At 36.2% G+C, this 61,474-nt stretch overlaps 3 protein-coding genes across 3 annotated transcripts; all 3 read right to left on the bottom strand.

Moving 5' to 3' along the window:
• Nucleotides 1-1,577: 1,577 nt before the first annotated feature.
• On the bottom strand, nucleotides 1,578-17,769 carry LOC129235360 (uncharacterized). Its single transcript, XM_054869168.1, has 12 exons — nucleotides 17,572-17,769; nucleotides 15,549-15,778; nucleotides 15,358-15,488; nucleotides 14,904-15,271; nucleotides 14,429-14,841; nucleotides 12,626-12,824; nucleotides 10,056-10,175; nucleotides 5,585-5,814; nucleotides 5,378-5,508; nucleotides 4,822-5,183; nucleotides 1,942-2,354; nucleotides 1,578-1,885 (listed from the first exon to the last, which is right to left on the bottom strand). Exons 1-12 carry the CDS (start codon nucleotides 17,633-17,635, stop codon nucleotides 1,685-1,687), a joined length of 2,862 nt encoding a protein of 953 aa, XP_054725143.1. The 5' UTR covers nucleotides 17,636-17,769; the 3' UTR covers nucleotides 1,578-1,684.
• Nucleotides 17,770-21,931: 4,162 nt separating this feature from the next.
• Nucleotides 21,932-26,087, bottom strand: LOC129252849 (facilitated trehalose transporter Tret1-like). The gene is made up of 6 exons (XM_054890982.1): nucleotides 25,845-26,087; nucleotides 25,122-25,351; nucleotides 24,927-25,057; nucleotides 24,415-24,761; nucleotides 23,937-24,349; nucleotides 21,932-22,256 (listed from the first exon to the last, which is right to left on the bottom strand). Exons 4-6 carry the CDS (start codon nucleotides 24,737-24,739, stop codon nucleotides 22,056-22,058), a joined length of 939 nt encoding a protein of 312 aa, XP_054746957.1. The 5' UTR covers nucleotides 24,740-24,761; nucleotides 24,927-25,057; nucleotides 25,122-25,351; nucleotides 25,845-26,087; the 3' UTR covers nucleotides 21,932-22,055.
• A 10,915-nt stretch (nucleotides 26,088-37,002) lies between these two features.
• Nucleotides 37,003-42,041, bottom strand: LOC129252847 (facilitated trehalose transporter Tret1-like). Its single transcript, XM_054890981.1, has 6 exons — nucleotides 41,809-42,041; nucleotides 39,655-39,884; nucleotides 39,460-39,590; nucleotides 38,942-39,294; nucleotides 38,464-38,876; nucleotides 37,003-37,268 (listed from the first exon to the last, which is right to left on the bottom strand). Exons 1-6 carry the CDS (start codon nucleotides 41,876-41,878, stop codon nucleotides 37,068-37,070), a joined length of 1,398 nt encoding a protein of 465 aa, XP_054746956.1. The 5' UTR covers nucleotides 41,879-42,041; the 3' UTR covers nucleotides 37,003-37,067.
• Nucleotides 42,042-61,474: the final 19,433 nt, after the last annotated feature.

The following is a 61,474-nucleotide window of genomic DNA, read 5'->3' as shown; positions in this document are numbered from 1 at the left end:
AATCTTAAATTATGGAGGGAACACTTCTCGAACCTGTTAAACAGTGACAGCTGCGCATGTCACCGAGAAAGTGAAGATCCCGATACCCCAATCGTTGACGACGGCATTGTCGTTCCGCTAGACGATCATGACGAGGAAAGAACAGCGATAACGCGGCTAAGGAACAACAAAGCCGCGGGCGCCGACGGACTGCCGGCTGAGCTATTCAAACATGGCGGCGAGGAGCTGGTAAGGTGCATGCATCAGCTCCTATGCAAAATATGGTGGGATGAAAGCATGCCTGCCGATTGGAAGTTAAGTTTGCTCTGCCCAATCCATAAGGGCGATCCTGCAATTTGTGCCAATTACCGCGGGATTGGTCTTCTAAATATCGCCTATAAGGTTCTAGCGAGCGTATTGTGTGAAAGGCTGAAGCCCACCGTCAACCAACTGATTGGACCTTATCAGTGCGGCTTTAGACCTGGAAAGTCTACCATCGACCAAATATTTACACTACGACAAATCTTGGAAAAAGACTCACGAAAGGAGAATCGACACACACCATCTTTTCGTCGATTTCAAAGCTGCATTCGACAGTACGGAAAGGAGTTACCTGTATGCCGCGATGTCTGAATTTGGTATCCCCACAAAACTAATACGGCTATGTAAGATGACGTTGCTCAACACCAGCAGCGCCGTCAGAATTGGGAAGGACCTCTCCGAGCCGTTTGATACCAAACGAAGTTTCAGACAGGGTGACTCGCTGTCGTGTGACTTCTTTAACCTGATGTTGGAGAGCATCGTACGAGCCGCAGAACTTAATCGCTCAGGCACAATTTTTTATAAGAGCGTACAATTGCTGGCGTATGCCGATGATATTGACATCATCGGCCTTAACAACCGCGCTGTTAGTTCTGCCTTCTCCAAACTGGATAAAGAGGCAAAGCGAATGGGTTTGGTGGTGAACGAGGACAACGTATCGGCACCCACGTCACTGTAGACAGTAATAATTTCGAGGTTGTAAAAGACTTCGTCTATTTAGGAACCAGCATTAACACCGATAACAATGTCAGCCTGGAAATCCAACGTAGAATCTCTCTTGCCAACAAGTTCTACTTTGGACTAAGTAGGCAATTGATTAGTAAAGTCCTCTCTCGACGAACAAAACTAACACTCTACAAGACTCTCATCATGCCCGTCCTAACGTATGGTGCAGAAGCTTGGACGATGACAACGTCCGATGAAGCGACGCTTGGAGTGTTCGAGAGAAAGATTCTGCGTAAGATTTTTGGACCTTTGCACGTTGGCAACGGCGAATATCGCAGACGATGGAACGATGAGCTGTATGAGCTTTACGACGACATAGACATAGCGCAGCGAATAAAGATCCAGCGGCTACGTTGGCTGGGCGCGCTTTGTTAAACTCGGCCAAAATCGCGTAAGCGGTTATAGCGCCAATTAAGAAGAGAAGAAAAGGAGGTTTTCGCTGTACAAAATCATAGGTAAGATAAGAATAAACCCTAGATTAGATATGGCTGATAATATTAAAAAAATCGCACTTTAATTTACCAAAAGCGAATTATATTTATATAGCAAACAATTAACTTCCTACACATCACTTTTACATTTGTAAATATCTTGAACTTCGTTAAGTAAAAATTCAATAACTTTAGTAGAATTTCGGTAAATACTACATCAACACGTCTTAATCGTTCACCATCGATTTGCCTTTCGTCTCCGGCAAAAATATGAGCAAATAAATTCCAGTAACCACACAGGAGCCAGCACACGAGTACATTGTGATTGATATGCCGAAATTGTAGAGGAAATAGGGGTACAACTTTAGTGTGATGAAAACCATAATACTGCAAAACATCATCGCAATTGATTGAGCTTGAGGACGAATCTAAAAAATAAAAATACATTAAAACGAACACACCCAAGGATAGCGCACCAACTCACCTTTGCCGGCAAGATTTCCACTATTATCGTAAATGTTAATGAGATTACACCAAAAGCGGCGGTAGCTGTGACAAAAGCCATCGCCACCAGAGGAATCCAATTGAACTCAGCTTTGGTCGATTCTCCGGTAAATTGTACAAAAGCGCCAAAGAAAAACATTCCCAAAGCCATGCCAGCGGTCGAGAGTAACATTAGCGTTCTACGACCAAAACGTTCGACCAGAATGGAAGCCAATAAGGTGCCTATAATTTGTACCACACCCACAATCAAGGTACACTTATTTGGATCCATTGTTGATCCAGATTCAGAGAAAATGTGAGACATATAATTGACAAAAGCGAAGCTGCTGGAAAATTGTGCCTGAATACAGATGACAAAAGCAAGAGCAAATTTTTTTAAAGCTGATTTATTGTCTGCGAAATGGAAAGTGGAAAGAAACAGTGTTAGAAGGAGCATAAGATAACAGAGAATAGATATAGAGATAGAAATAGAATTGGAGATAGAAATGGAGATAGATTTAGAATAGAGATAGAATTGGAGATAGAAATGGGGATAGAAATAGACAGTTTTGTTTACGAAAAGCGCGCTCGACAGGGGATGCCATAAGCATGGTAATGAGCATTGTTGCACAGGAAGCCACAAAGCACAGAAGTTAGGGATCCGGCAACTATTGTGCGATGGTGCGACTGTGATTAAAAACTGCGTTCAGCTCTGCGAACTGGATCCAGATAATGAACGCTCTCGCAACATTTAAAGTTCCGGCGTACATACAGCGCTTTATTGGCGACTATTTCAACAATAGGCTGCTGCTCTACGGCACTCAGGGTGGCGATTGACCGGCGGTGTGCCGCAAGGCTCGGTACTTGGTCCGACGCTATGTACGATGGCGTGCTTAACATGGCCCTTCACACAGGAGCGACACTTGTTGAGTACGCTGATCATATTGCGCTGGCGGTAGTAGATAAACGTCCCGAGCCACTGATGGCCATATGAAATGACGCAATTTCGCGTACATGAAAATGGTTGATAGCAACAAAACTGCAACTTGCAGCGCAAGAAGACGGATGTCGTCTTGTTAAGCACAAGGAGGGCACGCGAAAAGATCCCGATCACGATAGGCGAGCACTGCATGAAGTCTCAGTCGTACTTGAAGTGCCTAGGAGTTATCATTGATTCTAGAATAACGTTCAAGGATCATTGTGAGGCAGTCAGCAAAAAAGCGCAGCGAGTACACGGTGTGCTTTCAAGGCTTATGGCAAATATAGGAGGACCTCGAGGAAAAAAATGATAGCTGCTTTAACTTGTCACTACATTCGTGATTACGTACGCGGCGCCGATCTGGGCAAATGCGAAAAAATCGCATATGAAATATGTAAGAACCACATATAGACTAACCTTCGCAGGTTTTTTGGCGAGCATAAACCTGCAAAATGGTGAACATTAAGTGGTATAGCAGCGCGTACCATGAAATCGTCAAAAGGTGAACCTATGCCAATAAGGGTTGATGGAAGCGCTGAAGAATCAATGCAAGACGAACACGTAATAACATGGACCGACTGATTTGAGTTAACATACTAAATAACGGCCTCCCGACGCAATATTTAACGGGAAGATTCCGGGAGGAGTAACCATTCGGGCAAGACAAGGTTTTAGTTCGGGTTAAAGTTCCATGCTAACGGCCACAATGGCCATTTAGGCTTTTGCTGCTGGGTAAGACTCCGTCAGAAAATATGGGATTTGCAAGTGGTCTTTCGATTTCTTTGAAACTTTGGGAAATATTAGTTCTAGGTAAGATTCATTCGAGCCTAAAAGGATTTTGAAAAATTTTCAAAATTGAGTCATCTACGCCATGTTGAAAATCGGGACCGTGTTTTTTTTCAAAAATCAATATTTCTTGAACCGTTGGATGGATTTCAATGCAATTTACAGACAATATAGAAACAAATAAGTAGTTTAAACTAGTGTTATGTTAAAAAAAAAATTTCGAAATTTTGACCAAAAAAAAGTCAAAAAAATTTTTTGAATCAATTTTTAGTTGATTTGGCCAGTTTTTTAGATTTTCTGTTATACACGTAACGATTCCTTATGATTTAACCTTTATTTTGAAAAAAAAAATTTTATGGTGTCTATAATAGTTCTCGAGATATTGCGATTTTAGTGGAAGCGCGCACGCACGGTTCGCGCTGCGTTATGTGTTCCTGTATGAAATGACTGGAGCAGACTGCTGCAGGTCTGTGCGCGTTTTTCTACTCCCGCGCTGCGTAATCGCGAACTTCACGGTGCGCGCTTCCACTAAAATCGCAATATCTCGAGAACTATTATAGACACCATAAAATTTTTTTTTTCAAAATAAAGGTTAAATCATAAGGAATCGTTACGTGTGTAACAGAAAATCTAAAAAACTGGCCAAATCAATTAAAAATTGATTAAAAAATTTTTTTTGACTTTTTTTTGGTCAAAATTTCGAAATTTTTTTTTAACGTAATACTAATTTAAACTACTTATTTGTTTCTATATTGTCTGTAAATTGCATTGAAATCCATCCAACGGTTCAAGAAATATTGATTTTTGAAAAAAACACGGTCCCGATTTTCAACATGGCGTAGATGACTCAATTTTGAAAATTTTTCAAAATCCTTTTAGGCTCGAATGTATCTTACCTAGAACTAATATTTCCCAAAGTTTCAAAGAAATCGAAAGACCACTTGCAAATCTCATATTTTCTGACGGAGTCTTACCCTGCTTTCTTCCTACTGAAAAAACAAACAAAACAAAGTTGAGATAGAGATAGAGGTAGGGGTAGAGATGAAGATAGCAAAGGTAATCAATGTATGGATAAAGATTATTTTTTCTAGAAGGCATAAAATAGTAGCAACTCACAAAAGTCATGCAAAGCAATGGAATGGGCCTTGCCTCCTTGGAATTTAGATGCCTTCAACTCTTCAAAATCACTTATGGTTGCCGGTGATTCCAACTTATTTACGGATAGCTCAGGAAAATTTTTCTTAGTTTTTACATTTCGATAGAAATCAAAAGACAATTCAGCTTCTTTCAACTGTTTTCGCAGCAAGAGGCTTGTCGGTGTCTCTGGGAAGAATGATAATATGATCAAATAAATTAGGGAGAGAAAAATTATAATGCACGGTATAAGGTGATAGTCGAGATAGGAGGGCAATGTGAAGCCGATAAGAATGCCACAGCTGAGAAACATCATCGCCAATGAAGTGAGTGCGCCACGAATTCTGAAAAGAAGAGTGATGCATAAAAAAGAGAACAATAGCAAACAAAAAAAATATATATATATAAAAAAATAATATTTGAATAAAAAAAATCCATATACAAAGAAAACCTGTTTGTGAGAATCTGAAAAAAAAATTTATCTATATATAAACAAGTAAGACACACGAATTCGCATGTTTATTTATATTACACTTACTCTTTATCTGAAATCTCACTTATAAAGATAGTCCCAATCACATAGAGACCGCCGCTGGTTAGGCCCGCACAGAAGCGCGCTACATACAGATATTCGACGCTTTGTGCAAAATAGTTGAAAATCCAAAAAAACTGTGAATGAATTAAAAACAACAATTTTGTTTTTTAATTTTTTTTTTATTTTGATCACTTCATTACACTCACTCACCATATGTGGAAGGCCCAAGAGGTACATGTTCGTCTTTCTGCCCAAACGATCGGCAGTGAGTCCAAAGAATATATTGCTGCATAAAGAACCTAAGCCGAAAATTGAGCCAATCCATGAAACGTCGTCAACGGTGACTTTGAAATTTAAAGGCGTTTGCGGGGATTGCAATATCAACAGTGTAGGTGAGAGCCAACCTATGCCGATGCCATGAGAGAGGGTCATAATGTGAGCTGATGTGAAAATAGAGAATGGAAAATAAAACGAGAAAATTTACGATTACATAGACTATTATTATTTATCCGTTATTTTCAGAGGTAGATAAATCAATATTTTTAAGGCAGAGGATAATTATTTCTCACTTAACATTTAACATCCACAGTTAGCATTGAACCAAAAGCACCCCATTGGTAACCAAAAATAAACTCGACCAGCTGTAGCTTCCAACTTTTAAGCATAAGCACTGTAAACTTCATCATTTTTTTCGTCAATTTTACAATTTTCTATAAGTGTTTGTTTTTGTGACTATTCCCTCATTCTTTGGTTTGAGGGCTTGTGCAACATGGGGCCTGGCGTTGTCGAGAAGGAGTACGGTTTGACCATGTGGATCAGGCGTTTTCAGTTAAATAGCCTCATTCACGCGGTGTATCTGGGCAATGCAGAGAACCCCTTGACCCTGGCATTCATTTCAAGCATTTCCCAGTGCACCACGCGCTCCCAAAAAGCACTGTTTATAACCGCATGTTGCTCGATGGCAGGCGAGATGCTGAGAATCAATTTGAAGGCGACTTTATTTGATTTTTTTTTTTTTAATTGAATGGAGGTTTATAAAGATTGAGAATCGGTTTATGATCGCAGCTAATTTTTTCTCCTTCAAAATAGATTTGAGACGTTCATCGAGTTCAGAAGTCCTTCTCTTTGATGTGTCACCGGAACTTTGCAAACCTGTTCCGTGCTGTAGACTAGCCTATGACACCTTCTCCATTCACGTCGCAAAAATCCCGGGTTGACCTCGATAAAAAGCAAAGAAAACACTGGTGTCGATTTGTGAATTCTAGGTATTGCTTTTCTAAGCCTCAAAATTAATACAAAATTAAATAACTCAAAAATGCAATTAACAAAGTCTTTTAGAGCAGAAAGAGTTATATTCTATCTTTGCCAAACAGCAAACAAATCGTTGTAAAATAAAAGAAAATATAAAAACGCTATGAACTTATTCCCCTATCTAATATTATCAAGGAATACTCGTACAAAAACAAAAACATAATCGCTGCAATAGTTAGTAATAAATTACCTGCGTTGCCTAATTAGTTGGCTTAACTCTTTTATCTTAGTGATATGTCAGAACTGTTCAGACTACTTGTCTGTTTATTTTATAAATTCTCTAAAAATTATTTTGAACACAGTAATACAGACAAACGCAGGTTTTTATTTGTTATGGATTAAGAATTAATCTGACTGATGATTCGCATAAAAGCCATGAATTCTTCCTTTTTTACTTGTATTTGATGGTAGGGAAAAAAATTGCGCGGAGATGGTGCTATTTACCAGAAAATATAAAGCTCCACACTTTAGACTCCTCAAATTAAACAACCACGTTCTCCCGTTTTCTTCGGAAGTTAGGTATCTTGGAGTGATACTTAACTCCAAACTCAAAGCTACACTCCGAAATTCTTGTAAAGAAGGCCAGAGTAGCTTGGGGCTTAAGCCACAGGTCGTGCTTTTGATGTACAAAGTAGCGGCTTTGCCAATTTTAACATTAGGATGCCTGGTTTCTTGGGAAGCTCTTCGGAAGGGCTACAATATCTCCAAACTGAAAAGGGTGCAAAGCACCCGGAGCATCTAAAACTTGCCCCAGAGCTGAACTAACTCGTTTACACGAACTTCCCATTGACTTTTATGTTATTTCCACCGCTGCTCAAAGTACAATGAGGTCAAACGAGGTTGGCCTCTGGAGATAATCTCTCAAGGGATATGGGAGCATTTTTAGGCAGTTAACACTGTATTTCTCTGAACTTCTGACAGATTTCTCTATCCGCAAACTGGATATTGAGGGTCGCGCCAGAGCAATCTTTCCAAGTAGTCAGGATTGGAACGAGGGGCAAATCTGCACCAAAGCTGGTACCTCTTTCTTCACTGACGGCTCCAAGTTGATATCGGGAGTCGGAGCAGAGATTTTCGCTTAATCAACCAATTTATTTATTTACTTAAAATTGCCGAATACTGCTAGTGTTTTCCAGACAGAAGTCTATACGATTCTGTAGGCATGCAGATTGCTTAGGGAACTAAGTCAACTCCTCAAACCTCTTGACTTTATTTTGGCTGAAAATTTAGTAAAATATTTTACTATCACAAAGATTTAATGAAACCTGATATTTATCTAACCGCTTCGGTGGAATCAGGACTTTGCGGTGCAAAAACCACTGCATAGTGTTTAGGTAGGCAGGTAAAATGGTTGAAGTACCACCCCGGCACTCCAAAAGTAGCACTAAAGCACCGTATTGATACCACTATGAGACCTCCAACAGGCATCTACAGTCAGTCAGAGCTGTTGATGTAATGGAGAAAATTTATGGGACTTAGGTTGGCGAGACAAATCCCATCGACGACTTTCAAGCAAGCTCATTAACTAAAAAGATAGTAGTAGTGCAAAAATGCACAAACGTGCCGGCGCAATACGGACAATTGGCATTGTGGAAACACAAGTACTGAGGTTGGCGGTTAGCCACGTTCTGGTGATCGGTGACTGACGAAAACATTGAAACCACATGATTTTCTTAATCATACGAGGTTGAATGTCCCCGTATCGACTGCGTTTCCAGAGCTGGTCCCTCAAATAGTTTCGTTTTCATAGGGTATCAAATTGCTTAGAAAAGACGGCCGCTCCTCCTTCTGCCATTTTGGGCTCAATTGTAAATAAATTGTATGAATGGTTTGTGGATTCTATACCTTTCTACTATCTATTTCGCAGTTGTTTTCACAAAACACTTCAACCAATTCGTATCAAAGTCAGAATGCTGTTTCATACTTTCTCTACGTAAGAGCTACAATGTTTCAATACATAGATGACATATTAGTGGTTTGACCAACCGAAGAAAAATTGTGAGAATAACCTCAGCTACCTCATCATGAGGATTCGACTGCAGAGTTTTGCACGTATGCACACACTCGTCCAATCATAAGTGAATGCAGTGTTGATACATATGTTCCGTATACTCGTACCAACAATACAATATCAGCTTTCGCTGTCATGGCCGAGGTTGCTGAAAGTCGGTTAAGGGTCTGCCGTTGGCCACACCTATGCATTCTGTACATCGTGAATGCAATAGAGATTTGAGAGGAAAAAGAGCGTATTTTTAGTATTACTTAACACTTTATCGACCGGTAGCCTATTTATAGGCTTTTCGATTGCCAGCGCTTATTGACCGGTAGCCTATTAATCGGCTTTTGGTTATCGACGGTTTTTGTCAGTGGGTTGCTCTTTTTATAACTACGCAGCGCCAACGTCGTTAATTATTTGCAGCTTTGTACTTTGCAATAAATTGTAAAATCAAATACAAAATAAAGTATAAATATCAATAAAATTCCATTACTTTAAAACAAAAGGAATAAGCACAACACAATGCATAGTGAAAATTTAGCCGGTACTTATTGAGTGGCAGCCTCAAACACAACCGGTCGATAAAGTGTTAAGTGTAAATGAGATATGTAACATAACTACGAAGAGAGCGCCCAAAGGTTAACTATTTTTAATAATCTACGATTACGTCATATGTAAGCGCTTACACCCTTTATTGGGTATTCAGGCGAGCTCCTCCTTCTATTACAAATGAAAGGCCCTATAACTTTAAACCGATTCCGAACGGGAAATGGTTTTTTTTTTGTATGAGAAGCTTTTTCATGACAGAAAGACAAACGGTGAATTGCCATTACCTGCTATAAAAAAATTATTTTTATTATTTGGTGTTTCATGCACAGAGATTCTAACCTATGCACCTCCGAATGGTAGGCACGCTTCAACTCATTCGGCTACGGCGGCTAATCCTGCTAAATTCACTGAGCGCCCTGCAGCGGTACGTCGAGATAGGCATAAACTTCTGGAGGAAGTCTGTTCGTCACAGTAGGCCGGGACCGTGAGTAAACAACCCATGACTTCTTCACCACTTCAATGTACTGGCTCATGTAGCTTACCTCTTCCGCAAGCATATGTATGTATATCCAAGCCAACGTTAACAACGTTTTGCAAACTGCGTATTCAACTAGCATGACTCGACTAAAATTACCATCCCGCGAAAAGAATTCTAAGTAACTGAGGCACTTAATGAAAAAATGGAAAATTTGTATTGCTTACCATGGAGATTAGTTGGAATATTATATCAATAATTTGTTGACAAATTTCGGGTACTTTTTTGACATAAATACTGTGGCACTCCATGCAAACCAAATAAAAATTGTCTATCATTTCGGCACTCACCTGTAAGTGTCACTAAAATCTGCATGCGATAACGTTTATTAAAAATCGCCAATCTTTGATTGTTTACCATTATTGTTTTGTAATTAACTAATTTATGGAGAATTATTATTATACCTTTTAATTATTTATGTAATATTTTATTACATTATTTTATTTAAGAAATGTGCAAAATTTCTTTGAACTACGTTGCTATGAACTTTCAATTTGACTCTCACGCAATACACTGCTCAGTGCTGTCATGCCTTTCTTTGTTATTCCCCAAATTGTGAGTCCTTCGCTTTGCCTCCTTTACCTGCAATCCGTCCCTATGTGTGCGCTCGTCAGCTGTGAAATCGCGCAACTGGCCCAAAGAAAACGATTTCAAAAACATTTGAATTAATTTAATTGCTATTTGTTCAGTATGAAGGAAAATGATTTATGAGTATTATTTATTTATTTGAAAAAAAAAAAACGCGATAAGATAAATGGATGCTTTTGTTTCCAAAAACCCGCAGCGTCATATATTAGATGTGCGTGCAATCTCTGTTTTGGGAAAATAGATTATTATTATTATTATTATTATTATTATTATTATTATTAATACTATTAATTACTCCTTATGAGTATTTTTTATACTCGATTTTACACTTCTCCATTCTATTACAATTTTAACTTAAATGTTTTTCCCTTATGCAGATTGGATAGTGTGATTTACACGTTTTTATTATAGTCTGCGCAAGGTCTTCTGAATGTAAACAATAGAATTTTTTCTTTTTCAAACTGGGTCTTTTTTCACAAATTTTTTCCGTCAATTCGTCTAAAAGGTTGCAATAACATTCAGAATTTATTGTTTCACCAGTTTGCAAATAGTCCACAAATAAAATTCCTTTCACTTCCCAGAAAACTGATGCTTCTTGGCCGATATTACTCACACTGCCCAATGAGATGCCTAGGACTTCTATTAAATCTCTTTCAGCCATTCAAATACGATATCTTGCATTACGACTTCTGACGTTGTTTTGTTTTGTTTCCTTGCAAAAATAAAATTTGATGTTTTCCATTGTAGAAAATACTGTGACAAAGAATGATAGACAGATTGAAATGGAAGTTCAAAATACTTTCATATGAATATTGTACCAGCATAGTAAAAGAATTTTAGGGTAGTAGCAACGCCCTCTCTTATTGAACTGCGAAACTTATTGAACAACCTGTTCATTGTTCTGACGAATACACAAATTTTCACAATGTCCGTCCGAGTATGGTATTGAAGATCAAACAGTTATTGCACTGAAATCGTTGGCGTGGCAGAAAATACTTACCTCCATACGCCAATGAGAACGAATGAAATATTTGCTGGCTGTTTATTTCTGAAAAGCTTCATTTTTTTGTCTGCTGTTCGGTACCATACAAGATGGCGCAAAATTATTCATCCTATCGTAAGATTTATAATTTTTGCGAATGGAGTCGTACATCAATCATATTTTACACTTTTGAACGAGAACAAATCGAAGTACCTCCTGCCATCAAACAAACAGTCGGCGCACTCGCGTATCGGCATCCATGTCACTGTTGACAGTTATTCGAGGATTCGAGGTTGTAAGAGACTTCGTTTATCTAGGAACCAGCATTAACGCCGCTAATAATGTGAGCCTAGAAATCCAAGGGAGAATCTCTGTTACCGAAATCGCTTAAGTGGTTATTGCGCCAATAAAAAAAACAAGAAGAACTAGACAGTTGCGGTGTACAAACAAACAAGCAATGGAGTGTGTAGAGGTCAAAATAAATATATCTATATTATGATTCAAAGACCTTTTTTTAGTAAAAAAATTATTCAAAAACAAAATTAGATAATTATTTTGCGCCACATTGTACAAGACATAGTATTTTTTATTTGTATATTGTATTTTGTATACTGTATCAAATATTCCTAGCCCCCATGTTTTTTTTATCATTTTGTATTTGCTTTGTATTTATATCTATATGCACAAAGATGACTCAAATATACAAACAAGCTTAACTCATCATTTATAAAATACATTAGGAATACTCACACTAATTTCGTTTGTTCATTTAGCAAGAAAATTTCATGCCAAAGCAACAACAAAGTTACCGCGCGAGATTTGCTGCTGGCGAGTGTGGTTATAACTCATAAAACTGGCATAACTCAACTGGACCCAAACTGTGAAAACAGCACGTTTCCTGGGCTTACCGATGGCGATCGGTGACTACACCTCACCGGCAGGGCCTAGCGAACTGCAACAACAACAACAACAGGCAGACTAAATCGTCGTAATTATGTTTGGCCCAGGCGCTCATACACTGCTTTGGCTTTTAGCGGCCCGTTTCACAAGCACCTTCACATACCTATCAGCTACTGGCGAAGCTCAAGCAGCTTCCCCGCAATATTCATGGTCGTACTCATACATATATTCAAATTCACAGTCATACTCATGCTCATACTCGTAAGCATACTTATACACAGTCGTATTCATAACATTTTTATTCATAGGAAGTACTTATATTTATAAAAATAGATTTATCAAAAACTGCACTTATGAAATAAAATCTGAAATTAACACTGAAGTTACTTTAATCGTTGACCATTGATTTTCCTTTCGTTTCCGGTAGAAATATATACAAATATATGCTGCTCACTACACTTATTGCCGCTGTAGTGTACATTGTGGTGGGAATGCCCAAATTCAATAAAAAGTACGGATAAAGCTTCATGATGATGATCAATAATATACTATTGAACCCCATTAATATAGGCAAGGCTTGAGATCGGGTCTGGAAAGAAAATTTAGAAAAAAATGAATTAAAGAGTAGCAGACAAAAATGGCAAAAAACGTTTGGTTGAGGTTAATAAATAAAAAAAAACTCTGAATGATAAATCTAAGTGAGCCCAATTAGCAAAACCGCGACGCAAACACATTTGAGAACGACGATGAATCTATCTTTGGCGACTTTTTCAACACTTCGCTCTATGAACTTTGCGAACAGATTTATCTTCTGCTCAAATATGAACGAGACGGTATCAATAAAACGGTCCGCGGATGACATATGGCAAAAATAATTTTTTTGTTTTTTGGTAGGACTGTTATAAGCTTACATGGCAAATTTCAGCGTGATATGTCACATAGTTTGTTTTCTGTGCTACTGTAAACAAGTCAAGCTCGAGTGTGTTCTTCGAATTTAACGATGGAAATTCCAGTTGAACAAAGAATTTGTTTGAAATTTTGTTATTCCAACAAAATTTCGGCTTCAGACGCCTTAAAAATGTTGCAGACAACCTATGGGGACTCTGCTCTATCGCTTGCACGTGTTTTCTAGTGGTACAAATCGTTCAAAGAGGGCCATACGTCGGTTGAAAACTTGCCTCATGAACGTCGTCCAGCAACATCAGTAAACGACGAAAACATCGGAAAAGTAAAGGAAATTGTGCTTGAAATTGCACAAATCGCAAAATCGGTTAACGCTGAATATTATTTAGACATTTTAAAGCGTTTGCGCGAGAACATTCGTATTAAAAGGAAGGAATTGTGGGACAACAAGTCATGGTTCTTGCATCACGATAATGCACCAGCTCACACATCACGTCTTGTTCGCGATTATTTGAACAAAAATAATGTTAATATCATTCCGCAAGCACCGTATTCGCCTGATATGGCTCCATGTGACTTTTTCCTATTTCCCAAGCTCAAGTTGCCGCTCCGTGGAAAACATTTTGAGGCAATTGAAGTCATAAAAGAGAATTCGAAGAACACACTCGAGCTTGACTTGTTTACAGTAGCACAGAAAACAAACTATGTGACATATCACGCTGAAATTTGCCATGTAAGCTTATAACAGTCCTACCAAAAAACAAAAAATTTATTTTTGCCATATGTCATCCGCGGACCCTTTTTTTGATACCGTCTCGTTCATATTTGAGCAGAAGTTATGTCTTTTATTTTCAAATTAAATTTCCACAGTTTGGAAGCGTTTTTGTTGCGTTAGACGATTTATGATGACTTGCCAAACCTTATGTATAATATAATGGCTCTTACACCCTTGTTTAGGTGTTTGGCCGAGCTCCTCCTCCTTTTTGAGGCGTGCGTTTTGATGTGGTTCCACAAATGGGGGCACCTACAATTTTAAACCAACCTTTACTGAAAGGAAGTTTGCCATTCTCAGCTTCAAGCCATAGTTATCGATATCGATCGTTCTCATCATGCAAATCGATGTCTTGAACTAAAGATATGTCACAGTCAAAGACAAAGCCAAAATCAAATCCAAAGTATAATTCAAAAGGCAAAGACAAATTGTAAAGATAATTTAAATTCAAAAGTAAAATTTAACTCAAAATCGTACGAAAAAAAAGATATGTCTAAGTCTAAGCCAAAACCTCTCACCTTTGCTGGCAAAGTTTCAACCACTATGGTGAAACCGTTGCCAAAAAGTCCACAGGCTGACGTAAAGACCACAGCTACCATGAAAGCAAGCGGTACCCAATCAAATTGTGCCATCGTCCTAGCATCTATGAATTGGACAAAGGCGCCTAATCCAAACATGCCCGCTGTCATACCCGCTACAGACGAGAAGAGCAGCACTCGCCGACCAAGTCGCTCCACCAATAGGCTAGCAAGGATGGTTCCAATAATATGCGATACACCCACAATGGTAGTGGAGGTATATGGATCCATCGTTGAACCAGTTGCAGCAAATATTGTAGCCATGTAATTAAGAATTACGAAACAACCCGACAATTGATACAAAATGCACAGCACAATTGCGTCAGCAAATGCCTTAAGCGCAGACTTTTCAACTGCAAAAAATTAGCGGATGGAAGAAACGATTGAATGCGGGAAGGATAAAGAAAACACTTACAGAAGTCATGCAGGGTTACGGGTTGGCACGAGTCTGCACTCAAAACAATTGCTTTGAATTCTTCAAATTCGCTAGGTATCCTTGATTCGCTCTTTGATGCTTCCACGGTTGAGATGAACTCCTTTTGACTGCAGTTATCAATGCCTTTGTAAAAACTAAATGCTGCCTCCGCCTCAACCAGACGTTCACGCTTTAGTAAACTTTGTGGGGTCTCCGGAAAGAAGCACAGTCCTATATAGTACAATATTGGAAACACCAAGGCGATGCAAGGCGTTATGTAATAGTTGAGTTTTGTTGGCAAAATGAAGCCAACTAGAACACCGCAGCTGAGGAGCATCATGCTCATGGACATGAGAGCGCCACGAATACTGCAATGGGAATGAAAAGAATTAGTTGTTTAGCGTTGCGTTAAATTCAAACTGGCGTGAAGACCAATCCTTTCAATTGCACTCACTCCTTGTCTAAAATTTCACTGAGAAAAAGCGGCGACATCACAAACAATCCACTGCTGGTCAAGCCAGCAAAAAATCGCCCTGCGTATAGGTAGTTTACATTTTGTACGAAAAAAATCAGTATCCAAAAGAGCTTAAAAAGAAGAATAATACTGCAGGTGAAAGTGAAACATTGTGATTTTCTTTCACTCACCATGTGGGGCAAAGCCAGTAAGTACATATTAATTCTATGACTCAGTCGATTTACTGTTAGAAAAAACAGTATATTTCCAATCAAAAAACCAAAACCAAACGTCGAACCAATCCAAGAAACCTGATCGATGGACACAGGAAAATCCAATGGCGTCTCAGGTGATTGTAATATTTCCACAGTGGGTGACATCCAACCAACGCCAAGACCATGCGAGAAGCTCATAATGTGACCTTAAAAGCAGATTGTGAAGAGCTGATTGTGTAATGGTTTTGGGAAAGCGTTTAAAACCCAAGTATTTTTACAGATCTGCTTGTTTATGAACTCAATGCAAATAATAAAGGAGTCAAACTTTGTACATAATGGAAAACTTAAGGAGATTTTACAAATATCTATTTGTGGAAAAAATTTACTAAATAAAAGTATTATATTTTACATGGTTATGTTTAGGTAGTAGTATCTTTTGTAGGAACACACCAAGTTTCAGCCATCGGTAGACCAGCTCCGTACAGTTCTTTTTGTTAGACATTCCTTTGAATTGAGGAAGTCGAGTGATTTTGCAAAAAAAGTCCTTTTCCATCACGACAATGCATCAGCTCACACCTCAGCAGTTGTGGTCGCAAAACTAATGGAAATGGGATTCCAACTCGTTACACATGCCCTTATTATCTAGACTTAGCTCCCTCGGATCCTTCGGACTATCATTTGATCCCCAATTTGAAGAAACGACTGGCGGTAGAAAGATTTTATTCAAACGAGGAGGTTATTGCAGAAAATAATGTCTTGTTTTTAGACTTAAAAAGTCTATTTGCATAAAGCGAACGAAATAGGTATAGAGATAACTTAGTTTTAATAAAACTTTAGTTTTTTTATTTTTCAACTATAAATTTTAAAATCATCATTTATATAATGCTTATTCATGCAGCAGCTTCAACCCATGCGCTTGAAATGAAGCAACTGCTTGCAATCTCTTTGTGCAAAATTTTCTTTAAAATCAAATAATATTAATTTTGTACCATAACATGATACACAGTTTTTGCCCCAGTTCTACTATCTGTGGAACACTTACAGAAAGGATTGATAGACCAGAGTCATATCAGATGACAGTGGTCACCATAGACAAATCAGCAAAAACGGCAATTACACAATTAAGCATAAGGAAAAGAAGAATACAGTATTTCATCGCTAACTATATTGATAAGAGTTACGTAGGAAACAGTCTTAGGCTGGCTTTCCCAACATTTCTCTCTATCTCTCTCTATACCTATCTTTCCTTCCTAATATCTATCTTTCGTTCGGCTAGTATCTTCCACGTGGAAGTAAAATTCATTGAGATAATTCTTAGAGTGCTAAGAAATAATTTAACAAAGCCTAGCAGCTCTTTTGTCCCTGGTATCAGCAGCGACAAATTCCTAAATATTTAGTCAGCGAACGCAAATCGATGTTGAGTTCGATGTCTGTATCAATGAGCGATGCACGCGCTTGGATTTCCGCCCATGAGAATAGTAAAGATGAGGCTGGAAAATTGGCTAGACGCGAAGCTTTTCTTGATGAATCAAATGAGAGTTTGAGAAAATGATTGCTCACCTCTTTCACTAGTCACAAGACTACATCACACTGGAAATATATTTGGCTACTTTTCAATGTGAAATCTAAAGGAGGGCACTGTGACTGACCTACATCGACTCACTGATGGGTTGGAGTGAAGGGAAGTAACACAGGAAAAGTGCATAAAAATCACTCTGAAGACATCTAGTGGAAAATTTGCTGAATTTTTACTTCACTGTAACAGTAAAGATCGCCCTTCTGTCGACGTTCTTTTTTTCATATAATTGGAGCTTACACCCTTTTTGGGTGTTTTACCAATCACCTCCTCCACAAATGCTGTCCCCAGCGCAGCTGATTTTTGAATGAGGATCTGCCCCTCTTCCCATGCTTAGTGATGCTTAAATTCGAAGACATCCTGTGTATATAAGAAACGATTCTGACCGTATTTGGACACTAATTTCATCATCTCAAAACTCACATGTCAGCGCCGCTAATAGCTGCATGCGAAACTGCTTACGGAAGAGTAATATATTCATTTTCATTTGTTGATGAGCATTTTTTTTTGTTTTTGCCTTCAAAATGAATTTTAGCTGAGAATTTTCCTTTTGGTTCAATTCAATGTATCCTAAGAAATTATCACTAAACTTGCACTTGTCACCGGTTAAGAGTACACTAATCGAGACTTCAATTGCCTTTGGAGAGGTTTTTGAAATTTGATTAAATTTGACGAAGCTTATCTGTGGGATAGTAAATGTGCACAGACATTTTATATTATTTGCATAAAGCGAACGAAATAGGTATAGAGATAACTTAGTTTTAATAAAACTTTAGTTTTTTTATTTTTCAACTATAAATTTTAAAATCATCATTTATATAATGCTTATTCATGCAGCAGCTTCAACCCATGCGCTTGAAATGAAGCAACTGCTTGCAATCTCTTTGTGCAAAATTTTCTTTAAAATCAAATAATATTAATTTTGTACCATAACATGATACACAGTTTTTGCCCCAGTTCTACTATCTGTGGAACACTTACAGAAAGGATTGATAGACCAGAGTCATATCAGATGACAGTGGTCACCATAGACAAATCAGCAAAAACGGCAATTACACAATTAAGCATAAGGAAAAGAAGAATACTGGGTCCAGTACGAGAAGAAAGTGGTCTCTATCGCAACAGATATAAAAACGAGCAATGGCCAAGCTAAGGCTATGTCATGAAGTTACTAATAATAATGAGAAAAAATTGTAGAAGATTGAAGAGAAATGCATATTCTTGACGACGGCCAAAGCAATCAATTAAAAATCTATGTTTAGAGGGCAATCATCTGAAATTTTGGAACATTTAATGAGGAAGTTGGCTCTTTACAAGACAGCAAAGGCTTAAGCAAAAATAACTGCCTCTCAAGGCAGAATCGTCGTACCTTGAGTGGTCTACCATAGCTTCCATTGCAAAAGAGCACAAAGCCAAGTAGGTTTTATGGTGGAAGAGAGATTTCGTCAACTGAATCGAAATTAAAAATAATTAAAGTCGTGTCCTCAACTCTAGAGCATTGCAAGGAAGCGATCGTGGATAAGGCAGTCGAAAAATTCAATGTGGTACCCGCTGTTGGCGGGTAAGTGGTATATGAAGGCCTGCATTCCGTTGGCAGGACCAAATGGAGGAGACTTTGTCTCATTAAATATTTATAATTGAATTTCTTTTAGTCTGGCGCACAAGAAAGCAAAGACTCTGGAGTGCCTTTTGAAACTGGACGCAAATCGGTTAACCAACTGCCTTGACTTTCACAGTCGCCTGATGTCAACCCGTTTGAAAATTTTTGAGTAGTAGGTAGATAAACCCCAAAGAAAATCAAATATGGACGCCCAAGCCCTTATCAAGGCAATACGGCTGATTTGGAGCCGACTTCCGCAGAAATTAACACAAAGTATGTCTTGAAGATGTAAAGACATTACTGCTAATTGTGGTGCCTAAAGATTTTATTGAAATATTGCTTATAATAAATATTATAAGACCATACACTCCATTTTGTTAAAATCAAATAGTTTCATACCTTCTTGGTTTATGGCGGTCACGCTTCTACTAAACAGCTCAACAACCGACAAATTCAATTGATGCATCAGGGCTTGAAAGGGCAAGCATTTGCTCCTTTCGCATTATTAGCTTTTTTCAGACCTGTTCGAGGATCCTTTTTAAAAGGATAAATCGATAGAAAACTAAATTTTAGGAAGCTATCTGGCAGCTCTAGTTGTTAGCTGCAATAGAAATATGTTAAGTTTACGTCCAAAGTCGAAAAAGCCAGTCTGGACAGACCCGAATGCCCAACGGAGGGTTAATTGCCATTATATCAGTACGCCATGCAAAACGTAGTCTTATGGATTAATGACTTCCATCCAACTTCGCATGATGGGCCTTCCAGTAGCCATATCTTTTGCCCCTTGCGACACACAGGAAAGTGAAGCATTGAGAGTTCAGTCATCATTTTTCAATTATTATTTGTTCAGTTTTCATTTGAAGTCAACTAAATGAGGAACTTTTTTTTTCTAACATTCCAATTATATATTATGAATTGTTACTCACAAATGAAATACCAAAATCGATGAAAACCAATGCTTGACTATAAATACTGGGATTGCCGAAGTAATTCAAAATAATTTTGCGTGCCCTGGTTACCCTAGATAGAAAACAGTTGAATCACTTATATGGATTTGCTCAGTGGTGTAAGGTAATTTAAGTGCGATAAAAAGTATTCGTCTGTAAGTGTTAGGGCCTTTTATGGTGACAAACATACTTACTACTATCTGTGTGCCATAAAACTGCACTGGATAAATACGCGTACCTACTCAGCAGGTTTCCTAAATACATTATTTCTATTATCTTAAATGAATGAAATGAATCCCAGTTGCATAAGGGACTGCCTATATGTACAACAAAAAACAACCAACCTGCATCAAAGCTCCCACTAAGTCATTCGAATGCGAACCAGACAACAGTTTTGATAATATACCTCTCCACGTACTTTTCAAGTAATTTTGTAACAGCAAAAATAAAAGTCTAAGCGATATCTATGAGTAAGATTAGTAATAATTTGCAATTCAATAATGACATTTAGGGGTGCAAATAATATACTCGTATGACATGTTTTTTTGGCTGCATGCAAACTATCGATACCGATAACTATGATTTCCCAGCTCAGAATGGCAAACTGGGTTCACATTTCTCGTCAGTAAGGTTTGGTAAGCCATCGTGAATCATTTTATGTTAATTTAATTTGAAAAAAACAACGACGACCTTTGAATCCAAATGCCGTAACTTGCTACACAACAGCCTTAGAATCGATTTATTGCAATATTCAAGCCCACATTGACGCAATGCGGCCAGAGTTATTGGAAAGAATAGTCAAAAATTGGACTGACCGATAGTGCATTCGACCGTAGGCGCGGCGGGCATATTCCAAATGTCATATTCAAAAAATAACTGCCATGAAATTATCTACCAGATTATAATAAAATAAAATAATTCCCAAAACATATCTGTTTTGGATACCATTTAAGCTCTCAACTTCTTAAAAAACGTACGGCATATTTATACGTACACTGCGACACATGTTTGTTGTAATAATCGTGGTATTAAGAAAATCACTTTTTTTCTCTACAAAGGTTTTGGAAATTTATTGGAAATTTCGCACTCAACCACTTTTATATAAAGTGGAAAACATCGAAGGAAATCAAATATGTGTCGAATGAAGTTCATGGCATCGTTGCACCATCGTTTGCGCTCGTATTTATTTATCAACATTTTGACTGTTATAAAAGCGATTTCTTCTTTTCCTAAAGTGCATTAGTTAGCGGTTGATATATTTTTTGTTGCTTTTGGGTAAGTTAATTGAAAGTGAATCAGATTCTGGTTACCCAATACACTTTCTTAATGAAAAATCGAAAAATCAAATCATAATGTTGTTGTTGTTGTTCGAAGAGTGAAAGTTCGCTAAATAGCAGTAATGGATCTCAAGGGAATGTGTAGAACATGCATTGTAGGCAAAATGGAATACGAAAGTACCAATAGTAAAGTGAGTCCCAATGACCAAAGTAAATGACGTATGTGATGAACTATTTTGCATGCCCTTCAGTCGACACGCTCCCCTATTTGGTGTCCCTCGATGATTATCTGCTTCCAAATAAGAGAATTATTTCACCGTGTACATAAGAATGCCAGCACAAAATGAAAGGACGAAAAGCCGTTCCATTCGCACCATCGTCGTATGCCTCTAATTCCAACTGCATGTCGGCTGTTCAATGCAATTTGTCCTCTTCTTTCTATGTACTTTCATCCGTCATGGCATTCCAATATACGAAGCGTTGTTGTAGTGCTACCATCTTTAATGAATACTCTTTGGTATTTGCTTTTCTAACTTTTATTGTTTTCAACTACAAATAATTCGAATGGAGTTTCTTTTATTCCTAAATCCCAATTAGTAAGAAGTTTGGTTTTTTTTGCTTGCCGAAAGCAAAAGAATTTGTTAGATTGCATTTTGCTTAGCGTTATACAGTACGGGAACAGACCTGAAGCTATTTACGACGGCCTAGATAACTCTTACCTCTTTCTGTTACGAAAAATGCGGACTCTGTTATGAAAACTGCGTTTTCAGATGACTCAAACGTTTGCCCACGCAAATACCTATGTCTATGGCGCAATTTGTCAAAAGCTACACATATCCTTCTCTCGTTGGACATTAAGTCTGATATGATCATCGGTGCTAGTGCTACTCGCTTCAAAATTACCATGTAACTACGAGGCTTGAAACCAAGGGGGTCTATAAATAAAAACAAATACTGTCTTATGTTAAAATTTTCCCTTTATCTCTTGATTTTATTGCTTCGCTCGACAATCAGACATTCACACGGGATATCATTTTTGATTATTGCGTCAGTAAAAACTATATAATATTTGTTCGGTTTCTTTTAATCCTTCTCCATTGATTTGCCTTTTGTCTCTGGTAGGAAGAAAAATAGATATATGCCAGTAACCACACAAACAGTGGCACACGAATACATAGTAACGGGGATGCCTAATTCGAACAGGAAATACGGAAAAAGCTTCAAGGCTATGAACAGCAGTACACCGATAAATAGCATAGAAATCGATAGAGCTTGTGAACGAATCTAGAAGAGAATATTACAGGACGATTAAATAATTATTTATGTGCGAGTAATAAATAAATAATAAATAGTATTATGATGCATGGAATGAGACGGAGGTGATGTAAAAGTAAGTACTTCCAATAAAACGTTGGGCTTGAACATGGGATATGTTTGACAAAACGGCCAACGGGTATTCGTTGCTGGCTACTCATGCATGTAAAATTAGTTTAGTTTAATTTGTACGCGCATCTTAAAACAAAATATCGCAATTTTTGTGAAAAAACTTAAAATGTCGAATATTTCGTACTGCTCGAAGTTAAAAATAATTTATATTGACCGAATTTTAAAAGGATAATAATACCCGTGTTAAAAATGAAGGCACCAATTTTTCAAAAAATTGTGTTTTTATTTTCCAACATAATCCCCTTTTAGAAAGATATACGTCTCCCAACGCTCCGACTATTTTTAACCACTACAAAAAATTGGATTTGTCAAATTCTCTAAAATACACCGCGATGACTTCCTCGTTTGAACAAACATTTTTTCTCGCGAGCCATTTCTTCATCTTAGGGAACAAGATAAAGTCGCAGGGAGCCAGATCGGGTGATATGATGACGCCGTATCCAAAAAAATCGTCGCCATTATCCTTCCGGCTGATAGGACTGTCTTCGCCTTCTTTGGAGCAGATTCGCCGGGAGAAGTCCGTTGTGTTGATTGTTGCTTAGTTTCTGGTGTGTAATGATGAATCCAGGTTTCATCAACGGTGACAATTCGACGCAAAAAACCCTTCGGATTTCGTTTAAATTCCTCCAAACACTGCTTCGAAGTTAATAGCCGCATCCGCATGTTGTTCACCGTGAGCAATCCGGGCCATCCATCGCTCCGACAATGGCCTCTGTTACGTCGTTCGTCGATCAGCGAGAATAATGGCCATGACTTTTTGAATGATTTCCTAGGTAACTACGACTGCTGGGCGTCCTGGTCGCTCTTTATCGCAAATGGATGTTCGCCCACGTTTAAATTCGTTGAACCAATATCTAACTGTGGTCATAGATGGCGAAGTATCTCCATATACAGCATCCAACTTTGCTTTTATCTCCTCGCATTTTTTCCCATCCAAAAACAAAAAGCGTATTACCGAACCATACTGAACTAATTCTGATGTATGCAATTGCTAAATATGTCGAACAGGCCTATCCAACAATTACCCTCAAGTGAAGAAAGGAAGAAGAAACGTGCCTTATAAAGCTTCTGTAATTGAGACCACACAGGAGTACAGGCGGTTCTAAATCAACTGCTTTTTTGAACCCGAAAAAGACGGGCCCTATTCAGTTTACAGCTAAAGGATTAGTTGATTTCCGAGTGCCCGCTCACGCATCATCAAACCTCATGAAAAAGATGACCAATTTCATCAGGAGTGTAGCAAAAAATAATAACAAATATTCGACATTTGCGGGGTTTTCACAAAAATTTAGATATTTTGAGTTTAGATGCTCGTAGAACTTTTAACAAAACTGATTTCACTTACATATATGAGTAGCCATTGTCCTTTTGTATGACATTTTTGTCAAACCTACCACAGATATGAGACCAATAAATGAATAAATGAGTAAGTGAGTAGATTGCAATGATGTGAACGTAAATGTCATATTAAATTCACTCAAGTTGAGCAGTTAATTTTTTATCTCTCTTTGCGCTCACCTTCGCTGGATGTATCTCAACCACGAGGGCATAGAAACATCCAAAGACTCCATAAGCCGAGTTGAAAACCACGAACGTCATGAGAACGATAGGAACCCAATTGTATTCAGCCTTCGTTTCCGCGCCTGTGAATTGTACGAATGCTCCAAACCCATACATACTAGCCATCATGCCGACCACCGAGCACAAAAGCAAAGGCCGACGACCGAAACGTTCCACCAAAATAATAACCGTTACTGCTCCCAACATCTGCACGCATCCCATAAGAATAGAGCTGACATTCGGATTCAATGTTGAGCCAGATTCGGCAAAGATATTCGCCATATAATTCATGATGGCAAAACTACCCGAAAACTGGTTGAGCACACACAAATTGGCTGCAGTGAAAAAACTGAAGAGTGTAGACTTGTTTACTGAAAAGAGCAGGTGAAATTAGTTGAGGAATATTAATATAAAACCACATGGCGCCCAAACTTACGAAAATCTTTGAGCATGACCGGCGTGTCAAGGCCACCGTTCACGATGGCCGCCTTCAATTCATCGAATTCGCTCACTACTATTGACGTATTTTGCTCAGAGTGATCAACATTAATTATAATGCCTTTGTAGAAGATGAATGACATCTTAGCCTGCTGTTCATAGCCACGTTTCAGTAGGCATTGAGGTGTCTCCGGAAGGAATATATTACCGAAGAGATAAATAATGGGTAGTGCAAAGATTATGCAACATATTATGTGGTAATTGAGATAGGTGGCCATTATGTAACCGATAAGCAAGCCAGCACTGAAGGACATCATAATCATGGAAGTGAGCGCCCCGCGAATTCTGGGAAATAGAAGAAGAAAGAGTTCAAAGAAAAAGTAAGTCAACACTAATTAATTTGAAAAAGTTAGAAGAGAAAGTCAGAAGAGAACTATAAATCAATTAAAATAAATAAAGCTAAACACATAAGCAGGTTCCAAATTAACGATTTAGTTGAAAATATCTTACTCTTTATCGGATATTTCACTTATAAAAAGCGGCACAGCCAAAAAGATTCCAGCGCTAGCGACTCCAGCACAAAAGCGACCCACATACAAATATTCGACACTTTGCGCCAGATAGTTGAGCGTTCAAAACATCTGTAAGAAATTTCTCATTTTAGTTGCTTTTCAAAGTGCTTAGGATTCTAATCCTCCCCCTTACCATTAGTGGAATGGCCAAAATGTACAAATTAAATTTACGATCGAATCGATTGATTGTGAGTCCAAAGAAAATATTTCCCGGTATGTAACCCAATCCAAAGGCAGAACCAATCCAGGAGGCCTCTTCAGTTGTGATCGGAAAATGGAGCGGCGAATCAGGCGACTGGAGTTTATTCAATGTCGGTGAAAGCCAACCTATGCCGGCGGCATGAGCGAAGGTCATAATGTGTACTGGAAAAGGTAACAAAACAATTTTTTAGAAATATATTCACCGGAGTAGTAATTATTATAGGGTTTGCATGGGGAGTTTTTGTAGCTCCATGAGAACCAACATCCTACGTACAAAAAAGGCATTCAACAAAACAATAACGAACTGATCTTAGTAATATGTAGCTATGGGAGCAGTAGCAGAGCAACAGAAGCGTGAGCGGTAGCGATATCTGGAGCACCCAAGAAAAGCTCCCCAAGTAGCGCTTCGGCCGACTCCAAGTTATTTTCTGCTACTCCAGCTACAGAGAAATCTTAAATTTTTTTGCTCTACTACTCATCTGTTCAAGTTCAGAGTAGTAGCGAGAGCAGAGTTAATGCAAGCACAGAACTTATTCACTATTCGCTTTTCTCTGCTCTACTTAATTCGGGCACAAATTTCCACATTTTTCTTTTTATTCTCAAAAATTACACTTTTTCCGTTCAAACCGATATTAAAATTTTTTTGATTTTGTACCTGTTAAAGTGGCGAGTATTTGCATGCGATAGCGTTTATTGAGGATACTTATTTCCGGTTTTGTATGCATTTTGTGGCCTTTAGTTTTTATACACTTATTTTCCAAAATAACTACGTAATTATAACTGCAATTAATTACACCAACAAGTCAATCTTCCACACCGCTGATGTAAACCCATAAATGTTTTGAATTTAATTCGGTAATTCAAATATTCCATTCTAATAGACGTATTTCCAGTAACGCACTGCTCTGCCAATTCGTCTTTTAAATGTCCACTTCTAACATACTTCAGACAGAATTTCCCTTCATACTGACTAAGCAAGAAAAAGTGTCTCTACAAAAGTACTTCTGTGATTAGCTAGAAATTTGTTGCTTTGCTTAACCCCTTGCGTTACGATTTCAATTCTGATATTTCATTTTAATGCAACTCCGTGCGGCTGTTAATCAGAAAATACAGCTAAAATATTTTAATTTTAATATTTAATTTAGTATATTGGATTTTATTTCATCCCTAGAAAGACATGTTTATAAAATATTGACAAAAATTAACAACAGACAAATTTGAAAATATCTTCTTCCAGCAACAACTAAAATAAAACACTCCTGAACAGAATATAAATTATTATATCGTATTCCAAATCGAGCTCTTTCAGATAGATGTAATTAAATGTAAACTGTGTTTTAGATGTAACTCAAACCTCCTCTATATTCCATGAAGGAATCATCAACAGCTACATCACATTTTGGTGTATACAGGTCGGAATCTATTTTATTCCAATAAGTTAATACTGTCCGTACTTTCTCTATGGCACTCTCTATGCAGACAATGGGAAATACCTACAAATCTTTTGAAACACATAGTTTCGGCAAACATTGAAGTTTGTACGATGGCTCTTTTCTTCTCTTACGCACTTTGGGCCGAGTTTAACAAAATTTCTTTCTCATGCTAACCGGCGCAAATTGGACTCACCAAGTGAAGTCAAGTTCTTTTCCACCTGATCTTTAATGTATTGAGGTCTTTCTCTTCCTCTGCTACCAACAGCTAGTACCGCATTGAATACTTTCAGAGCCGAAGCTTTTGTATCCATTCATCCCAGCCAACGCTGGATCTGTATTCGCTGCAGTATGTCTATGTAGTCATAAAGCTCATTGTTCCATCTCCTACGATACTCGCTGTTCATAGCATGCAACGGTCCAAAAACATCTGTAGAATCTTTCTCTCACACAATCTAAGGGACGCCTTGTCGGGTATTGTCATCGTCCAAGCTTCTGCGCCTTACGATAGAACGAGCATGATGAGAACCTTGTAGAATGTCTGTTTTACTCGTTACCTATTTAGTCCAAAGTAGCACTTGTTGATAAGAGCGATTCTACTGGTTCCTAGATAAACGATAGATTAATATCATGTGCTCTATATTTGTTACCTTTGGTTATATAAACTTAAGGGGGGACTCTACTGTAAAACTTAAAAAAAATCGATTTTTTACTTTTTGTTGAAACATACTCAGAAACAACTCCAGAATGTTCCATGAAAATCTTAAAAAGAAATCTTGAATAGTTTTCAAGTTATAAAAGTTTTAGCAAAGCAGGTATAAACTGAGCGCTCGAGAGGTTTACGGTCATATGCGTGTTTTTCTCGAAACCACGTTTTCAAAATTGCCCACATCACAGCTCCGTGAAAAATTAACATATCAAGCTCAAACTTTGATAGTATATTTTTAACAATATTTACTAGTTTTTAAAGCTATGGTGGGGAAAAATTTATTATTTATAACCCCTTTTTTAATAACAAAATGACAACAAAAAAATGTCGATTTTTTAAAAAACTTCAAAAATTTTACAAAAAAATTTTTTTTTTGCAAGTAATAGGCTTAACAACTAAAAATAATGATATATAATAAAAAAAATTTGGGTTTTTTGATTTCAGATTTTTTTTAAATGCGCGACAGTGTGGGCAGATTTCAAAAGGCGTTTCGGGGGAGCGGCTGTACAGCTGCCATTTTGAAATGAAAATAAATTTAAAAATTTTTTTTGTACACTCAAGACCTGTGTTTATGTAACCCTAAACTTTTTTTTACTAATTAAATTAATACAAGTATGAAAACAAAATCCATGAAAATTTGATTTTTACAGTAGAATCCCCCCTTAATAAAACAACTTCCCAAAAATAAATAAATATCTAAGTTTAATAATTTACTACTACTACTTTTGAAGCAATAAATAGGCAGTGGACATAGCTCGGCAATGTCTAATTTGGCATATAAAATGTTTGCGGGCGAAACTCGTCATTCACACTCAAGGGGTTAAAGATAATTTTCTCATGTTCCGTTGTGAAGAAGAAATCATCTTCTCTGTTATCTTGCGACTTTGATAACATTTGCAAAATCCCGTGTGATTTGTTCACCAAAGCCTAATATTTATCAAGACTATTTAATTAGTTGATTCCAGTTGCTAATATAGTTGCGCAAAAATGCGCATACATACGTAGCTAAAGGGATGACCGGGAACGTCTCATTTGTACATAAACATATGTAAGTTGCTATAATTTTACTCGATTGCCATCTGAAGCAAAATTGTGAGAGTAACTTCGGCTTTTCCAATTAGTCGGTGTTCAGACCATAGATGTCTAAATGCTAAACTCTTTTTCTTGTGAGAGCGCTGGAAAATGTGCATGTTTTATAACATTCGTCAGTTACGCCACACCGCAAGAAACTTTGAATGGGTATTTTTTAAACAAAAATTGGGAATTTTTAGTTTCCACACCGCCATTGAGGTTAGTATGATATATAGTGCGTGGTTGCCCAGTAACCTTATATCACCCGTATACACCTACATATTATAAAAATAAGCACAATCAGCATAAAATACAGAAAATCAAAAATATTTAAATAGGAATATTCTGGATTGATAAAGTTAAGCCAATAAACTATGATGGTCACCCACGTAAATAAGTAAAATAGTTAACGGCTTCGCGAACACTTGCAATGCAAGAGTACGTTGAATGCTGGGAGAGCGGTGTCTGGAATGGTCCTGGTCTTGGAGTATTGGAATGCAGCGGAGAGTGAGTAGCGGAATGTGAGCAGCGGTGGCTTCAGGGTATTATAATTAGAATTAAGCTTTCTTTCTGTTTGCGGCAATTGGAGTAATAAGTTGTACTACTACTAAGTGATACAAAAGTATTAATTATTAAAAATTAATATCATATTAAATAATATATAATTGTTTAATTGGCGCCCAACGTGGGGCCGGGTAAATTATAAAATCAAGTACAAGTTAAATACTGATTTAAATAAAGCAGCACCAAAACGAAGCAACCGAATCAGTTGCAAAATAAAGTCATATATTTCATCAATGCAACTCATATCGACCTTGAATGACATTCAAGGAGGAAGAAAACCGGAGGCAACTGAAGCAGCGGCATCAAAGCAAAGGAAGGAGCTTATATGTAATATTGAATGTAAGTGATATGCTCAGTATAGTTAAACGTTGCCTACATTTTTAAGAAAATTTAATAAAAATATAAACCAGGGGCTAGTTTTTCGATTAAATCAACCTTTTCCTTTTAACCACACGTGGTATTTTCATTAATGAGCGACACTGAACTTGTCAGCCTTTTCAATTCATTAGCTTTAAAAGATAAGAAAGAAATAGATATGAATTCCGACGAACTCCAAACGGTTCTTGCAGCAGCGATATCGGCTGCCTTAGATACGCAGAGACAAGATTTTGACAAAAAGTTAGAGGAAATTACAAAGAAGTTCACAACTACATTGACTACTAATGTAGAATCTTTTGCAGAAGTGCAGATTGTAGATCATGTGAAATGCGATGAAACCCTTGACCTCGTAAAGTCCTTGCCTGAGTTTGACGGCAAACTAGAGAACTATGTCTCATGGAGGCAAGCGGCTCACACGGCCTACAAACTGTACGAAAGGTACGATGGAAGCGCAAAGCATTACCAAGCGGTCGCAATAATCAGAAATAAAATAAGAGGCGCCGCAGATGGTGTTTTGGCTTCCTTCAATACCGTGTTGAATTTTAAGGCCATAATAGCGAGGCTAGATTTTACTTATGCCGATAAGAGACCGGTTTATTTAATACAGCAGGAACTTAGTACTTTAAGGCAGGGCAATCTGACGGTGTTGAAGTTCTATGATGAGGTCGAAAGAAAGCTCACCCTTCTTACCAATAAGACTATAATGACTTACGAAGGTCATATAGCAAACTCTATAAACGAGAAATACAGAATGGATGCGCTGCGTGTTTTTATTTCCGGCCTAAAAAAACCTCTTTGCGATATTTTATTTTCTACACGTCCAGCCGACTTACCGTCTGCATTGGCACTTGCGCAGGAGGTAGAAGCAAATCATGAACGTTATATTTTTGCAACAAATTTTTCACAGCGTTTCGATGAAAATAGCAAAAGTCAAACTATGGAAAAAGTAGTAGCTGAAACCAGCAATAATCAATTAGCCAATTCAGGCGGCCAAAAAAACCCTCATTTCCAAAACAATAACAATCGGCAACAAAAACGCAGTTTTATTTATAATGGTAGACAGGAAAAACCTGAGCCGATGGATATAGATCCATCGATTTCCCGATTACGTCGCTCAACTAATTACGACTCCCAAAATCCACCAAATGATTTTTTACGACAAAATAAAAACAATAGCTTTCAAAGCTCCAGGCAGAGGCCACTTCATCTAAATAGTGCTTATCACGGTCAACAGTTTAAAAGACGCCCTCAGTCCGACAGAATTACTGGACCAAAAGTTCAGAGGATAAATCATCTTTCACACGATAAAGCCGACAAAAATTTCTACGATAACATAGTGGAAAATGAAGTCGAAGATATTGAAGATGAGATAAATTTTTTAGAGAAAGTACCCTACTCCCTTGGATTAGAAGATCAATAGGAACTGGGGGAAGGGTTATAAAAATGTTAATTGATACAGGAGCTTCAAAAAGCTATATTAAACCTTTTGACGAGCTGAAAGGTATCGTACCATTAGTTAAACCAATTTTAGTCCGATCACTACATGGAGAGACGAAAGTAAATAAGAAGTGCAAGATAAATCTATTTGGTGTAAATTCCGACTTCGTTATATTACCTAATTTACTAACATTTGATGCCATAATTGGGCTTGACCTACTAAAGCAGGTTAACGCTGTAGTAGACTTAAAAAATGGCGAAATTAGCCATGACTTTGGAACTGAAAAGTTATTATTTATAAAATGTGAAAGCATTAATATTATTAAAATTCAACAAGATAATGTACCTCTCGCTGTAAAAAAAGATTTTTTAAATATGATCGAGAAAAGAAGTAATGCTTTTGCCGATCCAAATACGGCTCTACCTTACAATACGAATGTAGTTGCAACCATTCGCACGAAACACGAAGAACCCGTCTATTCAAGGTTATATCCATACTCAATGGGGGTAGTAGACTTTGTGAATAAAGAGGTAAAACAGCTCTTACATAACGGAATTATTAGGCCTTCTCGGTCTCCTTACAATAACCCAATCTGGGTCGTGGATAAAAAGGGACTCGATGAGCTAGGCAACAAAAAGAAACGTATGGTAATAGATTTTAGAAAGCTAAATGAAATTACCATTGACGACAAATACCCCATACCAAACGTTATGTCCATTTTATCAAACATGGGTCGGTCACAGTATTTTACAACCCTTGATTTGAAATCAGGGTTTCATCAAATCGTTCTCGCAGAGCGTGACAGAGAAAAAACAGCCTTTTCCGTAAACAACGGAAAATACGAATTCTGTAGGCTACCATTCGGTCTAAAGAACGCGCCAAGCATATTCCAGAGAGCGATAGATGACGTACTTAGGGAACAAATAGGTAGGAGCTGTTGTGTTTACGTGGATGACGTAATAATATTCTCACCCACGAAAGAACAGCATGTTAAAGACATAGACTGGGTCTTGAAAAGTTTATGTGATGCTAACATGAAGGTTTCAGTAGAAAAATCCAATTTCTTCGAAAGCGAAACTGAGTACCTCGGGTTCGTAGTGTCAAGGAATGGCATTAAAACATGTTCAGACAAAGTCAGCGCTATGCTAAATTTCCCGGCTCCAGAAACACTGTACAGTCTCAGATCGTTTTTAGGATTAGCCAGTTATTACAGGTGTTTCGTGAAAGACTTCGCCAGTATAGCCAAGCCTCTAGCTGACATTCTGAAGGGTGAAAACGGCAGAATCGGTGCTAATCAATCTAAAAGAGTGAAACTAGTTTTAAATCCAAAGCAACTCCAAGCATTTGATACTCTGAAACAGATTTTGGTGTCAGAAAATGTGATGCTCGATTATCCTGATTATAAAAAACCATTTGATTTGACGACGGACGCTTCCAACCATGGTTTGGGTGCTGTTCTGTCTCAGGAAGGCAGACCCATAACCATGATATCTAGAACTTTAAAAGATAATGAGCTTAACTTTGCAACAAACGAAAGAGAACTTCTGGCCATTGTGTGGGCCTTAAAAAGTCTTAGAAACTACCTGTATGGTGTACGACAATTAAATATTTTTACTGATCACCAGCCTCTAACGTTTGCAGTTTCAGATAGAAATTCGAATGCAAAGCTCAAGCGTTGGAAAGCGTTCATCGATGAACACAACGCAAAATTATATTATAAACCCGGTAAAGAAAACTATGTTGCCGATGCTCTGTCGCGTCAGCAACTGAATATAATAGAGGAAGATTCAAATTCAAACTCAGCAACGATTCATAGCGAGCAATCATTAAGTTATACCATAGTGGCAGTTGAAAAGCCAGTAAATTGCTTTAAAAATCAAATAATTATTGAAGAAGCGGAACTACCATCCAAACGAACATTTATTATTTTTGGAAACAGAACCAGGCATATTATTCAGTTTCGAGATAAAAACACGCTTTTAAGAATTATTCAGGATCTTGTGAACACCAACGTGGTAAATGCCATCCACTGTAGTCTACCTATTTTAGCACATATTCAACATGATATAGTCAAAATATTTCCGAATACGAAATTTAAATACACAAAAACGTTTGTAACAGATATCTTTGACCCAAACGACCAGCTTGAGATTATAGTTATGGAACATAATCGCGCACACCGCGCTGCGCAAGAAAATGTCAAACAAATTTTAAAGGATTATTTTTTTCCAAAACTGGAGAAAAAAGCAAAAGAGGCAGTCGGAAACTGCAAAATATGTTCAAGGGCAAAGTATAATAGGCATCACCAAAAACATAAAATATCCCAAACACTAATCCCGTCATATGTGGGAGAAATCCTTCATATTGATATTTTCTGTACAGACTCGAAATATTTTTTAACTTGTTTGAACAAGTTTTCAAAATTCGCAATTGTTCAAACGACTCCATCTAGGACAATCGTGGATATAAAGCCTCAACTTTTACAACTTTTGAACGTTTTTCCTAAGGCCAGAATTATTTACTGCGATAATGAGAAATCATTGAACTCAAACACCGTCAGATATCTTCTTGCCAACAGTTTCGGTATCCAAATCGTAAATGCTCCACCTCTTCACAGCACCTCTAACGGCCAAGTGGAAAGGTTTCACAGTACACTGGCAGAGATAGCTAGGTGCCTAAAGCTAGAGAGGAGCATTGACGACACAAAGGATTTGATATTGCTTGCAACTATAGAGTATAATAAAACAATACATTCTGTAACAAACCAAAGTCCAGTCGACATATTTCGACCCACTACAGAAAATATAAATAACGAAATATCGGCCTGTATAAGACAGGCGCGGCAATCTGAATTAGAAACTCATAACAAAAACCGAATAGTACGTACATTTAGCGTAGGTGATAAGGTTATGGTAAAGCGGAACACTAGGCTAGGAAATAAATTAACCCCCCTTTACGAAGAACAGATTGTGGAGAAAGATTTAGGAACCACAGTTCTTATTAAAGGGAAGGTGGTCCATAAGGACAATTTGAAATAAACATACTTTTTTATGAGGTTTTCATATAATTTTAAGCTTAACGTTCAGACACGCTACTTGCAGAAAATCGAAGAACTATTTGCAATTCAAGTTATTATATTGTAACTTTAAAAGTTTGAACTGAGCATCTCACAAGTAGTTAAAAAGTTTTAAGTTTAAAGAAAATGTTTCATATATAATTTAAAAATCGGCTAAAACATAGCTTATCAAATCAACCAGTACTTAGTATAAGATAAGTAGTTTTTAATAAGCAGAACATCGAGTTACCGCTCGCTCCAAAATATAATATAACCAACATTTTCATCCACATACTATGAGTGCGCCCGCAGTACTTTTACATTTCGCTACAAGGAAGTAATGAGCCCGCAACAATTCATTTTCGATACTTTAATATCGGCAAACTAGAAACCATTGTGTCTAGTCAACAGGCTTATACGTTTTTCAATTTGCAACTTGACGCTTTATAACGTATTTACGTGCATAAATATAAAGGATCGGGGACGCTCCTCACTAAGAGGGGGAGGAGTTAAGCCAATAAACTATGATGGTCACCCACGTAAATAAGTAAAATAGTTAACGGCTTCGCGAACACTTGCAATGCAAGAGTACGTTGAATGCTGGGAGAGCGGTGTCTGGAATGGTCCTGGTCTTGGAGTATTGGAATGCAGCGGAGAGTGAGTAGCGGAATGTGAGCAGCGGTGGCTTCAGGGTATTATAATTAGAATTAAGCTTTCTTTCTGTTTGCGGCAATTGGAGTAATAAGTTGTACTACTACTAAGTGATACAAAAGTATTAATTATTAAAAATTAATATCATATTAAATAATATATAATTGTTTAATTTATACAAATGCTATATAATAATAATAAAGTAACGAACTCGAAAATGTATAAATAAATATATAAAATATTGCAATTTTTTAATATAAGAATAAAGCTAAAACAGATAACCTTTAAATTTGTATTACCTAAAAATAGTTAGGTATGTTTGCAAAATATTTCAAACTCAAATTCAATTCCCTCACCTACGCTTTTCAACCAAAAAATATATATATATATAAATTTACAGACATAAACCAACACACAGTTTTCAATAAAATTACATGTATATAAAAAGTAAAGATCGAAAAGGATATAAAAGGCTTTGGAAAATTCTACAAACTCCCTTCAAATTAAGTTATTATGTTTCAATTAAATTAATTTTAAGACAAATAATTATAAACATTTCTATCGCGTAATTTCTCCATTAAGCAAAAACGAACTGCTTTCGTTAGTTATTTTTGGCGCGTTTTCTCTGGCAGCCCGCCATTTCGCCTATCAGCTGTTCAAAATCCCATAATGTGTCAATCCTGCCAAGTTTTGAAACGACCTCATGGGCGCGCTCTCACTCGAAATAAAAGAGACCGCCATGGTCTGAACCATAGATAATAAGATGCGAAACTCTTTTATTTCGAGTGAGAGCGCGCCCATGCTGTCAATGCTGCCAAGTTTTGAAACGACCTCATGGTTCAGACCATAGATAATAAGATGTGAAACTCATTTATTTCGAGTGAGAGCGCGCCCATGAGGTCGTTTCAAAACTTGGCAGCATTGACACATTATGGGATTTTGAACAGCTGATAGGCGAAATGGCATGCTGCCAGAAGAAACCCGCCAAAAATAACTGACGAAAACAGTTCCTTTTTGCTTAATGGAGAAATGACGTGTTGAAATGTTTATAATTATTTGTCTTAAAATTAAATCAATTGAAATGTAATAATTTGAATTGAAGTGAGTTGGTAGAATCCAAAGCTCGTTATATCCTTTTCGACTTCCACTTTTAATTAGTCTTATGTACATAATGTAATTTTATTGAAAACTGTGTTTTGGTTTATGTAAATTTGCATATACGTAAATATTCTATGGTTGAAAAGCGTAGGTAAGGGAACTGAATTTGTGTTTGAGATTTTTTACAAAAATTAAAGGTAATCTGCTTTAAATTATTCTGTTCGTTGTTTGAGAATTTTGTTTTTTGTTACCCTTTTTCTGTGTTATATTAAAAAATCGCAATAAGTCATGTTTTTAATTATAACTTGTGTTTTTCGGGTTCATTACTTTATTATTATTAAATTACTTATGTATATCAGTTTTAAATAATATCATTTGCATATCATGATGTGGAAACTAAAAATTCCAGACCTTTGTTTAAAAAATACCCAATTCATGTTTCTACCGGTGTGGCAATATTGGCGAATGTTATAAAAAATGCACATTTTTCAGCGCTCTCACGAGAAAAAGAGTTTCACATCTAGTCATCTATGGTTCAGACGGCAGCGATGTAATTTGAGCGTAGGCTGTCTTGGGTTTTTACGTAAATATATCAGCAACACAGTCTGAGGTTTTTCGTAAACAAACCGCTATCATTAATGGTTGCGTCAGAAAATCAGCTGATATGCTTAAATACGCTGAGAGCTGGTTAATGGTCTGATGTTGTCCATACCTAATGGTCTGATGTTGGCCACCAGCTCACTATATGCCAAGAGCCTCCATGAACCAAACCAAGAAATTACTCTGTGGTGAGAGAAGGCTCTAAATTGGAACTAATGTGCACTAAATTTAAAAGGCGCAGTAATTTTTTTTTTGATAGGCATACCGAAGTGGAATAGGTGAAAAATTAAGCCAATAAATACCAAGGGTATTAATTTGAACAAATCCTTTATTGCAATGCTTCCTTCGAAAGAAGAAGGGGTTAACGGCCTTATGGAAAATGAAATAACTATCTATACAGATGGCAGAAGTTGTTAGCATTGACTCCAGATTTTCTTGTTCTTCCCTTTAAAAGTTTCATTATTTTTCATTCACTATAAAATTAACTGCCGTCTTTCGGCAGTGCTGCGATCGAATAAAATTATGGGAATTAAGTTTAGTAATTGAGCTGGATTAGTTGCACCTAATTCCTTGGATAATTCCGATTGAAGTCGGTAGTCCCGATTAACGCGACAGTCTGCCTAAGCTATTAAAAAATTTATACGTCTTTCTGTTATGAAAAATGCGAGGTCCTGAATATATATCCCATACATACACATGCACTTGCGTCAAACGATTGCCCCGAAGCAAATAGGATCTCACGCAAATATGTCTATGGCGCAAGAGGTCAATAAATAAAAAAAAGTCTGTCCTAAACTTTCACTTTAGCTCTTGATTTTATTGACTTGGTGTACAATCTGGTATTCCCATGAGATATGCTTTCAATATTTGTTCTGTTGTTTCTTCTAATCCTTCTCCATTGATTTGCCTTTTGTCTCAGGTAGGAAGAAAAATAGATATATGCCAGTAACCACACAAACAGTGGCACACGAATACATAGTGACGGGAATGCCTAATTCGAACAGGAAATACGGAAATAGCTTCAAGGTTATGAACAGCAGTACACCGATAAATAACATAGAAATCGATAGGGCCTCTGATCGAATCTAAAAGAGAAAATAATAATACGATTAAAGAATTATTTATGTGCGAGTAATAAATAATTAATAAACAGTATTGTGATGCATGGAATGAGAGAGAGGTGTAAAAGTAAGAATTCAATTTGCGCAAGGTCGCGCAAAATTAATCAACCAATTCTATTCTAAAATAACTTTCTTACTATTAAAGGAAACACATTATTCTGAGTGATAGAAATCTTTATTTTGACCTTGACGTGCTCCATTGCTAGCCTGTTTGTATATGGCAGCTGTCTAATTCACAAATTCGCAAGTGTCAAATATGATTGGCGTACGACGCCATTTGCAAAAATTTCAATATGTATCTTTCGATAGTGTGATTAATTTTGCGCGAGCTTATATAAAAATGCCTAAAGAAATTTTGAGAGGGTGAATTATGGCAACAGACGCTTTTACTCCCAATCACGCAAATTTTGAAAGAAGTTGTGGCAAAAGATGACCAATCTGGGAGTGTGTAAGGAAACCAATCGTCAGCCTTTTCGGCGTCATTTCAATCGATGTTTTTACCAACCAAATGGGAATGTAGATGTTATGTCATGGGGAGTAATTTTACAAAATGCTGATATGCCTAAGTGTTCTGAGTGACACAGGTCCTAGCGCTTTTATCTAGCTTGTAACAGGCGTCTGGATTTGCTCTTTCTGGCCGTGAATGATCTTCACTGATCTCTCTCAATTCATCAAGTGCGGATTTTGGTATTTAATTAAGAAATCGAAGATATCCAGACTTCTGCCCTTGTTGATTGACACATCGAAGGATTGAATAGCCATTGTGGCTTTGCATATCCTTTACTAAACATTTCCGTCTCAGATCAAAACCGATTTTTTCATGTTTGAGAAGCACTGTTGCATGGTCTTATTCAAAGCACTACTTGATATAAAGATATATTGATGTTATCTATAAATTGGTATGATCTTTTCGAAAGCTTCATTTCGGTCGTGCACTTAAAAACAAAAGAGCGGGATAAATCTAATGACGTTGCTTTTAAGAAGTTGCACATCTCATTCGAAAGCAAGAAATAAGAAATATGTACTGCAATTAAGCACAGATATGACACAAATAAATGAATGAAAGGGTAAGTGAATGGATTACAATAACGTGAACGCAAAGTTCCGATTTGGTTCACTCAAGTTCTGCATTAAGTTTCTTATCTCTCTTTGCGCTCACCTTCGCTGGATGCATTTCAACCACGAGTGCAAAGAAACATCCAAAGACTCCATAAGCCGAGTTGAACACAACTAGCATCATGAAAACGATAGGCACCCAATTGTATTCAGCCTTAGTTTCTGCGCCTGTAAATTGTACGAATGCTCCAAACCCATACATAGTAGCCATCATGCCGACCACCGAGCACAAAAGCAAAGGCCGACGACCGAAACGTTCCACCAAAACAATAACCGTTACTGCTCCCAACATCTGCACGCATCCCATAAGAATAGAGCTGACATTCGGATTCAATGTTGAGCCAGATTCGGCAAAGATATTCGCCATATAATTCATGATGGCAAAACTACCCGAAAACTGGTTGAGCACACACAAATTGGCTGCAGTGAAAAAACTGAAGAGTGTAGACTTGTTTACTGAAAAGAGCAGGTGAAATTAGTTGAGGAATATTAATATAAAACCACATGGCGTCCAAACTTACGAAAATCTTTGAGCATGACCGGCGTGTCAAGGCCACCCTTCTCGATGATCGCCTTAAGCTCATCGAATTCGCTCACTACTATTGATGTTTTTTGCTCAGAGTGTTCAACATTATCATTAATTTCAATGCCTTTGTAGAAGATGAATGACATCTTAGCCTGCTGTTCATAGCCACGTTTCAGTAGGCATTGAGGTGTCTCCGGAAGGAATATATTACCGAAGAGATAAATAATGGGTAGTGCAAAGATTATGCAACATATTATGTGGTAATTGAGATAGGTGGCCATTATGTAACCGATAAGCAAGCCAGCACTGAAGGACATCATAATCATGGAAGTGAGCGCCCCGCGAATTCTGGGAAATAGAAGAAGAAAGAGTTCAAAGAAAAAGTAAGTCAACACTAATTAATTTGAAAAAGTTAGAAGAGAAAGTCAGAAGAGAACTATAAATCAATTAAAATAAATAAAGCTAAACACATAAGCAGGTTCCAAATTAACGATTTAGTTGAAAATATCTTACTCTTTATCGGATATTTCACTTATAAAAAGCGGCACAGCCAAAAAGATTCCAGCGCTAGCGACTCCAGCACAAAAGCGACCCACATACAAATATTCGACACTTTGCGCCAGATAGTTGAGCGTCCAAAACATCTGTAAGAAATTTCTCATTTTAGTTGCTTTTCAAAGTGCTTAGGATTCTAATCCTCCCCCTTACCATTAGTGGAATGGCCAAAATGTACAAATTAAATTTACGATCGAATCGATTGATTGTGAGTCCAAAGAAAATATTTCCCGGTATGTAACCCAATCCAAAGGCAGAACCAATCCAGGAGGCCTCTTCAGTTGTGATCGGGAAAAGGAGCGGCGACTCAGGCGACTGGAGTTTATGCAATGTCGGTGAAAGCCAACCTATGCCGGCGGCATGAGCGAAGGTCATAATGTGTACTGAAAAAAGTAGGAAACTATTTTGTTTCTTTTTCTGACTGAAATACTTATAAATACATGTTTTATATTTAAAGTGGTTTTCAATGGAGACATTTCGTGGATGAATGATAGCAAATGAAGTTTACAATTCGACCTCGTGGTCTTTTGCGTCCCCCACTCATTGCGGTACCTCAGCCGAACCAAGTTTTCTTAATAAAAATGAGGTAGAGCTGGATTTGTCTGAGCGGTTCTTCCGGACAAGATGTCTTAACCGTCTTCACGTTATAACGTAAAATTCGAGAAGAAGGTGTGCTGGAGTCAAACGACAAGAGCCAGGATGACAACGCAATCTGGAATGATCTATGAGAATTCTCGTGAGCATTCTCAGTTTACCCTTAGGGGGGGTATAGACTGTCTGAACTTCCTTTGGTTATACACCCTATGAAAGACTTCGCCTGGCGTAGCCACATAGTTTATTGCCAGCTCACGTCTTTTAGCCTTAGCTCTTCACATCTAAACTTCTCTTTCATACTGTGTCGCCCGTAGGTAATAACGAGGTCGCAACCACTCTAGCAAATGCGACCGTTACTTCGTTCAAAGTTCTACATATTTTTCCTGATACCCATATGAGCCGCATCCGATGGTGTATTCCTAGAAAGTTTAATTTCTCGAACCACTCAAGGACCAATAAGAACTTAACCTCAAAGTATGACAACAGTCATTCCTCTGTCAAATCTGATCGCTGCCCATGGATAGATATCATAGACTTTCGCTTGGAAGATCCTTGGAAAACTACTTATCGGCACAGATCGCCTTGTTTTGGGGTCATATGTTCCATTGCCTATGACTTCTGGTATCCTCGAGCCAAGAATGGTAGAATTTAAGATTGAGCCTTACGATTCGCCGTGTCGTAAACGTCCATCAATAAACAAGCAAAAGAAAGGGGAATTGGTTGTTTGTGAAGAAGAAGAGTAGGCTAAAGCAAAAGAAACAACCAAACACAAGAAATACTTTCTTACCAAGGCGTCTTCCGCTTAAAAACGCAAATAAACTGCATTTGGAGGCTTTATATTAATTTGTGAACTTCTCCTCCAATTTAATAACTCTAGGGATATCATCCCTGGGTAACTGGGCAAGTGGGAACAGCAGGCTCAACTATACCATGTTCTTGGATGAGATAAATGGAGATATTACTCCTTGACTTAATTGGAGCGTATAAGGGAGTTGGCAAGATTTTTCGTCGAACTACCCCACAATGTAGAATAAATGCTGGTCCATAGATAAACGATGTCTCTTACAACTTCCAAATCATCCAAGCATTTGACAAGTAGAGCAACAACATTTTGATTCACTGTTGGCAACAAGCCTCAGTTTAAATTCTGACAGGACAACGATCCAGAACCACAACATAAAGCTCATATGGTCAGATTAGTAGATGTCAAAGGAAATTGCCGATGAATTGGCCAACTGTGGATCAGCGGTTACCTCACAGTTCGGCAGGAATCATGAATTGGTAGCACTAAGCATTTTGTCTGTGAGTGTCACGGGTTCACAGGTTGTCATGGGTTCCGATGTCATGAGAATCAGTAACAATCGTTCTCTCAAATATTTTTCAGTTTTGCCAAAAAATCTGGAAAATTCTCACAGGTCTAGCTAAATGTTTAAAAACAATTTGTTTGTAGAACTTTAAAAGTTTTTCTTCTCAGGTGCATAAATGTATGTAGTTTTGTACCTAAGGAAGTTTTTCTCACACCTTATAAATAAATTATTGTAAGAAACGTGCGAACTTTATACAAAATCTCCTCCAAAAAAATTCCTGGTTGCGCGTCTGCTCACAGGTTCATTTATTATGCCTCTGCTCTACTTAATTATGACAAAAACTTCCATGTTCTTTTTATTGTCAAGTATGCCACACCAATCGAATATTAATTTTTTTATTTCTTACCTGTTAAAGTAGCGAGTATTTGCATGCGGTAGCGTTTATTGAGGATACTTATTTCCGGTTTTGTATGCATTTTGTGGCCTTTAGTTTTTATACACTTAATTTCCAAAATGACTACGTAATTATAACTTCAATTAATTACACCAACAAGTAAGATAATCTTCCACATCGCTGATGTAAACCCATAAACGCTTTGAATTTAATTCGCTAATTCAATTATTCCTTTCTAATAGACTTATTTTCAGTAACGCACTGCTCTGCCAATTCGTATTTTAAATGTCCACTTCTAACATACTTCAGACAGAATTTCCCTTCATACTGACTAAGCAAGAAAAAGTGTCTCTATATAAATAGGTCTGTAATTAACAAGAAATTCGTTGCTTTGCTTAAAGATAATTTTCCCATGTCCAGATGTGAAGAAGAAAACAATTTCTCTTCCATAGTTTTTTGTTGTTTTGCGGCTTTGATAACATTCGCCAAATCCCGTTTGATCTATCTACCAAACCTAATATTTATCATGGCTATTTACCCAGTTAATTCCAGTTGGTGATACAGTTGTGCAAAAACTGTACTTAGATGAATTGGGAAATGCCCGGGAGCGTCTTATTTGCATATAAATATGAGTTGATAGCGTTTAACTGGGTTGCCATAGAATATTCTGAACATAGAACGGCGGTTGCAGTAGCCGTATGGGTGTGTGACTACCATTCGGAAGTGCGTAGGTTGATGGAAAAAGTTCTTTCTAATAAAGGTCTCCCTTCAACAGGCAATGGCAGACCACCGAGTGCATTTCTGCCATGAAAAAACTTCTCATAAAAAATATCTGCCGTTCAGAGTGGGCTTAAAACTGTGGATGCTTCTATTTGTGGAACAACATCAAGACGCACACCACAAATAGGAGAAGGAACTCGGTCAAACACCCAAAAAGCGTGTAAGCGCCGATTATATATTAGATACTTGGAGCATTTTTTGAGCGATCAGTACTTAGTACTAATTGTTTTTCAAGATTTTTTCAAGAAGTGTGGAAAACTGTTCGTAAATTCATAGTACGCCACAAGCCTCGATGAAACAAATGATCACGAAGCGCATCATGACAACAGTTAAGAGTACCATATGAATGTGCCCCCAATCTTTCATCCGAAATCAAACAAAAAATATTTTAATTACCATCCATCTGCATTCCAGGTGGCACAAAATTAATCAGACTTTCAGAAGATTTGTAATTTTTGCAAATCGTCATACGTCAATCATATTTGACATTTATAAACTAGACAGCTGAAAACACAAAAGCAAGATTAAAATAAAGGCTTCCATTATTTAAAATAATTTTTTTTTTGTAAAAAATTTATTTATTTTATTTATGTAAATATATACTTATATATATATTTATTTATTTAGTAAAAAAGTTGTTCAAAAACTAAATTGGATGATTAATTTTGCGACACCATAAGTGAAAGGCTTTTCTTGTACACCCAGCAACAAGTGATCAGCTGCTAAAACGTGGTTGTTTATTGACATAATTAAGTTATTTATTTATTTAATTATTTGTTTACTTAGTAAAACATTTGTATGTTAGCAATATTTCAGTCGCCACCAGTAGTTTTGCTCACTAATTTTGATACGGAAAACTAAATACATAGATAAAGCAGAAGTAGTCCTCATTTATGTATTAAAATGTTTATTTACTTAGTTAGAAAGTTTTATTATATCCGAGTACAGATTTGTTGACTTAATATCTAGCAAATTCAGCGTATCCAGTAACTGAGTTGGCAACACAAAATAAAAAAAACAAACAAAAAACAAGAAGCCAAAATGTTTGTTCAACAATTTTGGTTAACGAATTTCTCAGAAAGTGGGAGGAGAAGAAATTTGTTGAACATTGGCGAAATTCTATCGGTCAGCGACATGCGAGACAATTCCTAACACCGGGCGGAGGAATTTCTGATAAGCTATTTCGTTCAGCAGAGTAGACTTAAGATTTTTAACTGATTACTGTAGCCTGAGATATCACTTAAACAAAATTGATCTCGCTCTGAAACCATCATCTGTTGTTTCCGTAAAACGGACATTTATAAAAAGAAAATTCAGAACACATTCTTTGTGAATGTCCGGCACTAGGCAGAATAAGGCTACGCCATCTTGGCGGTATTGCTATGCATTCATATAAAGCATGGAAAAATAAAAAAAATTTTGAAAGGACTTAAAATATAGGGGACCTCAGTGGGGACCATAGTCGGAAACCGAATCGTACACGGCTGGGCTGCTGTTTTTGCGCCCCCCCCCGTGTGATGTCAGCATCTGCTCGCTCGGGCAACATCGACCTTCTCCAAGTACTCTTTCGCTGACCACGACCTCTGCTCCCTTGGAGCTTCCAGTCCAATGCTATTCTCATTATGCTATCCGGTGGTTTTCTAAGCGTGATACCTATCCAGGTCTACCATGCAACCTAATCGGCCAAAATATTGTACGGATGATTCGGATCCATTTGTTGACGAATGATTTTAATCTCTGTGTGATGGTGTTAGAGACCAGCCATATTTCACTTCCGTACAAAAATACTGACTTTACGCATGAGCCGAACATTCGTAGTTTAGTGCGCCTGTAGATGCCGCCCTTGCTTTGTTTAGCCTGCAGTTTCTTCATCTGCCCCGCTGTCTGCCGTGAAAGTGCAGCTGAGGTAGCAGAAGCTTTTAGGAAATTGTACTGCTCCTGGGCAGACAATGGCAAGCCTCCGAATGTATTTCTGCGATGAAAAAACTGCTCATAAGAAACCATCTGCCATTTGGAGTCGGCATAAAAGTATAGGTCACGGAATATCATTAAGAGGCACACCACAAATAGAAGGAAGAGCTCAGCCAGGCGATGTGTTTAAGCGCCAATTATTAGTGTTCTTATTATTGTTGAGTGTTTTTTCTACGAAGTAAATGAGCAACAGCGTCAGGGAAAAAATGATCAAAAATCAATGGGAGTTTCGTGTCACTTCAAACTTTCACTTTATTATATTAGAATTCAATGGGCTACAATCTTGCTTACTCTTTTTTTTTTTTTTTAATTCTGACTAATTTGTTTGAAAATTTGTTGAATTTGTTAAAGTAATTTGGGTATTGTTATAGGATGAGCTTTATTTTTATATGAAAATAAGTAAAATTAAATTCTTAAAATTCTTGGAAAATTTTTTCACTGCTACTCATACGCAGTTTTGAGCACCGTTAGTAAAAGAATTCAAATAACAAACAACAAAACAGGGCTGTCATTACAAAAACAAAACACAGACCGGTAGTTTCTGCAGGAGGTCGATTCCCGTTCTGTGTAAGTGAAAAAGAGTTTTTATTTTCATAGACACTTTTCACTTTGTCTTTTCACAAACGATTACAGAGAACGTTAATGTATAGAGAAGTCTCAATGACTGGAAAGTAAGCAATTTTCAGGGGCACTCGTTTTGCGCGCGAGGTTCACCACAGCCACATTTTTCACCAAAGTTAACCGAAATATGCTCAACTGCTGAAATTTAACAGCCTTTGAGAATTAAGAGCATTTTTTTTGGAAACTTTCCCTTTTGTGCCAAAGTTAGGTTACAGGTGCTTTTTGTCTCTTTATTTGCATGAAAATTCATTTTTGAATTTGAATTGACTTTGCGTAATTTGCGCCAAAATTTCTATGTTAAACCAAAAGAGTCTAATGAACTTTAGTTTGAGAAAAACTTTTGATTGACGTCGCGCAATTTTCATTCGTTGTCGATTTTCCGAATTTTTTTAAACTTTTTAATTCAAAATGAGCAGAACGTGTCGTGTGCGCGGGTGCAATTTAAAAAACAGTGAAGTGAAGTTGTTTTCTTTTCCACAGGACCCCATAGTAGCGGAAAAATGGAGGCAGAATCTGCATATTGCCAGGACGGAACATCTTCCACCCCACAACTCATTTGTGTGTCAATAATGTCAAAGAAAGAAAAATGCAAAATAAATTTAAAAAGCTGTAGGTTATAAGTAGGTTGTAAGCCAGGGCCCCACGAAAAGAGATTAGCCGTTCACACAGGTAATTAATAATCTATTAGCTATCTTTTGCATATGATGATACCTATTCTTTTATTTCAGGGTTTTCCACTTTTCTATATTTCAGGTTTTTCTTATTTATATATTTTACAGGTATTTTCCGTTTCAGATTTTTTCTATTTTTTAGTCTATTTTACAGGTTTCTTTTTTATTTTTTCTTCTCTTTCAGCTAGCACCCGAGCCTAGATTTTTAAAGCACTACAGTTTTTTCTTAATCATGATGGATTGAGAGTAGTGTTTTAAAAATCAGGTAAATCGCAATGACTTAATCGATGTCAATATCGAAGTCGTGTGAGAAATTGTTATAGTATGAGAACAATTTCGTAATTCGTGCTTTCACAATTTTATATTTTTTTTTTCATTTCAGGAAATGTAAATACCTATTATTTATAGCATTGTAATATATATACATATACATATAAGAATACTTAAATTACTTGTGAATTAAAATAATTATATATTTTTTTTTCATTTCAGGAAATGTAAATACCTATTATTATATTTATAGCATTGTAATATATATACATATACATATAAGATTACTTAAATTTCTGTGAATAAAAATAAAAAATTAAAATTAAAAAAAACTAGTATTTCATTTTCTTAAGGATAATAATATTTATTTTGTAAGAGGAACTTAAAGAAACATATACCAATAATATAATTCGACAGGATTTCATTACAATATCAATATATTCGTTCAGCTCAATAAAATAAATGGCCCCTATTATGAGCAACATTCGATCTTCGACTGTAGTCGAAAGTGCTGATCGAACGAATTTTCATTTGGTTTATGGTGCTCATTCGTTGAAGAATAGGACTATTGTGAATTTTGATCGCTAGACGCATTTACAATATATAATTTTTTCTCAGCTGATACAGCATATCAAAATAAAAGAAAAACCGATTGTGTTGAAATTCTTTGCTAACAACATTTTTAAAAGTTAAAAAAAGTATTTTTTGTGAAAATGAGTACAACGGAGCTGTGGTGCGACGATTCATCGGACGATGAAAGATTAGTGGAACTAGCTAGAAGTAGAAAACAGTTGAGGGGCGCATCCAACCCCCTAGAAATGGCTTCCACTGAGTAAGTTTAGAATTTTCAAAATGTGTTGACGTACTTAATATTACAGAAATTTTCTTACAGATTTTTAAAGAACTTTAGATTATCTAAAGAGGTGTTTATGAACCTACTGTCCAGTACAGAAAACCAGTTGCCGCAGTGCACCCGAGAAAAATCCAAGCGAGAAGTATCATTGAGAGAACAATTGGAGTCCTGAAAAATCGATTTAGATGTTTGTTGCAAGCAAGAGCTCTTTACTATTCTCCAAAAAAAGCAACACAAATTATTAATGTGTGTGCAGCTTTGCACAACAGTTGCTTGTTTTATAATGTTCAACTTCCGGATGAAGAGTTATCCGATGAGACCCTCAACGATGATGCTGAAGATATTGAAGTGGAGTCAAATAACGGAGAAGCAGAAAACATAAGAAATGAAATTCTTAGAATATTGTAGAATAATCTAAAAAGTATTAAATAGAAACCTTTACCCCACAGCTTCTGTTTTATTTTTGTTATAAATTTTCTTTATTCAATTATTCGTCATTCGAAAAAAATATGTATTTCAGTTCCTCTACGTATTTCAGCCCATACCTGCCAAGGGAAAATAAAAATGTATTTCTATAAACATCACAAAAAAAAAAACATTATTAACCTTAATCCATTTTGCTGCCGTTCTAACTGGTGGTCCCAAGCAATTCAGCTACGTTGTAAATTCCTCCCATTTTTGTGCTGCTTGACATTGGTGCAAATCGCTTTTGCGAATTGGGGATTCTCTTCCATGAATGCAACTAGCCTTTCTAATTGCTGTTTGGTACTCACGACTTTCCACCTGCATAAAATTAACAAAATTAGTATATATTTATTATTTGGTTACTATAAAACAATAAATAATCGCAAACAACGTACACTTTGACAAGTTTTCCCACAATACGCTACACAATCGAAAGCAAAATTGCATTCGACTCTAAATTCGGTATACAACGAAAATTTGGACAGCGTTGCACCGCTCATAATACCAAATTGACATTCGATTTTCGATCTTCGACAACCAACGAATATCGAAGATCGAATGCAACTCATAATAGGGGCCAATATCTGCATATGAAAAATCGTTCCTATGGACGTGCAAAAGCAAACACACATATATAGTACATAAATACATGCATACAAACTGCCATATACATACTTGCATATGAGGCTGCGAGCACTTGCGACAGAAAAAATATTTCGATTTGCTATTGCTGTCGAGAATTTAGAACACATATTTACATACATATATTGATGCATACATATGTACGGAGCCGCGGCCACTCGACTTGACAAAAATTGAAGATTTACCAAATATTGGCAAATAATTTAACGCGAAATATTACAATATTGACTATTTTCGAATTGACGGGAAAATTGTCATATGAGCATATGAGCTCGAACTTAGTGTTATAGAATATTTTGGATTTTTCAGCGTCGTTGCGACTAAAAAAATCTGACCGCTGCGACTGCGCCTATGAATGTATTTTGTTCTTGCAGTCGCTAGGCTTATAATTTTAGCTTTGGAAACATACGCGTGCAGAGGCATAAAGCCAGTGCTTTGTGTGTGCTGTTGTATGTACAAACATATGTATGTGTATACTAATAAGCATAGTTTTGCTGGGTCGAGAATGTATATATGTATATATATGTACGGACATACATACAATAGGGCATCAATATGCCAATACGTGAGGTAGGTCATGGTTGCTTCAGTACATTGAACTTTTGCTTAATTGTTTCTTACATGTGGATGTATACATGTACATACATATGTATGTAGTAAGAAACAGTTTAAACAGATTTTGTTACTAATCCAAATATACATACTTACGGTAACATACGAATATGCTTTTTATCCTATAAAATATGTAAATATGGAGGATATCTTGGGTTTGTTAAAATTATTCTTTTATTTATTTTGAATATCAAAACTTGTATACAAACCATGCTTGTATACCTCCTGCAATAGGATGTGGATGAAAAATTACAGAACAGAAATAAAAACGTAATGCCTCAAATGCCTTGCAAAATGCTGTCGGTCAATTTTATTTCAAACAAATATATAACAATGTTTTTTTCTTTTTGTCCAAAAATAACAAATATATATGTATATGCAAATACATACGTTTCTTTGAAGTTTTCTTTTATTTATTTTAAATTTCAAAGTTTTATACTATCTATAAAATGCATACATATTGTTGGGTTCATTTCGACAACATCGATATACCTCTTGTTGAGTTCACTTCAACAGCATCGATATATCCTTTTTCATCGCTATACATATTTGCATTATCATTATTCTTTATTATCTCTCTTACGTATTTTGTTCGTCAGTCAACTCGGATGTCAACTCTCTATCTAAATAAATGATTGCATAAATTTTAGTTTTTTTTTCAACGGATTTAATTGTGAACTTAAGTGCCTTTCAAAGCAGAAAAAAACCGCCGCAACACATATATTATTCCATGTAATAAATCTAAATGGAAAAAAATTTCGTTTGCAAAGGAACAAATGAATGCATATTCAAATGTAAATATGATAAGACGATGCGTCGTGAGATAGGTCAAGGTTCCTGCAAGTGCGTATGCACATACATATATACATACATATGTAACACTATAAGAATTGAAGATCCAATTGAACTTTTGCACAAACATAGCTAACATAATACATATACATATGTATGTATATATTGATATACATATATTTACATACATATGTCAAAATACCAAAGCACTTCTATGCTCTATGAATTAATTTCGACTCAAAAAATGAGTAAAAATTTTCATCAAATTTGTATAGTTTTCAATTTACTAAAATGCACATACCAAGATGTGAGAGGTCGTTTTATAATGCATTTTTTTAAATTAAATCAAAATATTAAAGTTACTTTGATTTGAAATGTTGGCGCATATAATAAATATTCAAATTATTCAAAAATAATCATTTAGTTGAATAAATTTTCATTCATCAAGGGAACATATGTATGGAGAAATGCACAAGCAAATTCTTTGCAAAATGCCGTCGGCTATTCATCAATTTGATTTTCCATAGAAGCAAAAGCAGTGAACGTTATGATATTATATACAGAGAACGTTTTCTGTGTGCAGAGCCAATATAGGAAGAGAGAATTCACTGCAATCAGCTCTGTTAAAAGTTTCACCACACCCCGGCGGCGGTTAGACTTCATTTTTGACAATTCACACTATTCGTAGCTCGTGAGAATTCTCTATATTTAACGTTCTCTGCGATTATTTGGCGCTTATGAAAGTGTTCCGTTTCCACTGTAGCCATGAAACCTTTGAAAGTGCGTTATTCAAATTTTAAAAGACATTTGTTTTGGAGCTGAAGTAAATTTGAAGAAAATTTGCCACAAATATTTTTTTTTCTTGAATTGGAACAAAGAGTCCGTGATGAGGTAAGGTAAGTTAACGATTTTTAGTAAATCGAATCCTATTTTAGAAATAATTTAATATTTATAGGAATTTGTTGATAGTGCTGAGACGCTCACTTCACGATGGACAAAATCTACCAACGATGTGGTTCATTTAGAGGACTTTGAGGAACCTGAAGTTCCCAACAAATATTTCAAGTCGTGACATTTCGAGCATTGCAAAAATACAACTTTTGCATATTTTTTAAATAAATTTTTTAGAAACTTTTCAGGCATATAGAGTTTTGTAGCGAGGCCACTATACTCGCACTTGCGCGCACCTCGTCCATTTTTCACACACAAAATGTCAGTGAAAAGAAAATTCTCATATGGAAATATTTTGACGTTTCTGTCAATTTTTTCATGGAATTGGAGGGGTAATGAAAACGGGGAAAAAACTTTTTATTTCACGTTTACACAGAATGAGAATCGACCACCAGTACCTATCTTATGTAGTGGAATAAGGATTTCTACTAGCCAGTCTGTAGGCTTTTGTTCATATATTCGAAGTCAAATGAGATATAAACATTGAAAATGTTACAGGTCTTTGATCTGGAAAGTCCTTTTATTTTCCATGGCCACCATTATAGGCAACAATCCTATAAAGGACATTAATAGACATTTGAAATCTTGGAAAACCGTATACATACATATGTTGATTATTAATAAATATGCACTGATGCAAAATGTTTAGTTTTTTTTGTATACAGGGTGCGTTCTGATACGGACTTCACATCACCCACAATCAAGTGTTTGATAATATTTTCAATGTACAGGTACAGTCACGACGATGAAGACGTTTGTTGTTATTGTATTGTTTACTCTAGATCTGCCTAAGTATATTTAGTATCTGAGTTGGTAGCATTGTAGCCGCAATCAGAATATTTGTTCAACAATTTTGGCAATAATTTTGTTTGTTTGTTTATTAGCCTGCTCAGGCCGCCATAACTGAATTCGTTTTGTTTCCAAGTCCAAGAATATGTATTTCTGCTATAAAAAAGTGTCTCAAAAAAAGCAGCTGTCGTCTGCAGGTGGCTTCAAATTATACGCACTGCAGTTTGTGGAACAATGTCAAGGTGCACACCATAAATGCCAAGAGAAATTCGGCAAGGTATCTAATAAAGGATGTACGTGGACAAAACTAATCTAGAATTTTAAATGCAAAAGTGACATCTCTAATCGAACAGAACATCTCAACAGAACCAGGCTCTGGAAATATTTTTACCAACCTTTTAGTTATCGACTCAATTGGCTTATTATTTGCACACAAAAAAATAACGAATTTTGCGATATGTTGCTCTGAAAGATAAACCATTTTCATAACAAGTTTCAATAATCGCATTTCGTTCTATCGTGTAAAATTGTGCATCTGCCTACTTGACAAATACCAAAGATGATAGAAAAAAACGTATCATCAGGAATTAGTCACTACTGACATCTAGGCGCTACTTCTGAAATACCCTTTGTAATGAGACGAAATACAAAAATATACAAATACATACAAAAAATAAAAATATTATCAAAAATATTCCATAATATAAGCAATAAAAAAAACACACGTTGATTTATGTGGGCAAATCTCTCGATTCCTCTTGTTGCCTTCCGGCAATGCAAGCATGAAACATGGCATTCCATCGAAACAGCATTTCCTCAGCAATGCTCCAGCATTGAATAAATTACCAAGAACCTTTGTAACTAAATTTCCCACGTTTGTGCAGTCAAGCTTGAATTTCAGACATATTCTATTGGCTTGCAACAAAAATTTGCTCATTGTGAAACACTTTAAGAATCTAAATATTTGTATAATCATTTTATTTCACTTGATAAATTCTACAAATAGCAAACAACCGATTTGTGCAACCAATGAAAGAGTCAAGTCGAGCAGTAAATTAAAAGAAGAACGAGCAGAGCCCATAGACATAAGGGAAATGGCCTTGTCTTGATTGTACTGAAATTTCGCTCTTGTTATTTGAGCTGCTTTTCAAGAAATAATATTATAGTAAAACTAAACATACAGAAACGGCGGCCGCCATAGATGAGTGGATTTGTGCGTGACTAACATTCGAAGGCCACTATGCATATGAAATCAACGAAATTGCACCACGAAGCAATGTTTCTCACATATAAGAAAATCATTTTCGCATATATTCAAGCTCTATTGAAGAAATTCGGCGGCAGAACTTTTTAAAAGTTATAATATGACTTAGTTATGACTTGAAAAATGACTATATATCTGTGGAATCATCTAATATAGACATACATACAGGGTGCGCATGAGAATTGATAACATGCTTATATGTGGCTCTAACCTCTCGAAACCATTATTTTTTTTTCTCTCTTTCAGATAAAACATGGAGAAATACAACAAGGGCCCTTGCGAGGAAGCTCTTAAAGTTTCCGAGGGTCTTATTCGTGGAGTTGTCTATGAAGATCTATGGTATAAATCCTTCGTTATGTGCAGAAGACTGTTTATGTCGAAGAAAAAACGAGAACAGCGAGTTATCGATCAAAACACCTTCTAAACAGAATTAAGCACCCTGAAGCGCCTGAGATGTTATGGTTTCTTCTGACAAACAAAACTTTGACCCAGACCAAAGGAACAACCACATAAATGCCCAGCATGGCAGATGACTATGTTCAAATCATATGGAGGATTCTGTTGTCATACACACGAAGTTTCCAGCCACTATTATCGTGTTAGGTGTGGTAAGCAACAAAGTACATGTGAAGGAGGTATGCCATTGCCTGCTGAAGGGTGTCTATTATTAGAAAAACTTTTCCTATCATTTGGTATTTCGTGCACAAGATTGCGCACCTGTGCATTTCCGAATGGTAGTTACGCACTAACCCATTTGACTACGGCGGCCGGCGCACAGTGATTTAAACAATAGACAAAAATCAAAAAATTAAAAGCAATATTTTAGAAAAACTAAAATGGAAACAAAATCTTCATTATATTGCTCAAATAAAATCACCTTAAGTTTATTTTTATTTTTTGTTTCCTTATCAGTAAAATTATGATAAAGTCTACCTAAATAAAATCCTATTTTGTTTTTTTTTTTAGATTTGATCAACGTTTATTATTGTATGGTAGTTCGTTCTGAACGTTTCGATATTTTATAGTTTGACTCGTTTATTGTGGCAAATATTCAGCAAGATATGTAAATATTTTAATATATGTTTGGTATTTTTCTTAATTTTTTTTGTAAAGTAGTCATTATTTTTAGAAAACTCTATTTTTGGTAAAAGGTCCCTTTCCAAATTTGTTGTTATTTGATAATAGAACAGTTTAATTCTGTTTTTAAAGGTATAGGTCTTTCTTTCTACAAAGTTGTACTTTATTCCGAGTTTTTAATTTTTAGGTACTTTGTCAAATATAAAAAATAAAGATTTGGTGGATACATGGATTTCATTGCCCAAAAAACAGGGGAAAAATAAGTTAGTTAGGGAATTCAAAAAACATTCATTGACTTTACTTTAGCGCTTTATCTTCAGTTAGATCTTTCTCACAGAAAATATTACTTACTTAGATCAATTATTAATAGTGTGCATTCAGAATTTTTACCTAGCATCTATAAACTGCGAGAGTTTCGAGACAGTTTACCAAAAGATATTATAACCACAGAACAAGGATCTGTAATAAATCTACAGCAAATTCTTGATTATACATTAAAAAGCCTAAAAACCTAAGCCAGGTTACGGGTCCACTAATGATGGGAATACGGCAAGAAGGTTTTTTCAAAATCCCAAAATAAGCTCTGAAATAACGGGCATTGCACTATGGGGTTTTTTTTTTTATTTTTTTGGCATAAATCACAAATTTAAAGATAATGACTTAAATTTTTCCAGGTGAATCACGTAGATTAAAGTAGAATTTCGGTTTTTGTTTATTTGTTCATTCAATTACGCCTACACCTCTGCCCTGAACATGATCTTTAAAATAATGTGACAATTTATAGTAAATTTGTGTTTCCATATATTTCATTTGTTTCGCGAATTTGTGCATTCTTAAACAATAAGTATTTATTTAAAATTAATTAAATTATTTCTTTGTTTTTATATTAAATTTGTCTGGGTGGATAATTCCCTTCCAAAATGGCTTAGGTACATTTTTAACCGCATATATGTGTTCTAAGAAGAAAGAAAACTATTACGTAACTTACAAACAGCTTATTGAGACTACTTACTACCAATATGAACTTAGTTTTCTTCTATTTTAATATATTTTTCGTCAGAAGTAATCACATCAAGTTCAATATCTTCGTCATATTCTACATCTTCGTCCTGTTCTACATGATCTTCTTCCTGATAATCTTTGCCATTATTTGTTAAAATATTTAAAGATGGCGATTGAAGCAGTGCGAAAACTTCTTTTGGTATGTCTTTCTTTTTATTTTTGTTTTGTCGTTCTTTTAAAAAGATAGTGGACAAAAATGGGTCCGAAGTATCTAAGGCTCTGTTAAAAACATCTGTCATATTATCCAGCCGACTGCATTTTCTTGCATGTCCCCTTCTATCACTCTTATAAAACTTATTTCGGGATTCGGATGCATGTTCCCCAAGACAGCCAACAGAAACCAAGGAGTTTTTTATTATTTGATGACCATGTACTAGTACAGGGTGGCTGATGAAAGCCGCTACCAAAAAAAATTGAATAACTTTTTTTCTTTTTAAGTTATCTGTTCCATTTTTGTTTTAATTTGCAGATTGATCTTTAAAATTTATTAAAATGGATAACTGGGATACGCAAACAAGAATTTGGATAGTCCGCCGCTATCACGCACTGGAGTACGTAGTTTTGGTACAGAGAGAGTACAGGCGGATGTTTGGCGGCGATCCCCGAGCAGATGGACCATAATGAGACTGGTGAATAATTTTGCTGAGCAAGGAACAGTCGCAAGAAGGCCTTATCATCGAAACCCACCAAATCGGACGGAGGAAACGATCGCTGCTGGAGCTGCAGCTATACAAAGCAATCCAAGGGTTTCAACAAGAAGCTTATCTGCTCAACTTGGTATCAGCCGACAGTCTTTGCAAACAATAATGCACAAAGATTTAGACTTATTTCCCTACAAAATTCAAATGGTTAACAAACTGAATGCAGCAGACTTGCCGATTCGCTTGGAATTTCGCCAGAAGATCTTGCAAATGGTGGAAGAAGACCAAAACATGTTAAACTGCCTTTTCATGTCTGATGAGGCCCATTTCGATTTAAACGGCAATGTGAACAAACAAAATTGTCGAATATGGAGTACTTCTGACCCACAGATACTCCACGAGACAGAATTGCATCCTCTTCGCGTGACAGTGTGGTGTGCGGTTTCTTCACGCTGTATTGTCGGGCCTTATTTTTTTGAAGAAAATGGTCACACCGTTACGGTTACTGGAGACCGTTATTTGAAAATGCTGAAAGAATTTTTCTATCCAGAACTACGCCGAAAGAGAATTCCTTTCAACTCTGTGTGGTTTCAACAAGATGGGGCAAAGTCTCACATAGCCCAGACTGTTATGACAGAGTTGCGACGAAAATTTCCCAATAAACTGATTTCAAGAAACTCCGAATTTCGTTGGCCCCCAGGTCGCCTGACCTTACTGCACCTGACTTTTTCTTGTGGGGCTTATGTAAACAAGAAGTTTATAAAACAAAGCCAACAAATTTGGATAAACTAAAACAATCCATTCGGGCAACAATTGCGGCTATTCCTGTCGCAACTCTCAAATCAGCAATGAACAACTTTTTACTAAGATGCCGCACTTGTGTCAACGAGCATGGGGGGCATTTAAATTCAATTATTTTTAAAACTAGTTAAGCTACATTTAATAAAATTTAATGACCTTCAACTTAAAAAAAAAAATAAATGAATTCCATACACTAAGTTACAATATTTGAGTTTCTTAATGTAGCAAAATTCATCAGCCACCCTGTACCTTGTGAACAGTAGGAGACATAGGATACCAAGGATAATTATAATGGTACAGTTCAAAAACCTTTCCACAAAAGGTTTCAAACTTGCTTGAGCTAATTTCATGCTCATAGGAAATGCTCTCTAAAATTATATAGAAGTTTTTCAGTAATTGTTCTTTAACATTTAAAATTGAGGCTAATAAGGCTACGTCAGAAAATGCCCTCCTTGCTGTGTTGCCGTCAATGTAGGCTTGTCTACATTGAGGCCCATTTCCTTTAAAAGTGTCCTTTGTATTAATTGTTTTCGAGCTATGAATTGAGGTTTATCGCAATCTTTAACGTGCCACTTTTTCATCTCGACTCTATATGAAAGTTTCAACACAAACTCGAAAAAGCGGATCCAAGCATGCAAAGGGCTGATTCCATATTGAAGGGCATGTGTTTTGACCTTGAAAACTTCTGAATTAATATTTTTAATATTAAGTAATTGTGTTGGTTTTGCTCCGCAGATGGGGCAAGACTGGCATGAGTTGCATCCCGACATTATATTTAAAACTTTCCCATCAATTAGGGTCATTTGTTCTAAATATTCCACAAATATCTTTTTACCATTATACCCGTACATATATGATTTCAGACTTCGATTCATTCAGACTTTCACCAATTTTTTTTAATATATGCTGCTTAACTGCGACCTCTGCCCGATTATTTTTGATATAAATATCTAGCAGCTCTACATTTCCGAACGTATATCCCTCTGTAAAAGGCGATTTTATCAAAAAGGGGCAAATTTGTGCAAACAAAGTTAGTTACATATTATTGTGGACGTTTTAGTAAGTAACTCTACATTTAAAACTCTGTACACTTCTGTGCGCCTTGGAAATTCTATTATACGAAACGCACCTATACTTGTTAAGACTAATTTAAATAATACATATGAATAAAACACGATATACAAAATCTAAACCACACATAACACTGTGCGACAGTGATTTTATACTTTTATGGAGACCTAGTACAACTTGTAGGTATAGTAAAACTAAGAAAAATGGTATAGGAGAAATTTCCAATACACCCCCAAATTCTCGTTTTATGGCCATAAAACCGTTTTTCAGTAGGTTGATGTGAAGAATCACTCCTAACTTCGCCAATTTCCATCCGATTTCGAATTTTTTTTTTTAGTTCGAAAGAACAAAGACAAGCCTTTTTGACAGTGTGTTGACAATTTTTCTGAAATGACAACTGACGAGACTGTAGACGGAAGTATTTGGAATTTTTTTATTTTTTCTCTATTTTTTCGACTTTGACATAATTTTTACGATATTATCCGATATTGGGGATTTTTTTAGTACACTACTGTTATAGTAAATTTAATTTTGCGTCGAATGAGCTATATTTGACTGTAATTGAATTAAAATTAATAGAGTTGTGTGAGTTTTAAGATTTTTTTTTTTTTTTTACTAATTTGGTATGTAGGTATAACTTACGCTAAATGGGAATAAGGACGTGTTTTGATGCGTTATTATAGATACGTAATACAATATTTATTGGAGTATATATGTATACATAAGAGTACACTGTACTGCATACAACAGAACTGGTTAAAACTTACGAAAATATCTGACATAGGTATTCACAGTGCTCCTAAAGCAAGGGCAGGGTTTTTGAAAATGGATCCAAGATTTTCCAACGTAGAGTATTCGTATATGACCTCTAGATTTCAAATTTTCAAACCCCGAAATCGTACCTGATCCTATTTTAAAGATAGAGTAAGTTTACCTGTGGTAAATCTAGTTGAAAGATTTACATTACTTATTTTCAGTTTAAATGTGCATAGGTTCATGTCTACGCCAGATAAAGATCTAGTAGGCCTTGCCAGGCTAGACGTTTATTTGTACATTTCACAATATCTAAAAAGTCACTTGTAGTCTAGCAGCCATCATCTCAACAACACAAATACCTGTAATTTAAAATAAACTCACAATCCTAATATAAATCACCTTTGACGCACACATTTTGGTCCTATTCAACACTAAAAAACTGAAATAATTTTTGTTAAATTACGAATAAAAAAGGCTTTGCAGATATTTTCAAGTAGTGTTTGACTTGTTTAGAATGGTGCAATGGACAATACGAAAGCTTGTTCTCACGATGAAAATAGACGTAAAGTCTGCGGACCTTGCGGTACAAAAATTTCTTTTGGCAAAAAAAAGCCGAATAAATTTCTTATAAACGAAAAGTATGAAACATTGATAAAGAAATTTATAAACAAAGATTATGATTTAAATAACGAAAAATACCCCCTTAGCATATGCAGAACTTGCTACCTCACACTTTTTGATGCAAGTAACAACATTTTTACAAGACCTTTTCCAGGCATGCCAGATTACAATAGTTTGGTTTTACCTAAAAGTACTCGCACATCTATGGACAGTTGTAATTGTTATGTATGTTTAACAGGCAGATATAAAGGTCATGAGAAAGTAGTAAAGGGTAAGGGTTGTAAACGAAATTTCGAAACTAAGATTGATACAACTAATGGTCTTTATGGATCCTCAAATATTGACAAACTTGCAAAGAAAGACAGCCAAAAAAAGGAAAAAACTAATATATATTACATATATGTAAAAAATGCTTACAAGAAATTGGTAAAGGCAAAAAACATTCATGTATATTAATAATATTCAAGGCAATGCTTTAAAAATAATAGAAAAACTTCCTGATGTCAAGCAAGAAATCGTTGCGTCAACTATTATTAGAACCAAAATTGATTCTGAAGACGATATAAATCGACACATTAAGAATAAGAAAATTGAGTTGAGTACGAAGGGTTCTAAAATGAGAGTTGTTGTTAATCCTAATGAAAAAAAGGACATTACGTTCAGTGAAGAGCGTTTGGATAATTTGCGAGTAAACCTTGGCTTATCCAGTAATAAAATGAAAAGCATTGCTAACTTTTTAAGATCAAATGTTGGAAGAAAGTCAGTACCCGTTGACTATAAGAAGCACATGTCAGAAAAATCGAAACTTTTACAAGATATATATAAAAAAGATAAATACTTTTTTGATTGTGATGATGCAAAAAAAGAAGAAAGACCAGTAGTTTACGAAAATGCGGAAGAACTTTTTGATGCAGTAATTATGGAAAGAAAACTTGAAGGGAATGTTTGTGTTAAAGCAATGGCTGACGGGGGCCGCGGATTTTTTAAAATTTCTTTATCAATATTTCAAGAAAATTCTGATGGTGATGATTTTAATTATGATGATTTAACAATTCATGATAAAAATCAGAGAAGTCTTTATTCTGAGGGAGGTAGCGCAAGTAAAAAAGCAAAATTGATGAGCGTGAAACGAGTTATACTACTATGCATTGTACCTAAGATAAAGGAAACGTATGAAAACGTATGAAAACGTAAAACTTTTGTTTGACATCACTAAAATAAATAACATTCCCTTCAAGTTCGTTTCAGATTTTAAATTGATGCTTATCATAAATGGCCTACAGACGGCATCTGCAATGTTTCCTTGTCCTTATTGTTTTGTTTCACTTAACGACTTGAAAGAAAACAAGACATCTGGACAGGAAGATGTGCTTTACAATCAATGTAGTTCCAATGCAGATAATTTTGAAAGCAATGTTATCAAACTGAAATCATACGGAGATTTAAGAAACGATTATGAACAGTGCAATCTTGCTGGTGGAAATAAGAAAAACAGCAAAGAGTTTCATAGCACTATTAACCTCCCTCTATTTACCGAAAGTGATGACATCACTGTGTTAGAAAAATGCGTAATTCCTGAATTACACGTGCTAATGGGCTTCGTAAACCATCTGTTTTGGAAAGGTTTAGTACCCCTTTTGGGAAAAGATAAAGCTTTGATATGGCCAAAAAAATTAAAACTTATTTCCAAAAACTACCACGGAGATTGTTTCGAAGGCAATGCATGTAGGAAACTTTTAAAAGAAGCTCACAAACTAAATGATCCTGAGATTTATGAAACTGTGGGATATTTAAAAATCATACCTTTTACCAATGCTTTTGTAATAATGAATAAAGTTGTCGATTGTAGTTTTACATCTGGAAAAGTAGGACCAGAACTAAACGTTCATTTGGATAAGTTAAACAAAGCTTTGATTGCTTTACATGAAATTGAAGACATCTCAGTAACCTTAAAAATTCATGTCTTAAAAATCCACATTATGGAATGTCTTCAATTCATAAAACACAATGATGGTCTAGGATATTGGTCCGAGCAAAGTGGAGAGTCACTCCACCGTGAATTCTCGCAAACTTGGGAGAGATATAAAATAAATACAATCGAAGATGAGTTATACTTAGAGAAGCTTTTTACAGCAGTTGTAGAATTTTCAAATTTCAATTTTCACTTAATGCATAATCAAAATTTTGATTCCAAGGAGTATCGTTATCGCTCAAGTTTTTATTTAATAATAACATTTAAAAAATCAAAAAAAAATATAAAAAAACAAAAAATCAACCAAAAAAAATTTAAGAAACAAAATGGGACCAGGTTACCACTACGTCCCCGTCGTTGGTCCTGGGTTACGCTGAAAGTGGTTTACATTTAAGTACATACATAAGTAATACATACATTTATCTTTAAAATAGGATCAGGTACGATTTCGGGGTTTGAAAATTTGAAATCTAGAGGTCATATACGAAATCTCTACGTTGGAAAATCTTGGATCCATTTTCAAAAACCCTGCCCTTGCTTTAGGAGCACTGTGTATTATCACACTTTTTTTTCAATAGAAATATGAAAAAGCTCCCAAGTGTACCAAAGTGCACACTGTACATTGATTAACAAAAGAAGTTTGTTATTATAATTTAACCTTATTAAAACGTCAAAGTTTTATTGTTTGTTTCATTGAAATTCAAGAGATATAAATCAAAACGTTGCCAGAAAAGTCGAATTTCTCAATATTCTCCGATGATGTGGCATCATCAGCCTTATCATAAACCAGATGATTGTTATTTTTGTAAAACGGACGTAAACGGTCATCATTATAAGACTCGAAAGCACATAAAGTATGCTGATGTTGCAACTGTTAAGAACCCCGTAGTCTTGGACGATATGATTGACTCAACTGCAGGTCATGAACTGAAGGAAGTTCAACTCATTGCTGATGATGATCAAACTGATAACAATAAACCTGATGATGAAGAGTAC

This window comes from Anastrepha obliqua, chromosome 1, assembly GCF_027943255.1.
Source record: "Anastrepha obliqua isolate idAnaObli1 chromosome 1, idAnaObli1_1.0, whole genome shotgun sequence".
Taxonomy (NCBI): Eukaryota; Metazoa; Arthropoda; class Insecta; order Diptera; family Tephritidae; genus Anastrepha; species Anastrepha obliqua.
Note: the sequence above shows the minus strand (reverse complement) of the source record. Positions and strands in the feature narration are given on the sequence as shown.

Excerpts from the sequence above, each read along its gene's own strand:
- LOC129252849 (XM_054890982.1), bottom strand. The coding sequence starts at position 24,739 with ATGATTATGATGTCCTTCAGTGCTGGCTTGCTTATCGGTTACATAATG. Across the intron at positions 24,350-24,414 it reads GGTCATGCTCAAAGATTTTC|TAAACAAGTCTACACTCTTC; the intron begins GTAAGTTTGGGC and ends TGCTCTTTTCAG. Across the intron at positions 22,257-23,936 it reads TTGAGATACATCCAGCGAAG|ATTCGTTCACAAGCTCTATC; the intron begins GTGAGCGCAAAG and ends ATTCTCTTCTAG.
- LOC129252847 (XM_054890981.1), bottom strand. The coding sequence starts at position 41,878 with ATGCATACAAAACCGGAAATAAGTATCCTCAATAAACGCTACCGCATG. Across the intron at positions 39,591-39,654 it reads TTTTGGCCATTCCACTAATG|ATGTTTTGGACGCTCAACTA; the intron begins GTAAGGGGGAGG and ends AATTTCTTACAG. Across the intron at positions 37,269-38,463 it reads TTGAAATGCATCCAGCGAAG|ATTCGATCAGAGGCCCTATC; the intron begins GTGAGCGCAAAG and ends TTTCTCTTTTAG.
- LOC129235360 (XM_054869168.1), bottom strand. The coding sequence starts at position 17,635 with ATGAAAATGAATATATTACTCTTCCGTAAGCAGTTTCGCATGCAGCTA. Across the intron at positions 5,815-10,055 it reads GATTTTAGTGACACTTACAG|CTCACATTATGACCCTCTCT; the intron begins GTGAGTGCCGAA and ends TTTTCACATCAG. Across the intron at positions 1,886-1,941 it reads TGGAAATCTTGCCGGCAAAG|ATTCGTCCTCAAGCTCAATC; the intron begins GTGAGTTGGTGC and ends TTTATTTTTTAG.